The following is a 72,089-nucleotide window of genomic DNA, read 5'->3' on the forward strand; positions in this document are numbered from 1 at the left end:
GAACTCCAAATTAGGCCGCACCAACGTCTTATACAATCTCAACATCACCTCCCAACTCCTATATTCCATGCAATGATTGATAAAGGCCAGCATACTAAAAGCCTTCTTCACCACCCTATTCACGTGAGTTTCTACCTTCAGGGAACGATGTACTGTCACTCCTAAATCTTTCTGCTCATTCTGTATTCCTCAATGCTCTCCCATTTACCATGTATGTCCTATTCTGATTCTTCTTACCAAAATGAAGCACCTCACACTTATCAGCATTAAATTCCATCTGCCATTTTTCAGCCCACTTTTCTAAGCAGCCCAAATCCCTCTGCAATCCTTGAAAACCTTCTTCATTATCCACTATTCCACCTATCTTAGTATCGTCTGCATATTTACTAATCCAATTCACCACCCCATCATCTAGATCATTAATGTATATACCGAACAACAATGGGCCCAATACAGATCCTTGAGGCACACCACTGGTCACCGGCCTCCAACCTGACAGACAATTATCCACTACCACTCTCTGGCCTCTCCCTTTCAGCCAATGTTCAATCCATTTGACTATCTCAAAATTTATACCTAAAGACTGCACCTTCCTAACTAACCTTCCATGTGGTACCTTATCGAAGGCCTTACTGAAGTCCATATAGACAACATCCACTGTGCTACCCTCATCCACATTCCTAGTCACCTCTTCAAAAAATTCAGATTGGTCAAACATGACCTTCCTCCCACAAATCCATGTTGAGTGCTCCTGATCAGACCCTGTCTATCCAGATGTTTATAAGTACTATCTCTAAGAATTTTCTCCATTAATTTACCTACCACAGACGTCAAACTTACAGGCCGATAGTTGCCAGGCTTCCTCCTTGAACCCCTTTTAAATAACGGAACCACATGCGCAATGCGCCAATCCTCCAGCACTATCCCCATATCTAATGACATTTGGAAAATTACCGCCAAAGCCTCTGCTATTTCCTCCTTCACTTCTCTCAATGTCCTGGGGAAGATCCCGTCTGGTCCCGGAGACCAATTTTCTACCACTATCTCTGACACCTCCCATCCAACCATTGCTGAATCCATTTCACTACCTCCTTATTTATACCTAATGTCTCCACCTTTTTCCTAATCTCCTATGGGGAACTTTGTCAAAAGCTTTACTGAAATGATCAATCCATCCATGCTGCCTTAAGCCATAAGGCATATGACCCTATTCATAACTATAAAGTTCTTCTCAGGCTGAAATTCATAAAGGTACCCCATTTCTGCACTCAGACCTAAATCCCAACCCTTTCAGTAATAGCTCATTAAGAATCACATACCACTGGCTTCTGCAAAATAGGATCCAAGCAACTTTGAAGAAGGTCTCAGCCCTTGAACGTTGGTTATACGTCTTTACCTCTTGTAGATGCATCAGGACCTGCTGAATTCCTCCAACAACGTCACCCAGTGCCCTATTCCCAGAACAAGGCTGCCCTCTATAGGCTGACAGAGTAATGACTCTTCAGAATGTTATTGAGAGTGCAGAGAGCTGCTCAGCTCAACAGCGTGGCAGATTTTCCGAAAGCTCAGGAGGCAAATTGCAGCATCCATCTTGTTCACTAGTTTTGAATTTATTTATTAAATGGATTCTGCACACTGAATGTTCAGTCTGTAAACAATATCAATGGATTAAGCCCACGGATGCCAGATTTTGCAATATCTTTTCCCAATTCCCAGCTCATTTATTAGCTGTCCAGAGAGATTATTGATGATGAGATCCACTGCTTGTTCCCACTACTCAGGTCTCCTCTTTGATTGTTCAAGGCCTGATCATCAGTATAACAAGGTGCCATCATGTACCAGTAGTCCAATTTGAGATGGCTCGCATTCTTTGATAGATTATGGAAAGAAATTGTTTGGAACAACTCCCAGTGTGACTGAACACTGACCGACTCCCCCCCACCACCCCCCATAATAACTTTTCAATTAAAATATATTGAATATGGATTCTCTGAAGCAGGAAGCTGGACACAAAGCTTCAAGGATGTCAAGACCAGGGAGATCTTGACTGGACAAATCCATTATTCTGATACACAAGGTTGGTAGTAAGACATTTTCAACCGATGTCCCTACATCGGAGAGACTGGGCACAGACTGGGAGATCGCTTTGTTGAGCACCTTGGCTTTGTTCACCACAATAGCGTTGATCTTCCAGAGTCCACCCATTTCAATTCCCCATCCCATTCCCTTGCTGACATGTCTGCCATGGTCTCATGCACTGTCAGACTGAGACTACACACAAATTGGATGAACAATACCTCATATTCCGTATGGGCACTCTTCAACCCGATGGCATTAACAGTGACTTCTCCAGCTTCCATTAAACTCCCCCCCCTTCTTCCCCCAACACTTTTCCCCCAGCTCTGACTCTCTCAATCTTCACTTTTCCTTTTGTCTCCTTTCACAGACACAAAATCTATTCTCACCTCTCATCATATACAATTAAGACCATTTGTTGGCATGGCCTCCTCCCCTAGCCAGCCTTGTCTCTATTTTGATGCCTTCCTAGTCTCTGCTTATACCTTGAAGAAGGGCTCGGGCCTGAAGGTTTGGTAATATATCTATCCCTCCTGCAAGACCACTGAGTTCCTGCAGCATTTCTATGTGTTTTTACTATGACCACAGCATCTGCTTACTTTTGTTTCTCACCCCATTTTCATGAGAACGCAGAAGGATGCAAGTGACAAACCTAGCCAAGACCATTATGGCACCAAGCTCCCAACCATTAAATAGATCTGTATGAGACACTGCCTCAAGAAGGCAGGCAACATCATAAAGAGCCCCCATTGCCCTGGTCATAACCTCTTCTCACTGTTCCTCTCAGACAGAAGGAACAGAACCTCGAGGTCCAGCATCTCTAGGTTCAAGAACAGTCTTTATCTAACAGCTAACAGTCTCTCGAATTTCCCTGCACTCCCCTAGTTCTAATCATAAGCTAGTCCAGGACCACCAAAAGATCTTAATTTTTTTTAAATTTAGACATACAGCACGGTAACAGGCCATTTTGGCCTACGAGTCCGTGCCACCAAATTTGCATCCAGCCATTCTACACCCCCCGGTATATTTAGAATGGTGGGAAAAAAATTGGAGCCCCTGGGGAAAACCCACACAGAAATAGGAAGCCCGTACAAACCCCTAACAGACAGCGCAGGATTCGAACCCCACTCCTGATTGCTGGCGCTGTACACTAACCACTAAGCCAACCGTGCTGCCCATAAATCTGCCTGCACTATTGAAACATCCCTTTTTTTCTTCCACTAACTGCAACTGTGACTCTTTATTGATCTTTCCTTTTATATTTTTCCTTGGATATTGTGGAAATTTAATATATCCCAAAGTAGTTGATGTATCTTACTCTGTGGCTGGAGTAAGAAAGGATTTGACGCATCAGTATGTTCTACTTACACATATGACTATAAACTTGACATGGTATTCCCAACATCTTCCCAGCCACCATGGGTGTTCCAGTCCCTTTGTCTTCAAACATCTGCCTTTGCTGCTTGCAAGCCAATCCAACAACTTCACCTCTAAGTAAACCTCAGGGAACTGGGTGAGCTAATTAATTGCATGCAATTGAAGTCCAATAGGAAAGTAATGTCCTTTGGTTTCATAATGAAATGAACTTGAATCTAATTGACCAAGGTTTAAAGATAGGGTAAGAGAACTGATTAAATAAATCAAGAGATCCAAATGTAAGCCAGCATAAGTTTTACAATTAACTTGTGCAAAATTAACCAGTGCAGAGGTTCTGGGAAACAGTGAATCAACAGTTCCCACCACAAGGGAGAGGAAGATAACATTAATTAGCCTTTTATTTTGTTTTGTTAACTTGACATCTAATGACTAACATGACCTCAGCTGAAGTGCATACTTGTTCTTGGCCATGTTGTTGACTGTGCATCTTCTCTTGGCTTACGTGATGGCCACGCACTCAGACCAGAAGTGCTACAGACCACCCAATCTGCCGTGGTTTTGCTCCCAAATCCTCCTACGACTTGTGGTCCAGAGCATTGGCTGACCCTGCCTGTAATTGCCACATTTTGTTTCACTTTGCCTGCTGAAAACCAGGCGCAATTAAAAAGAGATGGTGAAGGAAAATCTCAGCAAGCCAGGCTGTATCTGCGGAAATCGAAACGGTTTATGTTTCAGGTTAAAGACTGTTCATCAGGTCTTCTGATAAAGGGTCAGATTTCAGATTTATTCTCAGAGTATATACATGACATCACATACAACCCTGAGATTCTTTTTCCTGTGGACAAGGTAGAATCACTTCTTATTGATAGTGCAAAAAAAACTGTACTCAATGGTCACATGTAAATGAATAAAAAAATATAAACAAACTGACTGTGCAATGCAGAGAAAAGAAAAACTAAAGTGCAGAAGTAAGAGTCCTTAAATGAGTCCTTGATTGTTTGTTGTGTTTGATGGTGGAGGGGGAGCAGCTGTTCTTAAACCTGGTGGTGCATTTCTTGTGGCCCCTATATCTCGTTCCTGATGCCAGCAGTGAGAACTTGAGCATGTGGTGGGTGGTGTGGATTCTTGATGACTACTGCTGCTCTCTGACGACAGTGTTCCCCATAGATGTTCTCAATGGTGGGAATGGTTTTGTTCTGGGATATGTCCATTACCTTTTTCAGGGTTTTACACTCAGGGGTATTGATGGCCCAATACCAGACTGTGATGCAGCCGGTCGAAATTTTCCAGGGTTTTCAATGTCATACCAAACCTCCACAAACTCCCAAAGAAGTAGAGGCACCGACCTGCTTTCCACAATGCCATTAGTGTGTTTGGTCCAGGAAAGATCCTCCAAGATAGTGACTCCCAAGAACTTAAATTTGCTCCACCACTGATTCCCCCAATGGTCACCTGAAATGTTAACTGTTTCTCTTTCCTTAAGTGCTGGTGAGTGTTACCAGCATTTTCTGGTTTTGCTTCAGATTTTCAGCAGCTGCAGGTCATTTTGATCTTCAAGACTTTTGCTTTGTCATGCATTCTGCATGACTGCTACGCTGTCTTAAACCTCCACTTCAAAAAGTTCTTAATTTCACGCATTCAGCCCAATGTCTGCCATTCCTTCTGTGTGGCAAGGATCAATAAATAAAAGATGGTGTGACGAGCATTAAGAATGAAGGGCTGGAGATAATTATATATTCAAGGTATTTAACATCAGCGTTCTGTGAAGCACAGATGTAGAAAATGTACATAAATGGATTTCAAAGGATAAATGATTTCCTGGCGATTGGGCATACCTTTTTTTTCAAATGCACAGTCGCATGAAATTTAGGTACAGGCTTGAACTCTAGGTCAGAGGACAAATACCATGTCTCTTTAACATTTTCTTTATCTTCAATCCCTATGATGCTACAAAATTAGATTTTTTGATTAAAATTAATTTGCTGAAATTGTGTGACTATTAATTAGAATTACTGAAGTGGAAAGCAGAGGCTTTATGTGGCCTTGTAGACAATGAGCGCACTTAATGAGAATATTAATGGCACTGCACCTACAGTATAAAGGTGTTACACAAAGCAAAAGCTGTTTTTCCCCCTTGGTGGGAAAACAATTAATTTCTCTCAAGATTATTCTTGACAAAAGTAGACTTAAAGTTAATGTTGAAATTTGAAATGCCTGCAATAGTTGGTGTGTGGATCCCAAGAAAAAACTTCCTGTTCCCATCAGTCCAGTCACTACAACAGGTCTGTTGTACACATGAGAGTTGATGATGCACCATCACACAAACCGGTGTGAAAATCGGATTAAAACACGATAGCCTGCAGACACTGTGATTGAAGTAAAAACACAATGCTATAGAGAAACTAAGCAGGTCAAACAATGTACTTTATATAGCAAAGATAAAGATAGAGGCTTGAGCCCTTCATCAAGGTATGAGCAAAGTTTTGGTGCCAAACCAAATGGTGGAGAGGGAGGTGCACAATCCCACAGACAGGAGGTAATAGGTAGATTAGAGAGAGAGGGCACAACGGCAGCATGGTTGGCACAGCGGTTAGTGCAACGCCTTTCTAGCACTGACGATCGGGACAGGGTTCGAATCCCACACAGTCTGTAAGGAGTTCATATGTTCTTGCGTGTCTGCATGGGTTTTCCCCAGGGGCTCCAGTTTCCTCTCACAGTTTGAAATGTGCCAGGGGTGTAGGTTAATTGGGTGTAAATTGGGTTGCATGGGCAAAAAATTGCAAAATTTAAAAACAGCAAAAGAGGAAGGGGGGATGGCTCTGTGAATAGAGAGGGAAATGGGTGGAAAGCTCGATGAAAGAAGACAGAGAGATAGGAAAGAGAGGGAGAATGGGGTGGAGGCTCATAGAAACTGGAGAAGTCAATGTAAATGCCCATATGGAAAATAAGGTGTTGCTCCTCCAATTTACAGGTAGTCTTGATTGGACAGTACACGAGGCCATAAGCAAACATGTCATTGAAGCTCTGATTCATTCCTTGTACGATCTCAGCCAAGGTGGAGCACTAGAGTTCCTGCTGATATGTGATCATCGTCAAGCAGTCTCTACTGGAGAATGCTCAGGTGCAGAATAGGGCATCCCCTCATGACCTGGGTGATCAAAGCCTGAGGAAGGGCTCAGCCCCAAAGCATTGGTGGCCTATTTTTTTCAGTGGATGCTGCGTGACCTGCTGGGTTTCCCAGCACATTTGTGTATTCCCTCCATAACCTGCTGAAACCTGGGATCCCAGATGGGAAGTCATGTTTGAAGTATTCCAGAAGTCAGCCACAATACATCTGATCTCCAAGTTACTTGCAACACTTCCAGGAGAGATTCTTAGAGGAAGCTGGAATGAAAGATAGGGTGGGGAAGTTTTATCATTGCTTTCCAAACATCTGTTGGGTGATTTATGTATCGTTCAATTTCAAAGTAGCATTTTCCTTGAGAGCTGATCATTACATTCTCCTACATTCCTTATGACATCATCTCCCAACAGCTGTATTCACCTGTTCAGCTTATTTTTGAGATAAGTCATCTTATGCTGGAACATTTTATGATCTTTCTCATTTTTATTGCAATCTGTGGAGTTGCAAACTCAAATGTGTAACGGTGTCCATGATTATTACCTGACTAGATATCCAGGGACCTATTCTAATGGTCCAGAGTTATGAGTTCATAAAATATTTTGGAATTTAAAATGAACTTGGGCACAGAAATGAAAACCACAAAACAAGCAAGTTATTAAAACAGAAACTCTTATGCCCCAGTGCCCTTTGGGAGGTGGGGTGGAATTCTACCATTCTTACAAGCTCTGGATATGTGTATCTAAAGAAACATTGAGTCGGAATGCACATTGATACCTATTCTACTGTGCTGTGAGATCGGCTGACTTCCTCCAGCATTTCTGTGAATTTTTACCTTTTCTACTGACTCCTGGGTGAACCCTGGTGATCACTCAACATCCAAGAAAAGAGGAAAGATGCAATTATCCTGCTTACTTGAGTTGTGTGACTTCCAGGAGACATACTTTCTGATTTGATCATTTTCCAAGACCAGGAAAGGGAAACTCTCCATTTTTAAGTGTCCGGCCTGTAAGATTCTCGGAAACTGCATTTCCTTAAGGAAAGTGAGACTCACAAGGGGACATGTAGTTTATGCAATTCACATTAGAGTTAAATTGGTTTCTTGCCATGTGAAAGATACATTGGGTCACTGGGACCACTTGGGTTGTTTGGGTGTGTGAATACTTGCCAATGCCCATTTAAATGTCCATGTAAACAATGGAATAGGTGCTTGTAAATTGTTACGAGCTAAGTACATGCAGTTGTATGAGATAGTTTGAGTTTAAAGCAAAGAAATATGTTTGTGATTCGAGTTCCATTATGTTCGAGTACTATGCCATACTTATAAAATATTTTATCTGAAATATTGTTTTTATTTTCAACAAGCATTGTTTTAAATTGCCTGGTGCAATGAGGATATTTAAAAGACTCTTAGACAGGCACATGGTTGAAAGAAAAATGAAGGGTTATAAGGTAGGGAAGGCTTTGTTTTTTGAGTAGGTTTATATAGGGCAGCTCACCATTATGGGCCAATACCCCTGCACTGTGCTGTAATGTTCTATCTTCTAAAGCCATATGCCTGAATCCTGAAAACAATCAGAAAGTTTGTACCCAAATCCATGCATCTTATGTAATGTAATAGATTGCTGACTGGCCTCTGAGATAGCATAACAAGCCTCAAGTTGTACTGTGCAAAACACAAATGTGCTGGAGAAAATGAGGTCACACAGCATCCAAGGGAAGCAAATGATAACCAATGTCTCAGACCATCCTGAAACGTTGGTTGCCCTTTACTTCCTTGGGATCCTGTGTGACCTGCTGAGTTTCTCCAGCATGTTTGGCTATTGCACCCATCCCCAGCATTTGTAGATTTTTTTGCTTAACTCAAGTTACTGGTGCCTAAAAACATCCTGTGTAAAATACAGGTGTTCATTTACCAGCCATTGTCCAAATTCCTTCAAGCTGCCAGCACACAGTGGTGCACAGTGGTGCACCAGCCAACCGTAATTCATGGAGAAGCAGTCAAGCAGAATGCCTGAAAGATCCCAATCACTCAGTTTCCAACAGCTGATTATTTGGAAGAACAGAAGGTTCTAACCTGATGCCTGAATCTCCCTGAGATGTCAGTACCTTAATGAAAAAAAATCTCAAAGTTATCCTGCTCCTGTAACTGTTACTTGGAGCCTGTTAGTGCGTCCATGTTACCGATTCATTGTTACTGCTCAAACAGTCCCACCTGCACTTGAATGTCCTGTCCAATTATAAAGTTCATATGTTGTTTCTTTTTACTGTTCTCTTCATAATTACCAATCACCCTTGCTGTCGTTTTCTCAGATTTCCAATTTATTGTCAGAGTACATACCTGACGTTCCATACAACCCTGAGATTCTTGTTCCGGTGGGTGAAGTAGAATTACCACTGATTGGTAGTACCAAAAAAAAACAAATAAATCACCACTTATGTTACAGTACATTCTTATAGATATGATGGCATTTTATGGGCACAGGAGAAATAACTCTAAGCTATTTTAACCTACTTGGAGAAACATGACAATGCTCTTTGTTTACTTTTCCCTATATTACAATGCTATCACACTTGGAATCAGCATGTCGGAATCACAAAACCCTTGTCTCACAAGCAGAGAAACTGTCCATGCCATGTGATTTTAGAGACTTTAGAAACTGTCAGTGCCATGTAATTTTAGAGACTTTAGAAAGTGTCTGTGCCATGTGATTTTAGAGACTTTGCATATTGCAAAATCCACTTAATTCAAAGTTCCTTGCATTTTGCTTTGATGATATATTTATACTTAGTCAAAGGAAAGGATAAACACTCTTGGAGTGAGATTGAACAGTGGTCCCAGATCAATGTGACACATTAAAATGCAGAATGAAATTCCCTCTACTGGGTCCTGACAACATGTTGACTCCCTATGCTTCCCACGCTGCATCTGCCTCTTAAGGATGCAATCTCATGCTATTTAAGGCTATTTTTCCTGTAAGATGAATTGGGTAAAGGCAATCCAAATCATTTCACATTGATTCTTTAAGTATAATAGACATAGGAGGTTTATTTTCATTATTCTGGAGTAGATTGAAATACATTTCAAAAGTGAAACCTCATCGTTTGCATAGTAGAAGTGATGAATTTAAAACCTGGTTCAGTAAATCCTGCTGTGTGTGTTCATTCAAATTTATTGTCACCATGTTGTGGTGTTTGAGTTTATTTTGCTATAAGTTCAGCGCCATATATCATTTAAAATGAAAGGAAGTTTATCTAATACTCTCATGGTGGGACAATGATGTCCTGGGACCTGTAAAATATTCTTCCAAAACCCTATCAACTTTCTGTTGTGTAGGTAACTAATCACGGGGGAAGTCACGTGATGGAGTAGTGACCGGTAAGAAAATACCAGCCCTCTCCAGAAAAGTTTTTAAAAAAGTAAAGAAAAAGCAAAGCCACAAACACAGAAATCATAACAAATTAAAAATAAAAGTGTGGAGAAAATGGCAGCAAAGAAAGAAAAACCAAAAACAACGGGAAGAAAAGAAGGAAAGACGTCGAAAGAGAAAGGTGATGGCCTTACCTGTATGAGGAGGCCCGCCGTGGAGAGAGAAGCCCGCTCCCTGAGGTCAGTGGAAACCCCGAACGCAGGACTACAAAGATGGTTCACGGAGCCAAACAAAAGTGCGCAACCGCGCATGCGTGAATCCTTGTGCATGCGCGATGCACAAGACAATAACAACACCGACGGGAAGGGGACCAGCTGATGAGTAAATCTCCACAGCTGAAACAGACAAGTATAACACGACAGCAAGAGGAAAACATAGAAAATAATGATAACAAGAAGGAAGAGAATAAAAATAAGAAATCAAAGAAACAACAGATGACCAACCCAGAGGAAGAAGACCAACATCAAGACACTTCTAATAAAAATAAGAAGACCAAAAATACCCAACAAAATAAAACAAACAAACCAACAAGAAAACCAGAAGAGACAGAGGTAAAGGACACAGATCCTGGAGTGGACTCAGAAGAAACATAACATAACATAACATAACATAACAATTACAGCATGGAAACAGGCCATTAGGCCCTTCTAGTCCGCACCGAACCAAACACCCCTTTCTAATCCCACCTCCCTGCACAATGCCCATAACCCTCCATCTTCTTCTCATCCATATACCTGTCCAACCTTTTCTTAAATAATACAATTGACTCCGCCGCCACTATTTCTCCCGGAAGATCATTCCACACAGCTACCACTCTCTGAGTAAAGAAGTTCCCCCTCATGTTACCTCTAAACCTCTGCCCCTTAATTCTTAACTCATGTCCTCTTGTTTTAAACTTTCCTCCTCTTAACGGAAATAGTCTATCCACATCCATTCTGTCTATCCCTTTCATAATCTTAAATACTTCTATCAAATCCCCTCTCAACCTTCTACGCTCCAAAGAATAAAGACCCAATCTGTCCAATCTCTCCCCATACTCCAGATGCTTAAACCCAGGCAACATTCTGGTAAACCTTCTCTGCACTCTCTCCACTCTGTTTATATCCTTCCTATAATTAGGCGACCAGAACTGCACACAGAACTCCAAATTAGGCCGCACCAACGTCTTATACAATCTCAACATCACCTCCCAACTCCTATATTCCATGCAATGATTGATAAAGGCCAGCATACTAAAAGCCTTCTTCACCACCCTATTCACGTGAGTTTCTACCTTCAGGGAACGATGTACTGTCACTCCTAAATCTTTCTGCTCTTCTGTATTCCTCAATGCTCTCCCATTTACCACATATGTCCTATTCTGATTCTTCTTACCAAAATGAAGCACCTCACACTTATCAGCATTAAATTCCATCTGCCATTTTTCAGCCCACTTTTCTAAGCAGCCCAAATCCCTCTGCAATCCTTGAAAACCTTCTTCATTATCCACTATTCCACCTATCTTAGTATCGTCTGCATATTTACTAATCCAATTCACCACCCCATCATCTAGATCATTAATGTATATAACGAACAACAATGGGCCCAATACAGATCCTTGAGGCACACCACTGGTCACCGGCCTCCAACCTGACAGACAATTATCCACTACCACTCTCTGGCCTCTCCCTTTCAGCCAATGTTCAATCCATTTGACTATCTCAAAATTTATACCTAAAGACTGCACCTTCCTAACTAACCTTCCATGTGGTACCTTATCGAAGGCCTTACTGAAGTCCATATAGACAACATCCACTGCGCTACCCTCATCCACATTCCTAGTCACCTCTTCAAAAAATTCAATCAGAAGAGGAGGGAGAACATCAAACTCTACACTGAGAAATGGAAGATGAAGGGAAGGGACAGTACATGGATAAAAAATTTTTAAAGAATATATGGAAACAGTAAAAAATGGCTGACACAAGAATTCAGTGAAATAAAAAGAATAATAAAAAGTACAGAAGAAAAAGTGAATAGATTAGAGATGGTCATGACAGAAATATGAAAAAGAGTAGACAAGGTGGAAGAACGAGAAAGAACCATAGAAATGGAGGTAGATGACTTAAAAAAGAAATTGGAAGAATCTGATAAAAAAGTTAAAGAAACACAGGAGCTGTTAGCTCAGAAGATAGATATAATGGAAAACTATAACAGGAGAAACAATATAAAGGAAGCTGAAGAAGGCAAAAATATGAAAGAATGTATAAAAGAATGGATCCCAAGGGTCCTAGGAATGCCAGAATTACAGGAAGGAATGGAAATAGAAAGGGCATACAGAACATTGGCCCCTAAACCACAGCCACAACAAAAACCAAGATCCATTCTAGTAAAATTCCTAAGACATACGACAAGAGAAAATATATTGGAGAAGGCAATGAAAAAAATAAGAGAAGACAAAAAATCACTGGAATACAAAGGTCAAAAATTTTTTTTCTACCCAGACATAAGTTTTGAACTCCTGAAGAAGAGGAAGCAGTTTAACGCAGCAAAAACAACCCTATGGAAAAAAGGTTATAAATTTATGTTAAAATATCCAGCGGTGCTTAAAATAGTTATCCCAGGGCAGCAAAGCAAACTGTTCTCAGATTTGGAAAAAGCACAAAAATTTGCAGAACAACTACAAAACAGACAGAGAGATGAAGAGATGTAACAAGAACAAAAATGACAACAAACTATATATATGAAGAAGAATAAAGTATAAGTAAGAACTAAGAAGGGAAAGAAAGGAAGTAAGGAGGGAATTAAGAGAGTGAGCTTTGTTATATGTGAAGATTAAAATCTTTTCTGGGGGGGCTGGGTGGTGAAAAATAACAGTCCACTGCGAAATCAGTTGACACTTGCGAGCAGGTTCGCAATCCAAATGGAGAGGGGAGATGTGGTTGCCCGACAAGGGACAAAGGGCAACTCAGAGAGGGGAGGGATTATTGGGGTTAAAGGAATTTTAGATATGGGAATAGTGGAAATATTTTATGTTTTAGAAGTGTTGTCTTACAATGTGTTCAAAAAAAGAAAGCACAAATGGATAAGAAGGGAAGATGGTGATGAGGAAACGGAAAGGGAAGGTAAACAAAGTATGAAATGGCCATGTTGAACTATATGACTTTAAATATTAATGGAATACATAACCAAATCAAAAGGAAGAAGCTGTTAAATTTACAGAAGAAAGAAAAAATTGATATAGCATTCGTGTAAGAAACACATCTAACTGAAGTGGAACACAAGAAATTAAAGAGAGATTGGATGGGACATGTAACAGCAGCATCATATAATTCAAAAGCCAGAGGAGTAGCTATATTAATCAATAAAAATGTACCAATCAAAATAGAAGAGGAAATATTAGATCCAGCAGAGAGGTATTTAATGATAAACTGTCAGATATATTCAGAATTTTGGAATTTGCTCAATGTATATTCACCTAATGAAGAAGATCAAAAATTTATGCAAGATATCTTTTTGAAGATTGCAGATACGCAAGGGAATATACTAATAGGAGGGGATTTTAACCTTAATTTGGATTCAAACATGGATAAAACTGGAAAAAAGACTAACAGAAAGAACAAAGTAACCAAGTTTATAATTAAATCAATGCAGGAAATGCAACTTTTGGATATATGGAGGAAACAACACCCAAAGGAAAAAGAATATTCATATTATTCGGGTAGACATAAAACATACTCAAGGATAGACCTATTCCTGTTATCACCCCACATTCAAGGAAGAATTAAGAAAATTGAATATAAAGCTAGATTGTTATCGGATCACTCATCCCTGTTATTAGCAATAGAGCTGGAGGACATCCCACCGAGAACATATGGATGGAGATTAAACTCCATGCTACTTAAAAGACAGGATTTTAGAGAATTCATTGAGTGAAAAATTAAAATATACTTTAAAATAAATACAGAATCAGTGAAAGATAAGTTTATACTATGGGATGCAATGAAAGTATTCATCAGAGGACAGATAATAAGTTATGTAACTAAGATGAAGAAAGACTAAAATCGAGAAATAGAACAGTTGGAAAGGGAAATAACAAATACAGAAAAAGAATTAGCAATAAAGGAAGATACAACTAAAAGAAAAGAATTGACAGACAAAAAAATAAAATATGAAACACTACAAACATATAAGGTGGAGAAGAACACAATGAAGACAAAACAGAAGTATTATGAGCTAGGAGAAAAAACGCACAAAATACTAGTGTGGCACCTAAGACAGAACAAACTAAAAGAACGGTATTGGCATCAAGGAAAAAGGACAAACAAATTACATATAACCCAACGGAGATCAACGAAAACTTCAGGGAATTCTACGAACAATTATATCAAACTGAAAACGAAGGGAAAGAAGACAAAATAGATGACTTTCTAACTAAAATTGAACTACAGAAATTGCAAACAGAGGAGCAAAATAAATCAATAAAACCATTTGAAATAGAAGAAATACAGGAGATATTAAAAAAACTACCGAACAATAAAACACCGGGAGAGGATGGACTCCCAATAGAATTCTATAAAACATTTAAAGACTTATTAATTCCTCCTTTCCTGGAAGTAATGAACCAGATTGAAAAAACACAAAAGATTCCAGATTCATGCAAAACAGCAATAATTACAGTAATACCAAAAACGGGGAAAGATCCACTAACACCAGCATTGTATAGACCAATATCTCTACTTAACACAGATTATAAGATAATAGCTAAACTATTAGCAAACAGATTGGCCGACTGTGTACCAAAAATAGTAAAACTAGATCAAACTGGATTTATTAAAAAAAGACGAACAACAGACAATATCTGTAAATTCATTAACTTAATCCATGCAGTACATGGAAACAAAACTCCAACAGTACTGGTTGCTTTAGACACAGAGAAAGCCTTTAACAGAGTAAAATGGAATTATTTATTCAAAGTACTACAAAATTTCAACCTACTAGAGAAATATATTAATTGGAGTAAAGCATTATATAAGGGACCATTGGTGAAAGTAACAGTAAATGGATATATATCAAACCAATTTAAATTAAGCAGATCAACAAGGCAGGGATGTCCACTATCTCCCTCACTGTTCGCGTTAGCTATAGAACCACTAGCAGAACTGATAAGAACAGAAAATAAAATAAGAGGGATAAAAATAAAAGAGAAGGAATATAAAATCAGTCTATTTGCAGATGACATTATAATATACTTAACAGAACCAGAAATATCAATAAAAGAATTACATAAGAAATTGAAGGAATATGGAGAAGTATCGTGGTACAAGAGCAACACAAATAAAAGTGAAGCAATGCCAATGAATAATGCAGATTTCACAACAAAGTTTAAGAAAGAATCACCATTTAGATGGCAAACACAAGCAATTTGATACCTAGGTATACAACTAAATAATAATCTCGGCCATCTATATAAACTAAATTATCAGCCATTAATGAAAAAAATTACAAGACGACTTAGAGCACTGGAAAGACTTACTGGAAGGATAAACTGTATTAAAATGAACATCTTCCCAAGGATACAATACCTATTTCAATCATTACCAATTCACCTAACAGAGAAATTCTTCAAGGAGCTGAAGAAAATAATAAGGAAATTCTTATGGAAAGTGCAGAAACCGAGGATAGCACTAGATAAATTAACAGAATGATACAAACAAGGAGGCTTACAATTACCAAACTTCAAGAATTATTACAGAGCAGCACAATTAAGATACCTATCAGATTTTTATCAAACAAGGGAAAAACCAGATTGGACCAGATTAGAGCTAGATAAAATAGGGGAGAAGATACCTAAACATATACTATATAAGTGGGATGAAAAATTGGTGCCACATAGGAATTCACCAGTATAGCACCATCTGCTCAACATTTGGAAGAAGATTCACGTAGAAAGAAATAAAATAAATTATTAACTACCAAAATTAATATTGACACAAAATCACAATAGATAACCTTTCCTTCAGAGAATGGGAGAGAAAAGGGATCAAAAGAATAGAAAATTGATTTTCGGGAAATAAATTATTATCTTTTGAACAAATGAAGGACAAATATAATATAACTCATGATACAATGTTTGCATACCACCAACTGAAAACCAACTTGAAGGACAAATTGGAAAACAGTCTGAGGTTACCAGAAGGAAGAAATTTTGAATATATGGTTACAGACACAATGATAATTAAAAGATTTATAACAAACATGTACATCAAACTGCAAGAAAAGGAGAACGAGGAAACAAACTTTAAACCTAAACAAAAATGGGAACAAGATCTAAACATAAAGATAAAGAATGAAACATGGGAGAAGCTATGCTCCGGAAGTATGAGAAATACAATAAACATGAAGTTACGCATGATACAATATAATTCGTTACACAGGCTATACATTCACACGCCAAAAGTTAAATAAATGGGACCCAACAGTATCAGACAGATGTTTTCGCTGTAAAAAAGGAAACTGGAACAACAATACATGCAATTTGGACATGTGAAAAAGTGAAAAAATTTTGGGAAAATCTAAACCAGATATTAAATAAAATCACAAAAAGCAATATACCAAAAAACCCAGAAATCTTCCTTCTAAGTAATATAAGAAATAAAGAATTTGGACTCGATTTGGATGGAGCACAAAAAAGATTTATTATGATAGCCCTAGCTGTAGCAAAAAAATGTATTATGTCAACCTGGAAATCAGTAGACAACTTGAGAATGCAACAATGGTACATAGAAATGAATAAATGTATTCCATTAGAAAAAATAACATATAATTTAAGAAATAACATTACAATATTCGAACAAATATGGGAGCCATACATGAAACACAATAGGGAAATCCTACCGTGGACTTCCACCACCTAAAATGACAGAAGGAGAAGATAACGAAAAGAACTGACTCAGTAAAATTTCTTGTTTATTTTTATTAAGTGACGACATTGTTTAACAGGTTTAATAGAGATTGAACTTTGAATAAATGGGAAGGGGGGTGAGGGAGGGAGGGAAGGGAGAGGGAATAAAGGGGAGAAAATGACTATATTTAAGAGAAAAATGTATGTATGTATCTTGGTCAATATGGTTCATAGTGTGAAAAATTTTTTAAAATTTAAAAAAAATGATGCTTACCATCACTGTGATCTGGTAATGAGGTAATTTGCTAAATTTAATTGGTGAACAACTTAGGCAATTTATTGGAAATGTATCGGAATATCTTGCCTAGATATGCACGTAGATGTGAAATGTGCCTTTTGAGTGTTAGCTGAGTTATCGTGCCCACTGGTCCTTTACTGCATCCCGTGTCTAACTTGAGATCTAGTGGAGCCAATCAAACTGGTCAAAATTGACTTTTGACTCAGGAGGATTCCAGTGCCTATCCCTCCGAGCTGCAGTCCAAATCTGACCTCCTTGTGTGACCTCCTTCCATGACCAAGGAAGTCTAGGACTATGGGTGAGAGGTACGATATTATGTGTAAAATCACCCCAGATAATCCGTAGAACTGCTTTCTCTCTCTCTGGAATGTTCATATGAAGAACTTACTAAAGTCAACTGAACTGGAAATAAATTTGCTATTCTTGAATCCAATGCCTAGATTAATAGTAGGAGGTGCATGTCATGTTATTCATATTAATTCCACAGAATAGCTCATTAAGTCATTTTGGAGGGCAGTTTCATGTCAACAACGCTGCTGAAAAAACTTCAGCCAAGTCATCGAAACTTTTAAATAGAGCATGGTATTTCACAGCACACTGAAGAAAGAATTCAACAAGGAACTTGCTTGTACCTCATGACCCCATGAAGTAACACTTTACTGGGGTTCATTCACATTATTTGACATTGTGTTCAATTGTACATCATTTGCTGGAGCTACAAAATGATGGCTGTGGCTTCTAATCGGTATAACAGATTTCTTTATGTCATGCTTTGTCTTCTCCACTCTATGTGTGGACTCACAGTATTGTCCATGTGCAATAGAAAATTAAGGAACTTACTTTGGACACCACTTTGAAACTGAAATTGCTCCACTCACCGCTAACAGCTGGACACCAGGCTGCCCAATTTAAACATAGACAAGTAAAATACCTTCAAGTCCTCATGGTATTGAATTGGCACTGATTTACCACAGCTTACAAACAAATAAAGAATAGACACGCACAATTCTTCCAGCACACCATGAAGTCAGCTTTCTTATTTTATTATTCACTAGACACAATATTGCATTCTCCCCAAAGTTTGCAACTCCCCAAACCCCACCCAGCCAAACTCCTCTGACCTCATTGACTCACTGCCACATGGGTGATCCTGACCCTCTCACTCTCCTCCTCCTGCATCCGAGATTTATCACCCGTATACTGACGCTTAACACCACCACTATTAACCTCCCCATGTCGCATCGCTGACATCGTCAGCGGCGGCCGCATTGCTCCCAACAAAGGGAAGTACGCAACCGTGATGGTATAAAAGAAGATCAGCTCCTGAAAGTTCCAATAATTTTGGTTATTTTCTGCTCCTATTTAATCTGCAGAATTTTCCAATACATTTTAACAGAAAAAATAATTTAGGCACAGCGAAATCTTCAGAAGTTTAAAAAAAAGACATTAGTTTTATTAATCTGTGAACACAGTGGGAATTTAATGAGGAGTCAAGGCCAGAACTAACCAATGGGTCAGTCGAATTCCAGTCATTGTGAAAGATTTTGAACTGCAGGCACTGATTTTGGTTCAGAATTAAGGGATAAACCCTTTATCTTTGTTCTTTCTGTCAGTCTGAAGCTGATATATTTCAGCTTACAGAAGCTGAGCGCATCCCTTCCTTCACCACTAGCACACCCAACGCCTCCGCCTCCCTCCTCTCCCTCAACACATTATTCCTGAGAGCAAAATGCTGCATCAATAATTAGATATCGTCATTGCAACTTTAACCTCAGAAGTGCATCTGAATTCCCTGTTTAGGGAAATGACTGCATAAACTTGCATTTTTATGAGATACTGGGGAGGCAAAGGGTATGGGTAATGAGAGAATTATAGCCTGTCTGTCCAACATCATATGAAGATGTACAAATCTAATCTGAATGGAAAGATTTTTAAGATGCCAGAATACTTGGAAACAAAAGCAAGATGCAGTAAAATGCCCAGTATCTGGCAACTATGGGGATTGCGGATGCAAATTTTCCTGTGACTTACTCTGACAATACCTAACTAATACACTTGCATCAAGAATAAATAATTGAAAAGAAAAAAGACAGTGCAAAATGTGAAGTAATTTGAAAAATAAACAATCAGTATTGTAGATCTTAATTCTAAAAATAATTTATTTTAATCAGGTAATTCCTGTAACTTACAAAATGTAATTTATATGCAAACCCCGGTCACTGGCGCTGTAACAATTGCTACACTAACCATGCCATCATCATAATTAACCCCCTCCCACCTGCCCCCCCACCCGCATTTACAGATAAAACCTGACTAATATACTTAATACTAATAAAGATAAACGATCTGCTAACACAATAAGATCATGGGAACTCGACTTGTGAAGTTGCCTTTCTGAGATTTCATTTGCACCTCAGGAAAGCCATCAATAAGAGCAAGGTTAGGTTCCAATACCATCAGAAACCTCAAGGTTTTCTTGAATTAACAAACACTGTTCACCCCCCAAACTTTTCTTCCAAGATTTCTAAATAAAATTGTATACATATTTCTGCTTATCACTGGAGAAATCCTAGGAGTGATCGCCAGTTGTGATATATGGGCAACTCTTTTGAACATATGAAGCCCTGTTTATTTTTCAACTGATGAAACAAATCCTTTAAAGTAAACCTCACTTTTGTAACTAAAATCTTCTCTTGAACATGAAACGATCAGGGTATTTTTAAAGCTATGAAATGGTCCAGAAAGCCAATAATAAATGCCACCCTTTCCCCCAGATTCTGAGAGCTGAATTGAAGCAGTGGTCTCTCCTCAGGTTTTTGGAGCGGTTTCTTCTGTCTGCAACAGACAGTTGGTCACTCAGCTTGGTCTGAAACAGGAAGGGTGTTCATGGCAATAGCACTGACTTATTCCCATGCAAGCCCCATTGGTAGTTAGGGGCAGGAATCTGATGAGTTTTATTTTATTCTTAACCCATGCACGAGAGACAAAAAAAAATTAGTTTTCACAATCCCCGTGACTCTGAAATCTAATTTAGTTCAGATCTGAGAAGAAACCTCAGGCTCCCTGTTCATATTTGATTTTTAACATCAGACAATACATTCTAAATTACAACAATGACTCCCCTATTATATGTAAAACTCGTCTATAACAGATACACATCCTTGTTTAGCAGGGTGTGTCATCGCATTGAGGTTACAGTATTCATGGGGATTGGTTGATAAGTGAATTTTCCAATTGCTTGAGATTGCACATTGTGTGATTGGCGAGACACGCCAATTTTACACTTCCGTATTTTTTACCTATATATTTTCCTCAATTGTTTTGCCATTTGCTTGAATTCCAGATAACAGGAGTTTTACTGTATTAAATGTAATTTTTTAAGTTAAATTTCAAATTTAGACAATTTACACCCAATTAACACACACCCCCAGTATGTTTTGAATGGTGGGAGGAATCCGGAGCCCCTGGGGAAAGCCCACGCAGACAGGGGGTGAATGAACAAACTCCTTACAGACAGCGCAGGATTCGAACCCCAGTCCCGATTACTGGCGCTGTATAGGTGTTGTGCTAACCACTATGCCAACCATGCCACCATTTATGTTTAATAAATCTGTATGGTAGGTAGTGACCACAATCAAATAGTAAAGTCTTCGTTCAAATCCATCTATCAACATTTTTTTTCCATTTACATGTGGCATGTGCCAAAACAATTGCATAAGATCTCTGATGTGTGAAAAGTATCAAGATATGGTCTGCTCTGGTCATACACATCATAATAAAAACTAGATATTACTAAACATGGTTGGCGTAGCAGTTAGCACGACACCTTTACAGCGCCGGCGATCGGTTCCGGATTGGGGTTCGAGTCCTGCATTGTCTGTAAGGAGTTTGAGTCTGCGTGGGTTTTCTCCGGGGCTCTGATTTCGTCCCACCATTCAAAACTTATTGGGGGTGTAGATTGATGGGGTGTAAATTGGGTGGCACAGGCTCGTGGCCTGTTACTGTGCTGCATGTCTACATTTAAAATTTAAAGTTCAAAATGCATGTTTGAGAATGCTGAACACAGGAGCAGCTAACAACCAGAAATGGACCAGCCTTGTAAACTGTGTCCAGTACCAATGAAGCGTAACTACATTTTTAATCGTCACTGACCTGGCACCTTTTCTGTCTACATTCATTCATCTGCACCACAACTGGAGAATTAAATCTATTTGGTCTTCTGGCCTCAGAAAATTCACTGTGTAATGCTTGTAGTGCAATCGTAAATGTGTACCTTGGGAGCATATTTACATTTTTTGCTACAAGTACTTAAGTGAGCAGACAAAAAGGCCACCATACTAGGCTGGTCTCTACTAGGAAGTTTGCATTCCTCCTCAGATGATCTGGGCATAGCCTGTTAATGAGGTTGTTGAACTATGGTTGTTAGTATAGATCAGATAACCCAAATCTCCTCCTTGCTATGGACCTCTAGAGACAAAGCAAGCTAATGTAATCCATGACCAGCGCATCAAAGAGGCAGCGAGGTCCATTCTGATCCCAATTTGGCTATGTAAACCATTCCTAACGTTACTTGGTGAAAGCAACCATATTATTAAATTTGACACCTTTGCCCATGATTCAGCACTGCTGACAACCTATACAACATTACTAAAAGGTTAACTCAGATCAGATACTACTTATTGTCATGTAATAAAATAGAAATGCAATATTACATGAATTGCTTTGGCCTGCTATAAGGCATTGCCCAACACCCCTTCTTTCTTTGGCTTGGCTTCGCGGACGAAGATTTATGGAGGGGGTAAAAAGTCCACGTCAGCTGCAGGCTCGTTTGTGGCTGACAAGTCCGATGCAGGACAGGCAGACACGATTGCAGCGGTTGCAAGGGAAAATTGGTTGGTTGGGGTTGGGTGTTGGGTTTTTCCTCCTTTGCCTTTTGTCAGTGAGGTGGGCTCTGCGGTCTTCTTCAAAGGAGGTTGCTGCCCGCCAAACTGTGAGGCGCCAAGATGCACGGTTTGAGGCGTTATCAGCCCACTGGCGGTGGTCAATGTGGCAGGCACCAAGAGATTTCTTTAGGCAGTCCTTGTACCTTTTCTTTGGTGCACCTCTGTCACGGTGGCCAGTGGAGAGCTCGCCATATAACACGATCTTGGGATGCAAGGATCGACAATGAGATAGACAACAGACTCGCCAAGGCAAATAGCGCCTTTGGAAGACTACACAAAAGAGTCTGGAAAAACAACCAACTGAAAAACCTCACAAAGATAAGCGTATACAGAGCCGTTGTCATACCCACACTCCTGTTCGGCTCCGAATCATGGGTCCTCTACCGGCACCACCTACGGCTCCTAGAACGCTTCCACCAGCGTTGTCTCCGCTCCATCCTCAACATCCATTGGAGCGCTTTCATCCCTAACGTCGAAGTACTCGAGATGGCAGAGGTCGACAGCATCGAGTCCACGCTGCTGAAGATCCAGCTGCGCTGGGTGGGTCACGTCTCCAGAATGGAGGACCATCGCCAAGAGATTTCTTTAGGCAGTCCTTGTACCTTTTCTTTGGTGCACCTCTGTCACGGTGGCCAGTGGAGAGCTCGCCATATAACACGATCTTGGGAAGGCGATGGTCCTCCATTCTGGAGACGTGACCCATCCAGCGCAGCTGGATCTTCAGCAGCGTTGTCTCGATGCTGTCGACCTCTGCCATCTCGAGTACTTCGACGTTAGGGGTGTAAGCGCTCCAATGGATGTTGAGGATGGAGCGGAGACAATGCTGGTGGAAGCGTTCTAGGAGCCGTAGGTGGTGCCGGTAGAGGACCCATGATTCGGAGCCGAACAGGAGTGTGGGTATGACAACACCCCTTACAGTCAGGGAAAGAGATGCCCTTAGTGTCACTGAGTGTTCATGGATTTGCCTGCAAGTTGAGGAAAAGAGATGAAGCAGAGTGACGACAAAATTATTATATTACTGCCTTTTCAGAGGAAAGAATAGAATCCAGTAAAATATTAACCAAAAGGAACAAATACATCAGCTAGTCTTTTTTTAAAACCAAAAAACAAAAACAAGTTTCATTAAACCTAGAGTGAAAAAAGTTCAGAAGCCTATTGGGAAGACAGCAGAATATTTTAGAAGCTCATTGAAAAGGTAAGTCAAGGTTCAAAGGGGTTTGAATATTAGCATCAATGTGAAGATTAGACACATAGGAAAAATTGATGGCCATCAGGAAAGGATAAAAATCTTAAGGAAATTTAATTGAAAAATGAATAAAGATTAGTTGCAAAACTCGAGGATTATTTCTTCAGAATATTGACTAGAAAAGACTTCAGCACTAACTGAAACAATCAGTAGAGATTTATATGGTTTGACAAGACAGAGGCTCTGCATAGGGTTAGAATGGTTCAGAACAGACAAATCCTTGGGGTGGATTATACGTATCCCAGAGTATAAAATGAGGTGAGAAGGAATCTGCAAAGTACAAGCAATCATTGGGGTGAAATTGATAAATGATGGGGTGATCCCACTGCTTTGAAAGCAAAACCACAACTGCCCAAATATGACAGAAGCAGAAATAATGATGAGTTTTGTTAAGGGAGAACTACTTCACTGGTTGGTAACTGGGCCACATGGTTGCCATAATGGTTAGTGCAACGCCTTTACAGCGCCAGCGATCGGGATCGGGGTTCGAATCCCACACTGTAAGGAGTTTGTACATTCTCCCCGTGTCTGCTCAGGTTTTCCCAGGGGGCTCTGGTTGCAAAACAAACTGGAGGTGTAGGTTAATTGGGTGTAAATTGGGCAGTATGGACTTATGGGCCAAAATGGCCCATTACTGTGCTATATGTCTAAATTTAATTTTAAAATTTAAACAATTTAAAAGCATCACCTGGAAGTAGTGAGCAGGTAATTTGCAACATTGATCAACATTGATTGGTTGCCTCACATTTGGTTTGAGGACCTGAATTATGATTTTGAGTGGCAACAGGCCCAGGGTGCTGTGCTCAACTAATCACCACTGCCATTGAGAAGCCAATTCAGACTAGAAACAACAGGCCCAGGGTGCTGTGCTCAACTAATCACCACTGCCATTGAGAAGCCAATTCAGACTAGAAACAACAGGCCCAGGGTGCTGTGCTCAACTAATCACCACTGCCATTGAGAAGCCAATTCAGACTAGAAACAACAGGCCCAGGGTGCTGTGCTCAACTAATCGCCACTGCCATTGAGAAGTCAATTCAGACTAGAAACAATGAAGAACCTCCAAGTTGCTCTAAAGGCCTCCTGCTGAATGAGTGGCCCTCAAAGGGAATGAGCCACTCTGACCTCCGTGCAGAAAATGAAATAATAGCCAGATGTTACAGGCCTTCCCTCTTGGGGTTAGTCATCGGACACATGGAGCACCTGAACAGAAAGTTAAAATCGCAATAAGTACTCAATTTTCAATTCCATTTTTTTTAAGGATCATGGAGCATAGAAATAGGCACTTCATCTCAATACACACATGCCAATCTTTTTCATAGAAATTTATTTGGAAACTGAAACACCCAAATTCTGGGTGCATTGCATCTTCTCAGATTCTCTGCGAGGGTGCTCCTTTCTTTCCATCATAAGTCACAATCCCACAAAAATGTCCCAACATTGTGTCTTTCTGTCTCAATTCACTGAGAATTATCAATTCACTGAGAATTCCCAACTCTAAGTGGTGATAATTTGACACTACAGATGTACTTAGAGATGGGAAGCACCTCCTGCAAATATTTGAAGTAGGAAAAGTATTGAGCTATGGAATGTGAATCATGCCATGATATTGGTGTTGGATCAGTGCTTTTTTTCCCACTCACATACAACCTTATGCCATAGCTGCTCTGTGATTAGTCGTGGCTATCCTTCGAGGTCAAGGATGATGACCTTTGCTCCTATGGGCTCTCAAGTGGCTTCTGAATCCAGTCTTGGAAAGTGGCCCACTGAGCGAAGATGTCTGTGCATGTATTTGTTTAACATGTACTTAATGATGGACTCCACACAATACTTCACAAATCAACCAACTAGTTCCAATGGCATGAAAACCATGACGATAGGAGCTGATGGATTTGTTGCAGCCATTGAGTTTGAAGTGAATTTGTCTGCCTGTTCCACCGTTACAGTCTTGGTTGGATTGTTCTTTGTCAGGGACCTCACCCTCGACCTTATCGCCATGGGTCACCCTACCAGGAGTATAGCTCCAAACGGCATTGCTCTCTGGATCTCAGGACCACACAAGCTTCTTCACCATAACAAGGTGACAATCCATGGCGAAGGTGATTAATAAGGGATTACTTAAGGTAGAATGTGTGAGTGGGAAGGGAAGGTTGAGATTGTTACTGAAACTGTGTACGTAATGAGTCAAACAGTGGTTTTCAAACTTTTTCTTTCCACTCACATTCACAGAGCACCTATGACATAGGGATTACTTAAGATGGTATGTGTGTGGAAAGAAAGAATTTGAAAACCACTGTGATTTTTCTTGTGAGAAAATTATGCAAGGCCTCAATAGATCTCAATGGAACAAAATGTTGGGGATAAGTACAAACCATGGATAATGTTCAACACGAGCAGTCCAAGTTGAATTTCTCCCACATGATCTCAATTTGACTGGAATTACTTAGAGGAACCTGCTGGTTTATGAGGATGAGAGTTTGCAGGTACAGCAGATAATCAAGGAGGCCAACGGATCTTGGCCTACATTGCTCCAGGGCACTGAGGGCAATTTACAGGGCCAGATTAAGGTCATCTGATACCCTAAACACAATGATTCCCCCTCGACCCTTCTATTGTCTAACTTGCAAGACATTAAGACTCAATAAATGGTGTATGTGAAAGAGTAGATTAAAAATTCAGTTTTCTTCCAGGCTGGACCCAACAACTATATCAAATATAACCTGTGTGTGTGTGCGTGTGTGTGTGTGTGTGTGTGTGTGTGTGTGTGTGTGTGTGTGTGTGTGTGTGTGTGTGTGTGTGTGTGTGTGTGTGTGTGTATATACGTGTGTGAGTGTGTCTGTGTGTGTGTGTGTGTGTGTTTGTGTGTATATACATGTGTGAGTGTGTCTGTGTGTGTGTGTGTGTTTGTGTGTATATACGTGTGTGAGTGTGTCTGTGTGTGTGTGTGTGTTTGTGTGTATATACATGTGTGAGTGTGTCTGTGTGTGTGCGTGTGTGTGTGTTTGTGTGTATATACGTGTGTGTCTGTGTGTGTGTGTGTGTTTGTGTGTATATACGTGTGTGAGTGTGTCTGTGTTGTGTGTGTGTGTGTGTGTATATATGTGTGTGAGTGTGTGTGTGTGTGTGTGTGTGTGTTTGTGTGTATATACATGTGTGAGTGTGTCTGTGTGTGTGTGTGTGTGTGTGTGTATATACGTGTGTGAGTGTGTCTGTGTGTGTGTGTGTGTGTTTGTGTGTATATACGTGTGTGAGTGTGTCTGTGTGTGTGTGTGTGTGTGTGTGTGTGCGCAATGTGCAATGTTTATATATTAAAAATGTTAACATTATGGGAAGGGTGGGTCTTTTTGTGGGGCCCTAGTTCAGCTGCAACTTGGTGCCCTAAGCACGTGCTTATTTTTCTTAATGGTTAATCCAGGCCTGGCAACTTAAGAGCAGTGGGGTGCAGCATCTACTGCACATATTATCCGCACCTGGAGTATTGAGTGCGGTTTGGGTCTCCTTACTTGAGAAAACATAGACTAGGATTGGAGGTTAATGCAGAGCAGGTTCACCAGGTTAATTCCAGAAATCAGAGGTTAGCTTATGAAGGGAAAGGGGATATCATGGAAATGTAAAATTATGAAAAGAAGAGGTTGCTTTCACTGGCAGGTGAGACCAGAATGAGGGGACATAGCCTCAAGATACAAGGGAGTAGATTTAAGAAGGAGTTGAGGAGGAACTGCTTCTCCCAAAGAGTGGTAAGTCCATGGAATTTTCTGCCCAATAAAGCAGTAGAGGCTGCCTCATTAAATGCATTTAAGACACAGATTAGTAGAATTTTGCACTGGGGAATTAATGGTTATGGGGAATAGGATGGCAAGTGGAGCTGAGTCCACAGCAGGTAGGCCACGAATGGCAGAGCAGACTCAATGAGCCAAATGTCCGACCCCTGCCCCTATCTCTGACGTGCTTAAGAAGATCATGCATGCTTTCCCCGTCTATCCCCAAAGACCCCAGTGAAGGAGTTCGAGAAAAGGCTCTGAGACACTGGTGTTTCCTCACTTTGCCTCGGTCCCCCTCACTATATTCCCCTCCTTTTTTCATTCCCCCCACCTCTCTTCATTCCCCACCTCTCCTCATTCTCTCACCTCTGCTCATTTTCCCCACCTCATTCTCCCACCTCTCATTCTCCATCTCCCCCTCTCCCCATATTCCCCACCTCTCCTCATCCCTCCACCTCTCCATATCCTTCCACCTTATTCCCCCACCTCACCTCCTTCTGTCACTTCAATTCCCATCTCTCCTCAATCCCCACCTCTCCTCATTCCTCCACCTATCCCCATTCCCCATATAGAGAAGGGAGAATGAGGTGGGGGAATGAAGAGAGCTAGGGGGATGAGGAGAGGAGGTGGAATGAGAAGATATGGGGATGAGGCGAGGTAGGGTGATGGGGAGAGGTGGTGGGAATGAAGAATCACCCTACCTCTCCTCATCCCCATCTCTCTTTGTGCCCAATCTCTCCTCATTCCACCTCCTCTCCTCATCCCCCTCGCTCTCCTCATTCCCCCACCTCTCCCCATTCCCCCACCTCATTCTCCCTTCTCTATACTCATCCGTGGCCTTGGGAAAACAGTTTACTTCTCCTCCTGATGTCTTATCATTCCACCAAATAATCGTTTTTAGGTGAAATGCTCAAAATATTGAATAAATGAACCCCTGTACAATGCTGAAATAAGATATCTATGGAATTGTGATGTGTTTCCAATGTTGAAATGGAGAGCATCCTTTTGATGGTTGAGTCTCCCTTTGAGAAGTGACCATTCCTTTTCGAAGCATTCAAAGCTAACATCAAATCTATGATAGCTCTCAAATTGTTGGTTGCTGAACAAAAGAGAAATGGTTGTAGATTTGGACAACAGAATGCCATGCAGGTTCTTCTTGATATGGGCTGACAGGTGTTTTTAGTGGAAAATCGCTGTTCATCACTAACCAGGTAGCTTTTAGAAATAGAAAGTAAAGCTTTTGAATACCATGTGCTTTAATTTATTGATGACTTGATACTTGGGAGTGTTATGGAAACATTTCCACTTAGTTGGATAATGCAGCTCCAATATCATTCAAAAAACCCAATATCATCCAGGGCAAGCCAAAAGAAACTGGATTATTATTTATCTATTTCATCATATTCCTCAGACATTCACTAGCCTAAATAGTATCCCCTCCTCCAATGGCACACAACAAGTCTACCTTATAGAGCAACTTACCAAGAATTCTTTGAATATACATCTGACTTCTACCATCTCCAAAAGTGCAAAGGTATGGTCGTGCCTTCCAGACTTGGAAATATATCACCATTCCTTCATCATCACTGTTCAATATCCGAGAAATTGTAATATTCATACCACATCGGCTACACATGCTCCCCAACATATTTTCTAACCACTGAGAAAAGGGCATTAAATGTTGCCTTTCCAACAATGAACCCATCCCATGAAAAGCCTCGGAAAGATGGTCCCTCTATTACAACAGCAATTGAGGGGAGGTAACTGGTGACAATTGAGAATCATATTTCCTGATTTGTGGGGACACATTTGCAAAAAAATTTTAATTATGTGATTGAATTGAGACATTTTTAGTCTTTGTTACTGTGAGCTGGAATCCCAACCTAGAAGGAGAGTGGGAGAAGGTTTCAAATGTTACTGGCTTTCTTCCTAAAGTATTATTTTTGGTGGTGCATAGACAGAGACAGGGTTCTGGTAGGAAGCTTTATCAGAGACTTTGCCATAAGATTTGATATGAATTATGAATATGAACTCAAAATGTTGCAGAATTTGTGAAATAGAAGAAATCCAGCACTTGAGCAAAAACTCCCACTTTTAAAGTTTGCCTGATTGTGAAAATTGAAATAATGGATCAATTCTAACCAAGAAGCTGACTTCAGACGTCAGTCATTTGCGGTAGACGTGATCTCAAGCAGTCTACAGCTACAGAAAGATAGGAATGTTATGCATCCTTAGTCACCTCAACCGTGCCGTCGTTCAGATTGAGTGAAACATGCTAAGGAAATACTGTATTCCAAACTCTGATGGCTAGATGTCTGAGAGGTTAGGAACAGGTCATTACAGAATAGCTTTCTTTCAGGTTCGAATCGACAATCAGCAGACAGATTGCAGCCATTCTGAGGAATATATTTTTCCCTTATGTTTCTGCAAAGACTTATTTGCATATTGCTGAATTTCAGAATTTCCGCAAACAGACACAATCAGGCAACACTTTTTTTTTAAAGTCTAATTCTTTAAAGTAGAAAATTGCTTCAAAATTATCGTTGATTTAATCAATTAAGTAATTAAGTAAATTGACCAATCAGAAAAAAGCAAACTGTCAATTAGTGCCAATTTCAACATTTTAACAAAAAATACATTTTCTGTTTGGATTGGGGCAGAGTAGTCCATTTACTCTTAAAATCAAACCAAAAAAAACCTGCAAATAATTTTAAAACTTGCTTCTTAGAGCATAATCTACAAAGAATTAAGTGTAGCGCTGTGATAGTACAGACCTATTTCATGCACTGTTTGAAATTAGAATATCTATTGTGTTGGTGACAGCAATGTGGGACAAATTGAACAGAACAAGCTGGCATAATGAGACAGAATCTTCTGCTCACTGCTTCTGTTAACAAAGTTCCTAGTACTGTTGTAATACCTCTGTTTCCATTCATCTTTCTTTGCCTTTTGTCGGTTGACCTTTTATTATATACTTCAAATGTATTCCATGTGGTATTAAGAAATGTAAACCATTAAGGCTGGAGAACTGGCCATCTGATTGCATTTTTTAAAGGGATGGTAACTATTGATACCAAATTAATGCTATTTAATAATGAAAATCATATTGAAATATTAGTGTAACTTCATAGCAATTTTTGATGCATAGGGAACACTGTTATTATCCAATAGACTATGGTTATTGTAGAGCTCGTCGAAAGAATCAAAGATTTGTTGATCCAAACCAAGGCTTTTATTAGCAAAAGACAGGAGCTCTTCACAGGTGGCCGACCAGTCCGGAATGATCCGACCTGGCTAGGGACACAACCCTTTAAGGCCCAGACAGTAGGCGTGGCTTAGCTCTCAGCCAATCGCTGTAAGCACAGTCTAGATACTGTAACTATATACACTATATACATTGGTGATAGATCTGTTCTATCACAGTTATATAATTGGAAGTAGCCATAATATAAGCATAAAAGCAGAGCCTAAGTCAATGACTCCTGAGGTGTTTGTGGGAGAGAGGTCGCAGTCCCAACAAACTGAATGGCATTTAAAACACTTTTGTGTAAGATGCTAAGGAGAAATATGATCAATTGAAACTGGAGGTTGATAGATTCTTGATTAGTAAGGCACTCAAAAGTTATGAGGAAACGGCAGGAGAATGGGGTTGAAAGAAAAAGTACATCGCCGTGATTTGAATGGTGGAGCTGACTCGATGGGCCAAATGGCCTAATTCCCTCAAATCCAATGGTCTCATGGTCTAATTTAAAATTTGTCAGTCTACTGGAATGGCTGTGAGTTTGTAACAATATACAGGTTGAGTACACCTTATCCTGAATACTTGAAATCTGAAATGATCTATAATCTGAAACTTTTTTGTCCATGGTCCCATAAGGTAATATGTAATAGAGTTCCAAAATCCCTATCAGAGAACAGGAAGTAGCGGACTTAAGCAGTGTAGTATATTTTAGACTGTAGATAAATATGTAAATATTTGTTTTGTAATGGGAATGCTTGTATCTTTAAGTCTGAGTGAATGAGTGTATTTTTTAAATGGTGCTCCAAAATCCGAAAAAATCCAATATCCGAAACACTTCTGGTCCCAGGCATTTTGGATAAGGAATATTAGACCTGTCGAATAAAAAAACAGAAAATGCCACCGGTGCTCAGCAAATGCGGTTCCCTTTTGTGAGAAGAGAAAATCCCAACATTTCAAGCCAAAGAATAATTAGCTCTGTTGCTCTTCCCAGAGATGCGCTCAGACTTGCTGAGTATTTAGAGAATTTTCTGTGTTTAATTTGGATTTGTAACATCCACTATTATTTTCTTTCTCTTAACTAATGTATGACCACTTCTTCATGATCGACAACATCTCTGTGCTGCCCGACTTTCAGGTTTGATGAATATCTGAAACTATTTAACATTGACTTGAATGATAATTATAACTGGCCTGTTATTCATGGACACAGGAAAGGATTAGTAGGGTCCAAAGTTAATTTGGTATATAATGGGTTGGAAACAAGTTGTATAACTATCTTCTTTCCACAGTCCCTTGGGTGATCCTTTCATTAAATCCATGGTTTATTTTCCCCCCTTCATTAATAGGCCCAATAGGTTCTTTTTTTCCTTTTTGTATTCAATTATTTCATTCAACATGTGTAATTTTTAAAAAATGCCCTCACATGTCCAAGGTTTTGCAGTTTATTAACATTTCTTCCCATTCATTTTCAGCAGTAGTATGATTTATTGCTCCCGACTGGTGTGACCACGTCCCCCAGCTGTTCTCTGAAGGACACTGAGACAAGATGGATTTTAGAAGCATGTAAAGCCCTCCTAAGCCAGCTAATTAAAAGAACAAATTAATGACTCAATTTTGTCTCAATGGCAATCAAAAATAAGCAGCAGGGCCACTCACTTTGAAAGAGAGCAAAACCAATGATTTTTTTTTCAGGTTGTTTCGGCTTTTAATTATGCCAAATTATGTCATAAATGTCATTGATAACTCTTTGAGAATATTACAGCCTATACAAAAATGTCAAAAACTTATTGAGGAGACCGACCCATGTGAAAATACCTGTCCAGTGGTCTCAAAACAATTGCAAGGGTGAATATTAATCTGGATATGGTATGAAGCATTGATGTAGGTGCGAAATACACATACACACGTGAGAGAGAAAAGGCTTCTCATACCGAAACTGGATTAAAATTCAAACTGCTTGAATGAATATTATAAAACAAAAACAGGAACAATTGCTATATTGAGTTCATTGCTTAAAGAGATTCTTGGTCCTGTGTACTGAGTTACTTGGTTGGGAAAGGTTTCTTATCGTTCCATTCATAATCATTATCTGGTGAACACTGATCCATTGATCTTTTTCATTGAGGAAAATTATTATAGATTTTAGAAGCAAAACAAATAGATAAGCTACATGGACAAGCTGTGGCCCATATGAATAGTGTCCTAGAGTCCAAAGCATGGAAACTGGCCCACAGGCCCAGTTTGTCTGTGCTCTCCTCCTTTCGTCCCACTTGGCAGCATTAAGCCCAAATCCCTCCAATCCCCTCCCATCCATGTAGTTATCCAAGTGTTTCTGAAAGGAAGCCAAAGTGCCTGCTTTGACCTATCCATGTAACCTGCTCCTGTTAATCAAATCTAGTAAATACATTAGCAGTGGTTTTGAGCAGAATTGTGGTTGATGGTAATGCCTTTTTGGGCCCAAATTTGAAATGTGCCTGATTGTATTAAGATACCTCAGAATGTCTGGTTCCTGTAGAACATTTTCAAAATACAATTTAGTAACATGAGGATGTCTGAGAAGGAACAGGAAGCTTAAATCTTATCATATCATCGAATTAACCGATGATTTGATCCAATGTATCTTCACTGAAGGCTCTATCTTTAAATAATATATTCAGAAGCCAAAATTTACGATCGATGCATCATGGCTTAACCTGAAATATAATATTTCCATAAGACCATCAGACAGAAGACCACAATTAGGCTATTTGACCCATCAGCTCTCCTCCACCATTCAAATAGTGGCTGAGGTATTTTTTTCTCTTGACTCCATTCTCCTGCCTTCTCCCCATAGCCTTTGACACCTTTACTACTCAAGAACCTATCAACCACTGCTTTACATATACCCAATGACTTCACCTCCACAGCTATCTGTGGCAACAAATTCTATAGATTCACTACCTTCCTCATCTCCTCATCTTATACTGAGGTTGTGCCCTCCAGTCCCAGACACTCCCATTACTGTAAACATTTTCTCCACATCTACTCTCGCCATCTCTTTCATTTCCTCTTGTTCGTCCAGACCACACATTAATATTAAAATAACAAGGTAAATATTCATACATTTATATTCATTTCTTTCGTTGTCACAGCCATTAGTGAACAATGAAGTGCTCAGAAATGGCAATCACTCCGTTTATGAAACCAGAGAGGACATTCATCCGTGGGCACCAACCGACCAATGCAAATGAAGTGATTTGTAGGCACATTATGTGGAATGGGGCATTGTCCTGTTGTGGAACCTCATTGTTATGAAGATGTTGGACTTTGGTTCGTCTTGCTGACAGTCAACTGTTAAAGGGTCTGTGCCTGTTGGGGTCAAATTGACATTGAAAATAATAAGCATAATTAAAGGGACTAGTGTAATAAGAGGGCTAAGTATGAAACTGCTTCAAAACTCTCAGAACATAGTGGTCTAAGATTCATTAATGCAGCTCCATAAAGATTAGAACCATGGAACATTACAGCACAGAAACAGGCCACTTTAGCCCTTGTAGTCTGTGCCAAACCAGTTTTTTTTTGCATAGTCCCAGTGACCTGCACCCGGTCCATAGCCTTACATACCTCTCTCATTCATGTGCCTGACCAAGTTCTTATTAAATGTTAAAATTGAACCCACATTCACCACTTCACCTGGCAACTCATTCCAAACCCCCTCCACCCTCTGTTTGAAGAAGTTTCCTCCTAAGTTCCTGCTAAACTTTTCCCCTTTCACCTTTAACCCATGTCCACTAGTTTGTATCTCACCTACCATCAGTGAAAAAGAGCCTATCTACTCTGTCTATCCCATCATAATTTTAAATACCTCTATCAAATCTCACATCATTCCTCTATGCTCCAGGGAATAAAGTCTTAACCTGTTTAATCTTTCCTTGTAATTCAGTTCCTGAACTCCAGGCAAAATCCTAATAAATCTTCTCTGAACTCTTTCTTATCTAATTGATATATTTCCTAAACTGTACACAGTACTCCAACTTTGGCCTCACCCCACTAATATCTTATTCAACTTTACCATAACATCCCAAATTCTATATTCAATACTTAGATATGTGAAGGCCAAAAAGCTCTCTTTACAACCTATCCACCTTTTAGGGAATTATTGTATGTATCTATAATTCCCAGATCCCTCTGTTCTACTACACTCCTCAGTGCCCTTCTATTTACCATGTATGTACTTTCTTGGTTTGTCCTTCCAAAATTCAACACCTCACACTCGCCTGCATTAAATTCTATCTGCCATTTTTCATCCCATTTTTCCAGCTGGTCCAGATCCCTCTGCAAGCTTTGAAAACTTTCCTTGCTGTCCACAAAACCTCCAATCTTAGTGTCATCTGCAAACTTTCTGATCCAAATTACCACATTATCATCCAGATCTAACTTCTCTCGCCGGCTTCTAAATGACACCAAAAGTTGTGTTCCAGGGCTCTGAGGCTCTGATAGTTTAAGTTTATTTGTCACATTTGTTACAAGATCAAACCAGCAACCACAAAGAAGGCATATCACACAGGGGTAAAGATGAACAATTGCTTTATTAACAAAAATTCACCTTCAAACTTCAATTCAAAATCCCCCCCTTTTGCAAATTTCTATAACAGTGTAAAACTAATAAATTCCCCAGCCTAAATATAACATATGTAATTAAAGTTTAAGTTATATGTCCAACCAGCCCACAGAAAAACTTAGAGACAAAACAAACACAAAACACGCAAGACTCACAAAACTTCGATCTCAACCGAAGCAAAGATCATAAAAAAAATTCAATTTGTTTGGTAAACTGAAGCCAAAAGATCTTTGAGAGAGAGAGAGAGAAAGAGAGAGATAGAGATAGAGAGAGAGAGACAGACATACGGAGACAGAGAGAGAGAGAGAGAGAGAGAGAGAGAGAGAAAGAGAGAGAGAGAGAGAGAGAGAGAGAGAGCACAAAATTCGAAGTTGTCTTCTTGTGTTGCTTTCAGAGAGAGAGGAACAATGGCTTGATCCAGATCTTTCTGGCTGCCTTTGGAATGTTCATCCCTTTTAAAATGCCCAACATTCTAAACTGCCTCCCAGACAATGACTCATGCTCTGGGCCTCTTTCCACTTCACAGCACCACCCAGTGGTGGTTTGTCTTCCAAATCCAGAAATTTCTAGATCATCTGCACATGCCCAGTCCATCTCCCACTCTCTGCAGTCCACCTTCACCTTGGCTCTCAAAGGCAAACTGTCACTCTTTAACATAAAACTACACAACACATAGGACAAAACACAACACAGAACTCTGTAGCACATTGTACATAGTAGAGTGAGATGGGTTCTAAATGTTAAATTAAAATTTTAAATAAAATTTTAAATTTAGGCATACAGCATGGTACAGGCCATTTCAACCCATGAGTCCATGCCACCCAACTTACACCCAATTGACTTACATTCCCGGTACGTATCAAATGGTGGAAGGAAACTAGAGCCACTGTGGAAAACCTGTATGGATACGGGGAGAACGAACAAACTCCTTACAGACAACGTGGGATTTGAACCCTGGTCCCAATCATGCCACCCCATACAGCTATAGAAGATCACAATTTACAAAAAAATAGAGTTACAATGAGAAAAATACCATTGTATGAACATGAAAGTTGCTAAGCCCCTGTTAATTTTACTATATGGACATGCATCTACTTTCATCAAAAATCTCTTCCATGTACTCACACAGTTACAGTGAATACACATTATGAGGACATGCACTTCCTGTGGACCTCTAAAGCACTCAGTAACCAATGTGATCACACTATCAATGCAACTGACAAATTTAGCTTTCTACCTAAGATGTGTAAGGTACTTATGCATTTATATCCATGAATATAGCTTAAGTTGCAAAAAGGAATTAAACAGGAAAGTCTGGAGAGGCTGGGGTCGAATGCAGTGCACAAATGTGCTAGACAAACTCAGCAGGTCATGCAGCGACCTTAGGAAGTCAAAGGTAAGTAGCGTTTTGGGCCTGGACCCTTCTTCGGGTATGTTTGTGTAGTGAGCTGAAGAAAGATGATTGGCCAAATGCCATTTTCTGAGTTCAAGTATTTTTATCTTCTCTGTGCCCATGGTTGAAACTGAAATAATTGTAGTTTAAATCTGAGGGGATGTATAAAGTCCTAATAATTATCTTACATCTCTCCCGATGTCAGTAAGACAAAAGAGCTGATCATGGACTTAAGGAGAGGGGTGAGAGGCCACACCCTTGTCCACACCAATGACTCTGAAATGGACATAGCAGATAGCTTTGAGTTCCTGGGTGTAAACATTTCCAATGACTTGACTTGGACAAACCACATTGCCATAACAGCCAAGAAAGTGCTGCAATGCCTTTATTATTTAAAATTTGAGACATACAGCAAAATAACAGGCCCTTACGGCCTTCAAGCCCATGCCGCCCAATACACTAATTAATGTAGAGACCCCATAGTTTTGGATGGGAGGATACTGACGCACCTGAAGGAAACCCATGCAGACATAGACTGAAAGTACAAACTCCATACGGTCGATGCCAGATTTGAACCTGGGTTACTGCTACTGTAGTAGCATTGTGCTAACTTCCACACTAACTATGCTACCCAATCTTCTTTCAAGAGAAAACAAAGTATGTCACTCAACATAATCTACAGGTGCACCATCGAATACATTTGCAGCGTGGCTGTTTTACTCAAGACGAAAGAAACCGCAGAAGGTGATGCATGCAGCCCAGAGCATGACATGTACCTCCCTCCTCTCCTTGACTCCATCCTCACCTCCCGCTGCCTAAGTAAGGCAGTCAATGTGGACCCACTGCTCCCAAGATTATACCCTCTTCTCCTATCAGGGAAAGGTTTAAGAGTCTGAAATTGTGCATCAACAGGTTTAAAGACAGTTTTAGCATACTTGTTATGTACTAATTTAAGGTTTTCACCGTAACTGTGTGATCTGCAACTTTGCTCTTGCCCTGCTACTTTAAAGGCTGTATAGAGTTGACTTGCTGGACCATTCCCAGATCCTTTCTCGCTGTACCAGGTACAATGTGACAATGAACTTGAATTTAATTGAATAGGATTCATAATTATAAAAGTCATTTCATCGCTTTCACATTTTTGTTTCTGCTTGGGATCCATAGGGGGATTCAGCCAGAACTGGGATTGCTCTAAGCTTTGACTCTTGCTTCAGAGCCCCTCAGAATGCATCAGGTTTAGATTTTCTGGATCATTGGGCCAATCCATTCTACAAGTGCTCAAAGCTTTCTCCAGAGTGTTCACACATTAAAAGACAAAAGAGTGAGTGAGGATTGAAATGGCAATTTTTTGGAGCAAGGCATGCGATTTTACTTCAATGGAAGGATGCTACCCCACCTACTCATGATCAGAGGTTGCGTGGCATCATGTCTCATTTGAATATGGAAAAGATTCATTATTCAGTTAATAATTCAGATATACGATCTCAGATGCCGAGGGGGTCATTTATGACTGACTTTCTTATTTTAATTGTAATTGAATTGTCTGACTAGTGTCTTTTACATGTTCTTTTTCACATTTTGTTCTCTCCCTTTGATTTTTTTTCCTTTAACGTTAATCATATGTACCTTCTGGCAACACTGTTAGGAAGGGCTATTGAGTTTTTTTTTCTTTTTGTTTTGTCTCTCATTTTTTGTTATTTTCATTTTTTTCTTTTTGTTCTCTTTTATCTTTTTTTATTTCCTATTTCCTATTATTAGTATTCTTTTTTTTATATTTTTGGACTATGAATTATGGATATGTTTTACAATTATGGATATGTTTTGCTTTTGTTATAAGGATGCTTTTATTAATTACATGGAACTATCAATATCATTTTATTGAACTGTATTAGTATTATAAACTCTTTATTGAAATTAATAAAAATATTTTAAAAAGAAAAGAAATTACAATTTGAAACTGGCTTGTAACTTCAATAATAAAATTGAGCAACAGTGGAAGCTTCAAAGCTCTTTTTTAAAAAAGCAATTGCAAGTTTCAAGGGTGCGAATGAAATATAGCAGGATCACAGATCAGACATTTAAGACAGAAGTCCTGCGTCTAAACTCATCTCCAGAGCATAAATCATTTTGATCACATTCCTTTTGTCATACCAGGGACAAGATTAAAACTTTGCAGTTTCATTTAGTTGGCAGAGCCATTAACCCATTCCAGGAGTTCAGAAGAATATTTTATTATTGATTGGCACCGATGTTTCTGAGCTCTGGAAATTGCCATGTATGTTTCATTAAGTTGACCAGGTCACACTTTTTAAATGATCCCATGCTCTGAGGAATTTGAGTAAAAGGTCAAGGCATCATCAGGATTGATAGATAAAGGAAAGAGTGATGCAAAAGATTACAGATGCTGGAATCCAGAAGAAAAAGAACCAACTATAGTAAAACACGAAAGTCTGCAGCCACCGTGATTGAAGTAAAAACACAATGCTGGAGAAACTCAGCTGATCAAACAGCAACGATAAAGATGTAGGTGGGCTTTTTCCCTAAGGCTAGGTGCGAAACAAACCAGAAGACATGGGTTAAGGGTGAAAGGGGAAAAGTTTTGGGGGAACATGAGGGGGAACTGCTTCACACAGTGAATGGTGGGAATGTGGAATGAGCTTACAGCTAAAGTGGTGAAGGTGGGCTCAATTTAACATTTAATATGAATTTGGACAGGTACATGGATGGGAGAGTTATGGAGGGCTATGGACTGGGTGCAGATCAGTGGGACTAGGCAAAATGTGGTTTGACACAGACTAGAAGGTCTGTGCTGTGGTGTTCTACGGTTCAAAAATCCATTGTGTTTTGCTTCTGTTCTTCATTGGAAAATAAGAAATGGAAGCCACATGTTCAGGCCTGAGCCCTTCATCAAGGTATGAGCAAAATGTAGGCAGGCGCCTGAAAAATATGGTGGGGCTGAGGGGCAGGGGGAGGAGCACAGGCCCACAGACAAGAAGTAATAAGGAGGGAAGGCACAACAGCAAATAGGCAGAGGGAAGATGGCTTTGTGAATGGAGAGGGAAGGGATGCAGAGCTGAAGAAAGTAGACACAGAGGGATGGGGAAGAGAGGGAGAAAGGGGAGTGTGCTAGCAGAAACTGGAGAAGTTAATGCCATCTGGTTGGAGAATTCCCAGATAGAATATGAGATGATGCTCCTCCAATTTATGGTGGCCTCACAGGGCGAGTATCTGAGGTCAAAATTGAGCCTGGTCTTCAACACAATGAGGCACCATCCCTAACAATTCAAGGCCAGAAGTAAGGCACAGCTTATTTTTGGATTGCATGTCACAAAATGAAGCAGAGTGCAGCTAGTTAAAAGGATTGGCATTCTTATCACTTTGCGAGGTATGAATCTTTCAACAGCATACAGGGTTGGTAGGATCAATACTCTCGATACAGTGCTGCAGCTGACTGCATCTCTCTGTACACCTGAATGCGGAGCTCAGAGTGGCACAGTTTTCTATTCACTAGATTTGCTCACTTCTATGAAACCTGTGTGCTGTCGGAATGCTTCAACAGAGCAACCTGAGATTTAATGGTGTCCAGGAACAATCTGAATGTTCAATATGTTGTGCTTTTCATAAAGGATGCAATTGAGTGGCAAACTGGCACCCAAGAATCTCTAATTGCAAGCGCTTGGCAAATTTCAGCACCCACAAAGTTGCCTTTTGACTGATTGATGAAGGCGTCAGCCTCTCTTTTAGAAAAAAACACCAAGAAAAATGTATGCAAAACCAGCATCAACTGAAGCAACAGAGGCCCACAGAGACCAGCAGATCCTGCAATACCCCTCTCAATAATGTCTGAGCATCTAAATCAAGTTTGTGGGAATCAATCCACGCACCAAAACACAGCCTGATGCATTGAATTAAACTGTTTATTGTCTCTTGAGGTACTTATTGTCTCTTTTTATTTTGATTAAGTGTACTATTGTAGATTTTGAAATTACAAAGACCCTATTCATCTCAAGCTATTAAGAAATTCAATGCATATGTGCATTGTGCAATGAATATGGTAATCGGCTCATTATCATTACTGTGGAAAAACTTTGTTTTGTTTTCAGGCATCTCAAAAGTCCAGCAGGTTGAAAAAGAATAAAATCTCAGTATAACAATTAAACAAAAGTATAATGGTACATAAGACAAAAGTGTGTAGTGTTAAAGAGAAAAGTCAGTACAAAAGTCAGTATAATGAGAGGGTCATTCAAGAATCTGATAACCGAATCTGATAGCAACAGTCCTTGAATTTGGACTCTCAGGATCCCAGATCCCATAATTCTCAATGGCTTTCTCTGTCATTCTCCTTCGGCAGTCTCTTGGGATTGAGGATAGTTTTATCCATCCCACTAGCAAGGGCAGATTGACTGAAAGTTAGCAACATTGTCTGCAACCACTTTGCAGAACTGAGTAGTGGTTAAAGGAGGTAAGGTAGCTTCTGGACAGGAGTTAAGGAGATTCATTCAGTCTGTGGGAACCAAATTGGCTAAAGCCTCTGTGCAGCTCCTGGCTAAAGGGATGTGGAAGAAGCCATGGTCAGAGGTCATAGAGGTCATCAGGATCAAAGAACTTAGCGGTAAGGAGGAGAGATTTTGAATATGGGCCGAGAAAGTAACTTGGAAACACTGGTGATAGAGAACAACAGTGAGGGATATCAAGATTCCTTTATTACAGGGGTGGCTAAACCAGCCTCATGGGGCTCTTTAACATATAATGTGCGGCTCGCGGAAATATGTTGGCTGAGACAGGAATCATACGAGCCAGTGCCCACAATAGTAGTTTTAGTGGCCATGGCTTCTGATGGGTGGAGGATGGTCCTCGTTCAGGTACCTCCTGGTGTCCAGCAAGGAGTTGTACAAATCTTGGCTGGTTGGTGTCCGCGGGATGAAGGTTCAGTGTGCTCAGGCCACTGAGGCAGTCTGGAGCCGGGTGGCCCTGTCCGCAGCCAGCTGCCCAGAGAGGAGTGGTGGAGAGCCGGTGACCTGTGTGCAGAGGGTGGAGGAGATACCAGTGTTCCCAAAGCTGCCCCGGAGCACTCTGATTCCCTGCAGCCAGACCTGGCGAGGGGGGTAGGGGTGTCCCAGTGCAATCACAGCCCAGGCTGTGTGACAAGGAGAGAGAAGAGAGAAAATGGGCACTGGAGGAACAGCCCCTGCAGAGGAGTGGAGCAAGCAGCGCGTGCCGGAGTTGGGTTTTCCTCGCTCGGGCTGGGCCACACGTCAGGAGAATGCACCAATGTGAGGTGTGCAGTAGGAAGGTCGGGCAAAGTTGAGGGTCCTCTGCAGGGAGTGACCGCTGAGGTCGGGAAGCTGGTGCTGAGCCAGGAGGGCTCTGATGATGCATGTCCTGCTCCAGAAGCAGAGTGCCCTTCCAGGCGCTCTGGCATGTGTGGAAGGGGATGCAAGATGATGGAGACGGGGAGGATAGGCTGGAGGGGGTCCCCAATGAGGACCTCATCCAGGCACCAAACCAGGATGGAGCTGGATCTGACAGCAGCAGTGAAGTTGCTGTCAGTGGCCATAGGCAAGCTCTGGCCCCAGCACCAAGCAGTGCAGAGGTTAGGCCATTTCATACCCAAGCCACCGCTCCCAACAGCCACTCCCCCCCTCCCACTGGTGATAGGGAAGAGGAGAGTGGAGGGTGGGATGGGGAGGAGCAGAACTGTGAGGCCCCTGCCACAGGAGGCAGCTTTGGATCGGGTTGCTTCCCGCATCGTGAGCTCGGCTGCGGACACTGCAATGGTGCAGGTATGTGCAGAAACCAGTGGCGACAGCGTTCCAGAAGAGAACATATCAGAAACAAGAGAAGGAATCATCCATCCGGCCTGTCAAGCCTGCTCCCACATTCAGCTGATCTAGCGTCGCCTTTCCCCTATAACCGTTAATTCCCCTATCTTACTATCTTAAATATATTTAAATATATTTAATGAGGCAGTCTCTAGTGCTTCCTTAGGCAGAGATTTCCATAGAAAATTAGCCAGGATTTTGAAAATATTTGTTATGTATGTATTCTTTTTGACTATTAAAATGAATACAAATTTAGCATACATGAATAAATATTATTGTGTACACATATTTCTTAATATTTATGTAAAATGGTTCTAACAAAATGTGCATTTAAGGGTAAAAACATGTATGGAATATTTTTTCATGTCTTGTGGCTCTTAAACATCTGAAGTTTATCGTCTGTTATTTTAACATTAACCAAGTTTGGCCACCCCTGCTTTATTGTCATTTGTCTTTGGCTTGGCTTCGCGGACGAAGATTTATGGAGGGGGTAAAAGTCCACGTCAGCTGCAGGCTCGTTTGTGGCTGAAAAGTCCGATGCGGGACAGGCAGACACGGTTGCAGCGGCTGCAGGGGAAAATTGGTTGGTTGGGGTTGGGTGTTGGGTTTTTCCTCCTTTGCCTTTTGTCAGTGAGGTGGGCTCTGCGGTCTTCTTCAAAGGAGGTTGCTGCCCGCCAAACTGTGAGGCGCCAAGATGCACGGTTTGAGGCGATATCAGCCCACTGGCGGTGGTCAATGTGGCAGGCACCAAGAGATTTCTTTAGGCAGTACTTGTACCTTTTCTTTGGTGCACCTCTGTCACGGTGGCCAGTGGAGAGCTCGCCATATAACACGATCTTGGGAAGGCGATGGTCCTCCATTCTGGAGATGTGACCCATCCAGCTCAGCTGGATCTTCAGCAGCGTGGACTTGATGCTGTCGACCTCTGCCATCTCGAGTACTTCGACGTTAGGGATGAAAGCGCTCCAATGGATGTTGAGGATGGAGCGGAGACAATGCTGGTGGAAGCGTTCTAGGAGCCGTAGGTGATGCCGGTAGAGGACCCATGATTCGGAGCCGAACAGGAGTGTGGGTATGACAACGGCTCTGTATACGCTTATCTTTGTGAGGTTTTTCAGTTGGTTGTTTTTCCAGACTCTTTTGTGTAGTCTTCCAAAGGCGCTATTTGCCTTGGCGAGTCTGTTGTCTATCTCATTGTCGATCCTTGCATCTGATGAAATGGTGCAGCCGAGATAGGTAAACTGGTTGACCGATTTGAGTTTTGTGTGCCCGATGGAGATGTGGTGGGGCTGGTAGTCATGGTGGGGAGCTGGCTGATGGAGGACCTCAGTTTTCTTCAGGCTGACTTCCAGGCCAAACATTTTGGCAGTTTCCGCAAAGCAGGACGTCAAGCGCTGAAGAGCTGGCTCTGAATGGGCAACTAAAGCGGCATCCTCTGCAAAGAGTAGTTCACGGACAAGTTTCTCTTGTGTCTTGGTGTGAGCTTGCAGGCGCCTCAGATTGAAGAGACTGCCATCCGTGCGGTACCGGATGTAAACAGCGTCTTCATTGTTGGGGTCTTTCATGGCTTGGTTCAGCATCATGCTGAAGAAGATTGAAAAGAGGGTTGGTGCGAGAACACAGCCTTGCTTCATGCCATTGTTAATGGAGAAGGGTTCAGAGAGCTCATTTCTGTATCTGACCCGACCTTGTTGGTTTTCGTGCAGTTGGATAATCATGTTGAGGAACTTTGGGGGACATCCGATGCGCTCTTGTATTTGCCATTTACTAATACAAAAAATGCACTAATGCACAAATTCACTTGTTGGAAAGACACACAAAGAGGCACCATTATCATCGCTCAACAACAAGAAAAGAAGAAGCAAAAGGAAGTCCCTGAGAGACACCAAGTGTCTGTGGATTTGCCTCCTGTGCTCCTGCAGTCTCTGTAAGCCCACAGCTTCTGATGGTCCAATCCATTGCAGAACCTGTGCTCAGATCCAAACCTCCGAAACAATCATAACTTTTAGCACCTTGTCTTGGGTAAACTTGTACCTCTCATTTTGTTCGTTTTAGATTGGTCACAGTGTTTGAGCTACCGAAAGAAAATAGACACACACACCGAGAGCAGTTCAGTTTATACAAATGTTTATTACAAATTCAAAAGCTGATTTCAAACTACAATATGCAAGCCCTTCCCAACTATACTTATCAATGCCTGGACTGGTCCCAACTGCCAAAGCGAGGCAACGACCACACACTTGTAGTAGATTGTCAGGGTGCCAGTAGCAGCTTCTCCACCTCCCCCGACCGGGACATCGGCTGGACTCTAGAAGTTCTTCTTCTTGCTGAGCGATGTTGCCACCTCTTGGAGAGTCTCAAACTTCAGCAGCAGGACCATGGCTTATATTACCCAAAATCTGCTGACCCAAGCACCTATTCCCATGCACAGCAAGAAAGATAAGCGAGCAAGCTAGCATGCTAGGCTTCTATCGAATAACATAATTTTCAGCTTATCACTTTGAATACAATGGTTTATTTTGCATCAAGGCTAGGCCTCTGACAGTCTGTGACCAAAACAAGCAGGAAGATTAAATGTTCTTGGTACACAGATGTCCTTTCGTCAGGTAACAGCATCTCTGGCCCCTCGGTGGAATTTAGCTCATGTCTGCTGATTCTAAAAAACAAGCAGGTTCTCAGCCCTGCAGAAGCAATGGCTGCAAAAGTAAAAAAAACACGGTTTAAATCTTCCATTACACACCTGAGTCCTCTTCAAAGTCCTTCTTGCTCTCAGCACCTTCTCGAATCCCGGTCCTGATACCTGATACCCACCAGCCAGTCTCCAGCAGTCCACAGCCTGGTGTCAATCATTCATTCGCCAATCTCCAGTCTCCAGCCACCCGTGTGGGTCCTTTAGTGGCTGAGTCCCTCGATGGTCCGCTGACGTGGTCGCCTTACCTGTCCGATCCTCTGCCAGGCTTCTCCTTCAGAGTTTGCAGACGTGTGCTGGTCAGGCATGCCAGAGTCCAGAGCTCAAGAATTTATTGTAGCAAATCAGAAAAGCATGTCAATTATTGGTGAAAATTGCCAGGTATAAACTGCCCCTAGTATAAGTGACTAGTGGGAGAATCAAGGAGAATTTAATGTGTGAGAGGCTGGAGTGCAGTAAATTAATAGGGCAACAGGATTAAAGAGATTGATTCAAGATTTGGCATTCACTTGCTGGACCAAATGGCCTCCTTTTATGTTATAAGGAAATATGACAAACTGTGGCAGTGATTGCACTTTTAAAAGTACCTCAGAAAATGCTTTGGATGGACTGAAAGGTACAATACAAGAGCAAATTCTTCTCCTTTATTATAGCCAAAGTTTTCATTTGGTTTAAATTATTATTCTTCCATTTTTTCAATTACCTTTTATATTTTGTTCTGATTTGTAATCATTTTGAAAGGTTACTGAACTCTAAGTTGGAGCTTCCACTATACATCATTCCTGCCTCAGGGTAATTGGAATTAATAGTCTTAATTTTGCATTAGGAAACACAGTTCTTGCATATGCAAATAAATCTTCCAAGTTTCGGTAAAGAATTTCCCCACCCCCCAAAAAAAAAGTAGGATTATTTCTTCAGAAAAATACACTAGGGGCAATAATGGAAGTGCTAGTTTTCATCTACTTTGCTTCATGGAAACTAAATCTACTTTATTTCGTATTATTATCAAGGAAAAAATAGGGGAAAATGTTGCATTTTTGTAATTGACCTAATCTAACCATCGGCACTAAGCCTGAGTTGGAATTTCCCTGTTGATACACTCTTAACAAATTCTTTTATTCCATCCTTAGTTTTTCAAACAATTGCTTTAGGCATAGAAACAAGTTGGTATTTTCAGGGTGACTAATAGGATCTGATTATTTGAAGAGAGGTAAACACAGCATCTAATACCCTGAATATGCCTGAGATTGTTTGATCTCGGAAGCTAAGCAGGCTCGGGACTGGTCAGTACTTGGAGGGGAGACCACCTAGGTGTGTGAGGGGCACTGTACAAAGTGGAAACTCTCTGTCTGTCTGATGGTAGACAGAAGTTTCATGTATGTTATATTCTAAATATAGTACCCGTGTTACATAACAATAATGGAACTTTTACCTTTATATTTAAATGTTTGGGTGATATCGAACTCTGACGCTTTCAGTTATAGATATTGCCATATTCAAAAGCTCCTTCAATGTCAATAGACTGAGTGACTGTACACAGCAAGGTATGAGATGAATATTTGGACACCAGTCCTTGTCTTTATCCATTAGATATTAGAACCTCATGCACCTCTATCCCCCACATTAATTATTGAGGAAGGAGAACAAATTAGAGCACTTTTGACCTGATGATAATCTCTGGGAAAATCTATATTAGATTTTTCATGTTAACTTCAGAACACCATTATCATTCATAGATATTCTTATGCAAATTCCCTAACCGAACCATCTCCTTCCCCTTAACCCCTGACTCCCACATGTAACTTATCCCCAGTTTCCTTAAGAACATTTGCCTGCAATGACCCAGTTTTTTCAATGGATGATCACAAGATATCTTAGCCCTCTTCATCCTGGATCTATGTTAAGTGATAAGTGATTAGTAGGGCCGAACTGGCCTGTTCTGTGCTGTAAGTGATGTACAAAGTAGTATGTCAGGCAGCCTCTAAATGAACCAGCTGGTGTGAAAAAGGAAGCCTACCAAACAGGAAGAGTCGAATTCCATTCAAAGATGTGGACTATTCACAAGTTTTAACAGGAGAGGATAATAAAATTCTCCTGGTGGTGTTATTACACTTTAAGAAGAATTAGGGTTGGCAATGAGAACCTTGAATCGATGTATTCGGAATGCAGAAGTCTGGGTTAAATTACAGAAGGAGAGCCTACCCGTCCCTGCATCTCCTCATCACACACATCACAGAACTCCAGCCATCCTCCACCCTAAGGGAATGCCTAACAAGGGAAGGAGTCAATACCTCCCAACTCCAGAGACCCACTATCAATCCTTACCTCGCTTACAGTCTGTGTGGAGTTTGCGTATTCTTCTGTCACCATGTGGTGCTCTGGAATCCACTCACACCCCAAAGACAGATGGGTTGGTGTGTTAGTTGGCCACTGAAAATTGCCCTGAGTATATTGTTATAATCTAGGGGAGTTGATGAGAATGTGGGGAGAATAATAAATGGAATTTAAGAACAATTAGTGGAAGTGGATTTGTTGATGGTCAGCTGATGGACTCGGTGGGGGTGGTGGGGGGGGGGGGGGGGGGGGGAAGAACCTATTACCAATATGACTGTAAGATTCTAAAGAAAGAATGTGTGCCTGAATCGAGATGGAACAAAGCATTCACAAAGAAAATTTAAAATTTTTAATTTAGACATGCAGTACGGTAAATGGGCTCTTTCAGCCCAAGAGCCCATGGTGCCCAGTTACACCCAATTAACCTACAACCCCTGCTACATTTTGAAGGCTGGAACGAATTGTGAGATACATGAATGGGAGGGGTCTGAAGGGTTATGGAATGGGTGCAGGAATGATGTTTCAGCACAGGCTAGAAGAGCCGAATAGCCTGATTTCTGTGCTGTGCTGTAGTGTAGTGTTCTATTGAAACTGGAGACCCCAGGAAAACCCACACAGACATGGGGAGAATGTAGAAACTCCTTACCAACCCTGGCCGCTGGCACTAGAACAGCATTGAGCTAATCGCTATGAAAATAGCCAATAGTTCTCACTCTTGCTTTGAAAGCTCCTAATCCTACTCCTTCATCAACTGTTAACATTCCTAGCCCCTTACCCCTTTTGATTGCATGTGTAGCTGTCACATTTCCATTACTAGAGCTGCCTTCAGGAATCTGAGTTTCCTTTAACATGTTACATTTTTCTGTTCTACATCTAACTCTTAGTAAAATCCAACAGCGGGAAATCTGCAGAGGTCACAACTACAAAGACAAAACTGGATTCTGCTGAGATGAAGTCAATGGGCCAGGAGCATCTCCGAGTGCTTTTCTGTTGCCTTTGACTCCCGCCCCTGTGGAAACTCATAAAGTCCATCACTGATTCTCAGATGAAATGCAATATCCCACTTTATATTCTCTCTATCATCCCTAAGTAAAAGATTTTATTTCACGACATTCTCAACTTTTGCCAGTGACAAAATGGCCAAAACCTTTCCTCTCTTCTTCTTTCAAGGCTCAGACTATTTTGTGCAAAATATGATTCTTTTTGTCTCTTTTCCCATTTGTGAATCACTACACTATTTCATTCCTTGAGATATTCATTCTCAAGAAATATCAAATTATGGAATGCCTCTTCATTCTACGGACAACAAAATCTTAATACATCTGGATTTACTTGACCCCTTCTTCTGTGATTTATTTTAGAACAGTTTATGGTGACCTCCCCTCGGGTCATCAATAAAATTATAATTGGAGGCCAGCATACCTCAAAGAAAATTAACATGTAAACAAAGTCTTAATTAACCGTTAGCTATTCTCAGCCACAGATGCAGGCTGCTGAGGATATGGTAATGAAAATGATTGCACAGGAGGTCTCAGTGCCAGAAATCTGCTGGCAGATCACTTAAAAAGCATCTGAAGCTAATTAGTTGATGAACCCATTACGAAACTAGTCTTCCCTTTTCAACATGCGCCACTCATTCCTGCCTGGTGTCAATTCCCAATGTTTCATCCAGATGCATTGCGCTTCTCTTGTTTCTCAGTACAAAGTTTGCTTGTCTTCTTCGCCTACTCACCTCTCACCTTTAATGGTTACATGACCTACAATGGGAACTGCTCCGAGACAGAGCACTAAATCTCCACTGAGTACGTCATGATGTGCAATTCCATTGTATTTCTGGCAAAACAAAAGTTGGTGTGCATTTTCAGTGTGAATGTTTTGCTTTCCCTGGAGAGTTGAACAAGCTGGACTAGAGATTCCAATGCAAGAGGCTGCCACTAACAGGCAGCAATGAGGGAAGCCAGATCTGTGGCCAGGCTAAGGTTATATGTAAGCTCAAGGAGCACATCATATTGCTCCTGGACAGCTTTAAACATAACAGCATAAACATTTATTTTACCATATTAGGTAACACCCATCTTTCTCTTTGGTTCCACCATTTCCATCTCTATTTTAACTACTCCTATTATCTTTCCCCTCCCTCCCCATGCCTGTGGACTCTCCATTGACTTGCCTCTCTGTCTCCTTCTGCCCAATATTGCATTATCTTTTAGCCCCTTCCTAGCTTCTTCCCCACTTTTATCCCCATCTTGATAGACTTGGTATCTCCCATTTATGCCCAGCCCTAAATGTGTCTGACCATTTCTCTCCAGGGATGTTGTCTGACCATTTCTCTCCAGGGATGCTGTCTGACCATTTCTCTCCAGATATGCTGTCTGACCATTTCTCTCCAGGGATGCTGTCTGACCATTTCTCTCCAGGGATGCTGTCTGACCATTTCTCTCCAGGGATGCTGTCTGACCATTTCTCTCCAGGGATGCTGTCTGACCATTTCTCTCCAGGGATGCTGTCTAACCATTTCTCTCCAGGGATGTTGTCTGACCATTTCTCTCCAGGGATGTTGTCTGACCATTTCTCTCCAGGGATGTACAAAGTTCAGATTTATTGTCAGTGTATATACATAACATCACATACAACCCTGAGATCCCTAATCCTGTGGGCCAGGCTGAATTTCTACTGGTAGCACTAAAAAAGTTGTACTCAAGAAAAAAGAGAGAAATGTAAGCAAATAACGAAATGCAAACAAACTGACAGTGCTACACAGAAAAGATAAATTTTCAGTAATAAATAATGTGTCAAGTAAGAGACCTTAAATGAGTCTCTAATCAAGTTTGTCCTGAACCTGGTGGTGTGAGTCTTGTGGCACCTATGCTTCTTTTCTGATGGTAGCAGCAAGAACAGAGCTTGTTCTGGATGGTGTGTACCCTTGATGATTGCAATTGCTTTCCAAAGGCAGCGATCCATGTAGATTTTCTCAGTAGTGGGGAGAGGTTTGCCTGTGATGTTCTGGGCTGTGTCCACTAACTTTTGCAGGACTTTCTGTTCAGAGGCATTGGTGTCCCTGACCAGGCCATGATGCAGTCAGAAAGTAGAGGTGCTGCCATACTTTCTCCATGATGGTATTGACTTCCATCTCTGATCTCCCAATGATCACTAGATCGTACACCTCTGGTTTTCCCTTCTTAAAGTCTGCAATCTGCTCCTTGGTTTGGTGACATTGAGTGCAAGGTTATTGTTAATACACCATTCAATCAAATTTCCAATTTCCATCCTGTCTGTTGAATCATTGGGCCCTTTTATGCAACCCTCTGCCATGGTTCTGACAGTAAATTTGTAAATGGTGTTATTGTAGTACCAAGCCATATAGTCATAGGTGTAAAGCGAGTAGAGCAGGGGGCCAAAAAGACCCCCCGTGGTACACCAGTGCTAATGGAAATTGTGGAGGTGTTCTTACCAGTCCTCACCAATTGTTGTCTGGAGGAGAGGAAATCTAGGATCCAATTACACATTGGGGTATCAAGGTCAAGGTATTGGAGTTTGCTGATCAGTTCTGAGGGAATGATGGTGTTGAATGCTGAACTGTAGTTGATAAGAAGCATGCTGATGTGTGTGTCTTTGATGTCCAGGGCTTGGTGTAGAGCCAATGAGATGGCATTTTCTGCAGTAGGCAAATTGGACCGGATCCATGTTTACTCATGGTTCGAGCATCTCCAGTTTTGTGTTTCTCAATCATGTGTGTCAGTTCCAGAGTCCCATATAATAATATTCTGCTGCCTTAGAAGGACCAGATGGGATGGCACCTTTACAGTTAGTGCTGCTTCATAGATCCAAGGACCTCGGGGTGTCTGTGTAGAGTTTACACATTGTACCAGTGACTCCAACCAGATGGCATTAACCTCGACTTCTCCGATTCATGCTAGCCTACTTTTTTTTAAATCAATCTTTTTATTAATCATATTATAGGGAAAATACATGAGGAGAATAGGAGTACGGAATGAAAAAGAGGAAAATGTCACTATATGATATAACATATTGCATTACACCGCAATTAGCTTACTCACCATTCTCCCTCCCTCCCCGTTCCCTTTGATTTATTTCCTCCAGCTCTCTCCACCCCTTCCCTCTTCATTCACAGAGCCATCCCTCCACCCCCTGCTTGCCCTCACTCCCTTATCTACCTATTAGCCTCCTGCCTTTGAGACTGTGCTTCTTCCACCTCCCTCCCTCCCCCCCCCTCCACCATTTTGTTCGGGCCCCTACCCACATTTCTTCATACTTCAATGAAGGGCTCAAGCCCTAAACGTTGGTTTTTTTGCATTAGAGTAAGGGACTTTACTATTCATGAGCAACTCCTGATTCAAAAGGAGAATGTCACTGGGGTCAATCACTACCTAAAACTTGAGGACGTTTGGACTGATTTCTCATCTGTGCGCTCATTCAGCAGGACGGCTGGTGCTTGAGGGAAAGGGAAATTTTCTTTATGGTGCTAAAGTTTTGTAGAGTGACCAGCAAACATGAATGTGTTTCATTCAATGAGCTGATCATTCATCAGCTCCCGGGATCAGAAGTTTATAGGAAGCGACGGTGACCCGGACTTCTCTGCCGATGAGTCTGCCTGACACTGTTGACACATTTCACCAGTAGCCTTGGGAAGCCTTGCTCCCCTCAGGGTGCTGCAGAAGAGTGTGGCTGCCCGTTGATTCCTGGGGAATCTTCCCTCTGAACCCTGATTTCGTCCTCATGCTCACATGTTCGCAATGAAGCTATGCCAAATTGTGGGGAGAATTCAAATTAACTTCATGGCTCAATATTCCTTTTTTTTGGCATTAGATGAGCTAATTATTCATATCCTGTCTTAACAAGGTCAATCTTTACTTAGGTTGAATAAAACTCGAGACTCTCTTAAACAACAGATGTAGGAAGCCTGGGTCGTTAGAGAGCTGGAAGAGGCAATTAGACACAGTTAGAAATAGATCTCCTGGCACAGAGCAAAGTGTCTCAAAGTGTTATAAATGGCTAAGTCCATATCTTATTTTTCACCCAGAAATGGCTTTCAAGTTAGGCTTTGCAATGAGATCAGTGCTCTTAAAATACACTAGATAACGTTTCTTTAAAGGTTTGCTTCCTGAAAAGAAAATTGGGGATTATGATAGACAACTTTAAGATGAACACAAAGATCATTTCAGATTTGCTGTATCACGTAGGAAGTTGGAATATATTGAATGATCCTGACACGTTGCGTTAGTTCAAATGATCTAAAAATGTTTCGCTGCTGATTTTCGTTTACACTCAGCATCTGATGCCTCTTGTGTCAGTGCCCAACAATAGGCAGCCAGTGTGAAAAACCACTGTACATATGTTTGGATGTGATGTATATATGTCTGGATGTGCTAGAACACGCCCCATGCTGTCTGTTCCTGAGGCTCCTCCCACTGACCCCTGAATAAAGGCGACTGCGCCGCAGCGCCCTCCTCAGTCCAGGATATCTGACCAGCATGGACAGGCTTCCATTCCGTTGTGAATAAAAGCCTATCAGTTTCTCTACCACTTCCAGTCTTTGAAGTTATTGATGGTGCATCAGCTTTATTCACAACAGTTTTTTTGATAATAGAGCAGATCCTGAAGCCAGAAAAGCTGGACCTCAACTGACAATCACCTCATGCATCCAACAGTTTTGAACTCTGGCTGTGTTGCTTCCACTGCTATCATCTGATCAGAGGACGATAGGCTGCAAGTACTCTATTCCCAGGCCGGGGCCCTGGTACACTCGATGATCAGGGACATCCAGTCAGACCCAGCAGCTAGGGACATACTGAAAAGCCAGTACTGGAGGAAGGTAACTGAGGTCTACGCTCAGCACCTCCTGGCTACCCGTAAGCAGCAACCCGTGGAGTTCAGTGCCGAGTACCTTCGGGACCTGCGAGCTCTCCGTCGGACCTGTGACTGCAAGGCAGTGACAGCCGCGGTGAACACGGAGGAGCTGTTTTTGTCATGGGCATAGTTTCTCTACAACTTCTAGTCTTTGAAGTTATTGATGGTGGATCAGCCAGCATGGATGGATTCTAATTGCTCTGATATCACTTTTCAATGATTGCATGTCCTGGTGACACCTTTCATCGTGTTCATTACTGACTGCACCAAGATCAGCAGGGAAGATGTCCAATGCAGGAAATGAATTTTCAATGATGTTGCATTTCATGGATTTGTAAGTTTGATGTAGACTTAAAATATGGCAGGAAATCACAAAAATGGGTCATACCCCAAAAAATGGTACATGTTAGGAAAATTTGGTTTTCATGATCAGCAGCCCAAAATCCATAAAATACACCCAGAAGTGTTCAGGAAGCAAAATTGTCATTGTCCAGTGATATTGATTCCAATCTGCATCGGGAATATTTTGGGTGTTTTACAGCATACACAGCAGGCACATTCTCAACTCAAAGATTAACATGTTTACCTCACAAAAATGCTCTTATATCACTTCTTCTTCTTTGGCTTGGCTTCGTGGACGAAGATTTATGGAGGGGGTAAAAGTCCACGTCAGCTGCAGGCTCGTTTGTGGCTGACAAGTCCGATGCGGGACAGGCAGACACGGTTGCAGCGGCTGCAGGGGAAAATTGGTTGGTTGGGGTTGGGTGTTGGGATTTTCCTCCTTTGCCTTTTGTCAGTGAGGTGGGCTCTGCGGTCTTCTTCAAAGGAGGTTGCTGCCCGCCAAACTGTGAGGCGCCAAGATGCACGGTTTGAGGCGATATCAGCCCACTGGCGGTGGTCAATGTGGCAGGCACCAAGAGATTTCTTTAGGCAGTCCTTGTACCTTTTCTTTGGTGCACCTCTGTCACGGTGGCCAGTGGAGAGCTCGCCATATAACACGATCTTGGGAAGGCGATGGTCCTCCATTCTGGAGACGTGACCCATCACTATATTATATATATTATATAATATTATAATCACTATATTATATTTTGGCACTTAATCACAAACAATTGGTCTCACATTTTAAACCATATTACTGAAATAATGCTTCTCAATAGAAAAATTAAATTTCAAAAAGTATGTACAATTCTGCATACTTTCCATGGAATGATAGCAAAAACTGTCTTTTTACCCCTCAAATATTTTCAAAGTGATTCCTCATATTGGCTGCATGTGGGAGTACAGCTGATCTCATTCCCCAGGAGTTACATGAACAGAAGCCAATGGGCAAAACTACAGAAGTGTTGGGGAACTCAACAGGTCTCACAGCGCTCATAGGAGGTAAAGATATGCAGTACTATTGACATTTTGGGCCTAAGGTATGAGAAAAAGCCAGAATTCCCTGAATGGAAGTCTTGGCAGGTGGGGGAAGTACAGACCAACAGACAAAGGTGATAATTGGATTTGGAGAAGAGGCCAGGAGAAAGGGATTGTGAGAATTGATCGGAGGAGGGCTTGATTTGGCTGTGAATGCAGAGCTGGGGTAAAAGAGACGGGGAGAAAGGGAGAAAGAGCTAAGGAAAGGAGACAGATGGGGAGGGGGTTATGCAACTTTCACACTGCCACCTGGCTCTTCCAAACAGAGCCAATGGCTTACCCTGGAACGTGTGCATCAAACATGGCTGTGGTCAGGGTTGGCATCAGAACAAGTAAAATCGGAGGGCATTAGGGTAGCCACAGGGGGCACAGTCTGACATTTGAAAATTCACTCAGTCGGGGGGGGGGGTTACTACGTACCATGAACCTCCTCCGTGCGCTTCTGCCGTCACACTTCCCCCTCCCTCCAACGTAACAGACAAATGCTTGGAGACTAGTGACGCTATGACGCTAGAGCTGCGGGTGGGGGTCACAATATTTCATTGGGGGACAATGGCCACGAGTGGGTGGGTGGGGCAATACCTGCAAAAGCCCCCCCACAATGGTGCAGGCCCTGCGTTTGGTGATGGTCAGCCTTAATTGTGACTCATCCTGCTGCCCAGTTTTGAGTGGTAGGAATGAATGAAGTATGCTTCCTGCAGTACTTCAAGGGAAGCAGGTATTAAAACAACAAAAGCTCATGCTAAATTATGCATGCAGTAGAGAGAAAAAAAATATGCCTCTGCATCAGATGGGTCCAGAGTGAGTCTTTAGTGCCCCGCTGTTACTGTACCAGCAATTGGGGTTCTAATCCGGCTCTGTCTGTGAGCCGTTTGTACATTCTCCCCAAGACTGTGTGGGTTTTCCCCAGATACTTGCTTTCCTCACACATTCCAAAGACGTACGGGGTTATTATGTTAACAGGGTGAATTTGGGCAGATGAGCCAGAAGGAACTGTTACTTATTTATATGTCTATATCTGCTGTACTGGTTGCTTCTTCAAAACAAGAGCTGTTTCCCTTTTACAAGATGTTTGCATTTGAATGGAAGAATTAATATTTAAGATGCATTCCACCACCTGCCTTAGATTGTGCAGCAACTTCCAATCTCCTTTAGGTTGCAGGTTTCAGGTTTATTGTCAGAGTACATCCATGACATCACATACAATCTGGAGATTCTTTTTTTTCTGCGGGTGAGGCAAAATTACCACTTATTAAAAAATACGCAGCCCAGGCGAAAACAAATATAGAACTGTAAACCAATAACGAATGTAAGCAAACTGATTGTGCAATACAGAAAGAATTAAAAAATGAACAAAGTGCACAAGTAAGAGTTCTTAAATGAGTCCCTGATTGAGTTTGTTGTTGAGGAGTCTGACAGTGGAGAGGTAGCAGCTGTTCCTGAACCTGGTGCTGCAAGTCTTGTGGCACCTCTACCTCTTTCCTGATGGCAGCTGAGAGGACAGAGCGTGTGCTGAGTGGTGTGGATCCTCGATGTTTGCTGCTGCTCTCTGATGGCAGTGTTCCCTGTAGATGTTCTCCATGGTGGGGAGGGTTTTGCCTGTGATGCCCTGGGCTGCGTCCACTACCTCTTGGGGGCCTTTGCTCTCAGGGGTATGGGTGATGCAGCCAGTCGGCACACTTTCCCCCATACATCTGAAGAAATTTTCCAGGGCTTCTGGTGTCATACCAAACCTCCGCAATCTCCCGAGGAAGTAGAGGCGCTGACGAGCTTTCTTCACGATGCCATTAGTATACTGGGTCCAGGAAAGATCCTCTAAGATCATTAATTTTCTTACTTAAATTTGCTCACCCTCTCCATCCCTGATTCTCCCCCACCAATGATCACTGGATCGTACATCTCTGGTTTTCCCATGCTGAAGTCAACAATCAGCTCCTTAATTCTGGTGAATGGAAAATGAGTGGGTTTGCTTGGAATCTGGAGCATTGCCCGACCAGCATCAATGTGTAATTGTGTGGTTGTTGCAGCGCGATGCCCGCTGCTCTCACCTGCTAACCAGATTCTGTTGAAAAATGTGAAGGAAACCCCCGTATGGTTCATCAGGCCAGCAATTAGAAAGAGCTGAGGGATAGGCAGTGGCAGGGGCTGGTGGGGTGTTTCCACTCTTGTTTCCCCTGCTAACTGACCCTTTGACATAATTCAAGATTCAATTTATTGTTGTGTAATGAACACAGTGCAATATTACATGAAAGTTGTTTTTGTCTGCCATAAGGTAGGCAGATTCACCGTTGGCAAAAATTACCTGAAGCGCCACTTACGGTCAGAGAAAGAGAAGCCTTCAGGGTCCCCGAGTGTCCGTGGATTTGCCTCCAACCTCCACAGCTGCACAGAGTCCCATCCAAACCATCAGCCATCTGAGCTCCAGATCAAAGCTCTGATCCGATCAGGAAATCTTCAGCGCCCTTGGTACCCTGGTTCTGATACCTGATGCCCTTACTGACCTCCAGCCAGTCTCCACCAGTCCACACCCCTGTGTGAACCCCTTGGCCGCAGTCGCCAGCAGCCCACAAGTTCCTGCCTCGAGTCGCTAACAGCCTGCTGCCTGTGTTTTCTTCAGCTTCAGAGCCATTCATTGGACACCGTCCCATGGGTCAAATCCTCTGCTTCTCCTTCTCAAACAGGAGTGGTCTGCCCACTTTCTGGTGCCCTGCACCCAGGCTCTACTTCCCTGGAGTCTGCAACCCCTCGTGGCCACTGACGATCATAAGTGCAGAACCCATAGTTGCATGATTCTAAATAAAATTGGCTCCATTTACAAGCTGTTTAAAGCCTGTACGAAGCTGATGGCAGTCTGACTGGGCTGTTGGAGCCTGCGGGAGCTCCGGTCCCTGCTCTCCGCGGGTCTGCAACAACAGCAATGCTGCCATTTTCTTAATGGTCTCTATGACCAAACAGGAGTCAGAAATGATCTTGCCTGGGGCATTTTTATTCCATACTTTGTACAACAAGACTTCAGATCTGTAAATCCCATCCGCACTTCCTTATGAAGAATGTATGTGAAATGTCAGAATCGGAATCAGAATTTATTATCATGAACGTGTCATGAAATTTGTTGTTTTGCAGGTGCAAGAGCTCAATAAATTACATTTTAAAAATAAATAAATTAGTGCAAAAGAAGACAAAGTTAGATAGTGTCTGTGATTCATTGTCCATTCAGAAATCTGATGGCATAGGGGATAAGCTGTTTTTGTAACGCTGACTCCTGCATCTCCTTCCTGATGGTAGCAGTGAGAAGAAGGCATGGCCTGTGTTGACGATCCCTGAGGATAGAGGCTGCCTTCTTTTGTCGATGTCCTCGATGGAGTGAAGACTGATGCCCGTGATGGCACTGGTCAAGTTAACAAATTCTCTGTCATCTTGTCCTGTCCTGTGCATTGTCACAATGGCTATAAAAGTTGTCATAGCCGAAGGGTGGTAGTGGGGACGAGTTCCCACTGCTACACAAATGCTCTACATGGCGGGCATCTCAAACAGCCTCTGACAACCAAGTCCAGCTCCTGACCCTCATGTGTGGCCTAGTTCTTATACCCGGTGGAGCTGTTCTCACTAACAGGAGAAGGGGCAAAGGCGGGCCACTGGCACCTTGATACCATTTGCTCCAGGCAGATGGAGCTCGTTAACCATGGATCCTAACTCATCTAGGAGAGGGAAAACTCCGATATCAAACCTCTGGTGCCGTGTGGCTTATATCCGCTCACGGGACAGGCTTTGGGAATAAACCCCAAGGAAAAATCTAGAGTCAGAGTCCCGAAGGCAGCTGCCTGCTGTACCCATCACCAGCTCAGCAACTCCTGCAACACTGCTGGCACCAAACTACATCAACTTTCATTGTTGCTTTGGACCTATCATTAACATGGAAGGGGAGGGGGTGCTGTCCCACTGCATGGGCAACAGACAAATCTCCATATCAACTCTGCCCTGGTTTGCCGCCTGGAGAGGCCACTCCAGCTTACCAAAGGCATCGTACCCATGATCAACCACGACCGACGGAGACCACACACCAGACAGTGATGCCACCAGTCAGAGTGGTCTCCACGGAATACCTGTAGATATTAGCAAGAGTCTTTGATGACCTACTAAATCAAGTTCAAGTTAATTTATTGTTATCATACAATTGTATAAGTAGAGCTAGATAAAACAGTGTTCTTCAGTCCTCGGTGTAAAAGGATGCAAACACATATATAGATATAGTACCCGTATTTACAAGCGATTTACATGCAGTACATATATAAACATAAATAAATATTGTTCAATAAAGCATAGAATCTCCTCAAATAAATAAATCTCCTCAAATTCCTCATGAAGTATAGCCACTGGTGAGCCTTCTTTGTGGTTACATCGACATGGAGGCCCCAGGTCAGATTTTCAGATATGTTGACACCCAGGAATTTGAAGTTCGTAACCCTTTCCATTGCTGTTCCCTTGATGAGGACTGGTTCACATTCTCCTGATTTCCCCTGCCTGAAGTCCACAATAAGTTCCTGAGTTTGGCTAACGTTGTGTGCAATGTGTTATTGTGGCAACATTCAACTTGCTGACCTACCTCACCCCCTTTACTCTTCCTCATGTGTAATCCAAAATGTATTCCCTATGTCTAATCGTGATCAGCGAGGCTTGTCTTCACTATTAGTGCCAGAAATTAAGCAAAATAATGAGTGGATTCTATCAATATCATGTGGTGGACAAGCAGATCAGGGAATATCTTGGTGAGAAAAAAAAAATCCTTTTTACAGGCCAGCTGTGCCACAGGATCATAATTGTACTGGAAAACTCTCAAGTACATGGGTCTGTCTATTTTCCATTTTTCTTCTCTGCCTTCCCAATAGATTCCACTTTAACAAAACCATCTGATGGAAATGGAATGGTAACCAAATTAAAAGTCTTCCATACCCCTCCTGTCATGATTTAGTCCCAGCAACTGGTAGATAGTAGGTGGTAGGAGGTGAATGAGTTGGATTCAAGAGCCTATTTACATGATGTTTATCTCCATGAATCCAACGATGAATTATGGTATTCAGCTCTCTGCCTAAATAAGGAAGTACTATCTACATAACTGAAGCTCGCTCCAGCTGGATGGCATTGACATCATCCGCCAGTCTGTCAGACCACTTTCTCCCCTCCATCATCTATCCCTATTTCTCCTCTAGCTCTGTCTCCTTCTACCCTCTTCCCCTCTGTCTCCTTTCCTCCTGATCTGCATTCACAGAGCCACAACCTCCCTTATTGCTTCCTACCTTTCCTCTCCTGTCATAACCATGCCAGTTGGACTTTGCTTCTCCCCCTGCCCTTTCTTTCCTTCTCCCCAGCCTTTTAATTCATCTGCCTGTCTGCTTTTCGCTCATACCTTGAAGAAGCGCTCAGACTCAAACTTCAGTTATATATTTTTACCTCTTATGGTCACCGCAAGACCTGCTGAGTTCTTCCTGCATTTCTGTATTTTCACTTACTATTTTCTCAACAACAATGCATTTTTGAGGGTTGTTCAGAAGGGAGCTCCTTTATCGAGGTTTCCACTGTCTAAATAAACTTAAATTTAAAATATTTTCCTCTACGTGTTTTCTTCTTTAAGGGCAAGTGGGTAATTAAGAGAAATCATTCTTCTATAGGATTCTAAGTGATGTGCCCAACTCAGACAGTGAACTGAATGTATTTGATAGGCTGCAGTTCACTTCACTGGCTTTTATTTGAACTATTGCATTTAAAATAAACCAGTGGTTCTCAACCTTTTACTTTCCGCTAACATACCACTTTAAATATTCCCTATGTCATCAGTGCTCTGTGATTAGTAGGGATTCCTTAAGGTGGGATGTGAGTGGAAAGAAAACGTTTTGAGAACCACTGAAATAAACTTTCCCATATTCTTTTTTGAATGATACTGATTTCTTGGGAAATTTGAGCAAAAACAAAATTCCTTTCACATTTCCGATCCATGATTTCACCTACGGTCTGCTCTCCCAACACAAAGTCGTTGTGAATGCAGTTATTCCTGTGCCTTTGAGTTGCTCGACAGCAGGATGTTTGTATATTTCACAAGCTTTTTCTCACATCAGCTTAACCATGCTTGATGAAGTCTGTGACCCAACATTGCAGTTATTAATCTTGCCAAGTGCATGCTTGATTTGAGCTTCCATACAATTAAATCCAAGCAATTCCCCAGTTTTTAACACAGAAAGCAAACAAAATCAGTGATCTGAAGCCAGTAAAAACTCTCAGATCTTATCTTCCTCATTTGTCATTCTTGACATAGAGGTAAACGTTCAGATTTTAATTTTTTTTATTTTAATTTAAAAGTACAACACGGTAACAGGCCTTTTAGGCTCATGAGCCCACAGCACCCAAATGCACCCATGTGACCAATTATCTTATTAAGTCCGTAAAACACCTCACGCTGGAGAAGCCCGTATATCTTCGGCACATGGGAGGAAACCGGAGCATCCAAAGGAAACCTATACCATCACGGGGAGAATGTATAAATGCCTTAGAGACAGTGCTGCATTTGAACCAGGATCGCTGGCACCGTAATAGTGTTGTGCTAGCCATGCCACATATTCTACGATATTATTGAAATCAGTTTTGGTGACAAATTTAAAATTGAGCTATACTCCTGATAGTTGATTCATTTTTGAAATTAGAGACTCTTGCTACTGTTTCCAATGGGATAGCAATTTCAGCAAGAGGTACAGAATAGCAACTGTACAGCAAATGTAAATTATTAAGAATGAGAGAATGATAATCTGTGGCAATTTAATGGTTGCAGAAGTGATATCAAATAGAATAATGATGCATAGAGAATGCAGGTAGTGCTGATGTGTCAGTCAAGAGTGAATCTGAAGCAACATTTCAGATTTTTGATTTATTGTCGGAGTACATACATGACATCACTTACAACCCTGAGATTCTTTTTCCTACGGGCCAGGCAGAAATATCACTTAATGGTAATGCAAAACAAAAACCCTACTTAACATGTACATGTAAACAAATAAAGAAATGTAAACAATCTGATGGTGCAATACAGAGATTAATAAAATCAATAAAGTTCAGAAGTAAGAGTTGTTGAGGAGTCTAATGGTGGAGGGGGAGCAGCTGTTCCTGAACACGATGGGTCTTGTGGCACCTACCCCTCTTCCTTGATGGTAGCAGCGAGAACAGAGCGTGTGCTGGGTGGAGTGGATCCTTGATGATTGCTGCTGCCCTCCGATGGCAGTGTTCCCCCGCAGATGTCTTCAATGGTGGGGAGGGTTTTGTCTGTGTCCACTACCTTTTGCAGGGCTTTACGATCAGGGGCTATGGGTGTTCCCATTACTGTCAATACCCTTCATCAGAACATTGTAATGTCACCCTGGAGTATCAGCTCTCCTCACCACACTGATACTTTGTAACTTTCCCAGCATTTTGTTTTGCTTCAAATGCTCATTATCAGGCAGATAATCCTAGCTGGAAAATGGCAACTACAACTCCAACCCACTAAAATCCAAACTTTCTCTTTCCATTTGAAAATGATTTGTGGCAGAGAAAGCTTTATTTTCAATGCACAATCTCAAATTCAGAGGCTAAAACCCCCGTTTATTTCCTCACACAATGTGTAGATGTGCCCCTCACGACTGCAAGGCACATTTGCTCTATGAGTTCTGAACGTCAAACAGCGTCCATTGTGGAAAGAACAGGTTTCTACACAAGATAAGAGAAGCTCATTCAAACTGTGCTGTTTATTTGAGGGAGATTCACATATTGACTCTGGAACTTTCATAAACATTATTGCAGTTCAACACACAACTTAGTCCTTAAAGAATATCAGGCTTCAAGTGACAATATTTATTCACAACCGATATTACATGCAGCCGATTACCTTTTAATTGGTGTGGCAAATGCTAAATCTGTTCGTGGTGATATGTATATACTGTTCTGTGCTGTTCTGTGTATAAGTGGCTGGCACGCACACTGATGACTCGATCCCCTGTAACCCCTCCCCCTGTGACCTCGAGCATGTGCGGTTGGGCCAGCAGAAATCTAATGTGCATCAGAGCTTATCGTTCCTCACTCAGCCTTTGGAGTCATTGATAGTGTGTACCATGCCTCTTTCATAATGTGAACTTTCCATCTTGTAGCGCAAGAGCAAAATAATTGTCCCAAAGTATCCATTAAAGTGCCTATTGTACAAGGGTTCTGAATGGAGCTGGATAGGTAATAGTGATATTTCTGAAATGGCGCATCAGAAAGAAAGGATTGTGTTATGTGAATAACAGCTCCCTGGTTGCAATCTACGGCACAGAAATAGGCCCTTCGGCCCATCTAGTCAATGTCAAACTAATGATCATGAAATGTCTAGAGTGACTGATGTAAATGTTCATGCCTGCAAGAGAATTCCTTGATATTATTAATTTCTTGGTTAATTTAGTTTAAAGATACAGCATGGTAACCGACCCTTCCAGCCCATGAGCCCATGCTGCCCAAGTTCACCCATTTGGCCAATTAACCGACTAACCCCGTTCGTCTTTGGCAGGGATGTTGCTGATCAATCCCACCCTCTGTGTGGCTTTGCCGATTAGCTCAAATTCACTGACCCACATCCTTCAAACAAGAACAGAAAATGACAGAAAACCTCAGCAGCCGTCATAGATGGAAAGAAGAACAGAGTGAAGGTTTAACCCTTTGTCATATCTGATGAGTGTTTCTGATCGTTTTGGACCTCCGGTTATAAAAATAATATCCTGGCTTGGACCATCGTGGAGCTGAGCAGCGAGGCCCACGAATGATGTATCCGAGCAGAACCCATCACAAAGACTTTGGCCAATAGCAAAGCCCCTCTGTCAGGCTCTCTGCCAAAACCCTCGAGGATTTTTCTCCAAAGCCTCTGCAGGCCTGTGGCTTCTAGAAACGTTTAAGAGTGAATAGAAATCAAATATGAAGACAAATCAACTAAAATCACTTCAAATAAATAAAAGAAATTCAAGAGAAAATAATTTAAAATATGAAACCTTGCATTTATTCAGCCATTCATTTGCCCTGTCTCACTTGGAGCAGGTTCCGAAAGCTCAGGATGAATGTTGTGAGGTCTCAGGGGGCCTCTGTTCTTTTGTTTGACTCAGTGTGTAACTCCAACAAGAGTCAATCGACAAAGATGTTTAGCCAGCATGATCAGGATTTCTAATCAGATACTCCTACAAGTATCTGCCAAAACATGTGTGAAACCGCCAGTAAGATCTGGCCAAGAATTTGGACAGGTACATGAATGAGAGAGGTATAGATTGGATGCGGGTCAGCGGGACAAAGCAAAAAACAATGGTTTGGCATAGACTAGAAGGGCCAAGGGACCTGTTTCTGTGCTGTTATGTTCTATGGTTTTAAGAATCAGTCTTTCAAAGATCACAATCTGAAAGAACAGCTTGCTTGCATGTAAGCTCCAGGAGTGAAGCAGGACTCCATGTTACAGAGTGATATCTGCAAAGCAGCAACAACTTACTGTGATGTTACGTCTACCACCATCCACTCTGCCCTTATCCACATCTATTTCCTGTATATCTACCTGGCCCCCTCTGCCCCTAGACAAAGATTCCTCTTGACCTCACCAGCCTCCGCATCCAACATATTATTCTCCACAATTTCTGCCACCTACAATGTGATCTCCCCATCAGACACATCTTCCCCTCTCTGCCTTTTGCAAGATCTGCTCCTTCCATGACTCAGTCATCCACTCATGCCTTTTCTCCAATTGCCCCCTTAGTCCCTACCCCGTGACCGCAGGAAGTGCTCCACATGCGCCCATACCTCCTTCCTCACCACCAATCACAGCCCCAAACACTCCTTCCAAGTTAAGCACACTTGACTTGTGAATCTGCAGGGACAGCTTGGGCGCAGACTGGGAGATTGTTTCATAGAGCAACTTTCCTCTGTCCTTTGCAATAATGGGGAACTCCCAGTGACCACCCATTTCAATTCCTCACTCCACTCCCATGCCGACATATCTGTCCATGGCTTCATGCACCTCCAAATCGAGGACACCTGTAAATTGGAGGAATAACATCTCTTCAACCAGATGGCATTATCACCACCTTTTCCAGTTTCCCTTAGGCCCCTCCCCATCTCTCTCTCTCTCTCTCTCTCTCTCTCTCTCTCTCTCTCTCTCTCTCTCTCTTTCCCTATCCCTCTGACTCCTTTTCTCCAGCTCCCGCCCCCTTCCCTCTCCCTTCAGAGAGCTACCCCTCCTCCCATCACTTACCAGCTTTTTTCTCTTTTGCCCTCCCATCTATATCCACATATGACCTCTTGCCAGTGCTCCTCTCCCTGCTCATTCCCCAATCATTTTATTCAGGCCTATTTGATGAAGGGATCAGGCCTAACACCGTTATATATTTTTGCTACCTGTGGAATGTTGAGTGACCTGCTGGGATCCTTCAGCACTGTTGTGCATTGAACTACAATCACAGCATCTCCAGACTTCCTTGTTTAATTCTGCTTGCTGTTATGTTGTTTCTTTGATGTGGTAAATTGTTCTCAACCACCTATGGGAATGTGATGAGATGAAATTTGGACCACAGCCAAAGAAAAAAACCAAGCATTTGGTGTCCCGAGGCCTGAACTTTCCCAAATGTATATTGATGCAAATGTATATGATTATGCCTTCCAAACAGTTCTGATCATTTCTCAGCTCTGCCCATATCATATCCAATGAACATCTTTTGTTGGTCTGGATTCCTTCCCCAGCCACCGTTGTCTGAATTCTGAGATTTCCTGTTTTCTGCTCATTCCTTGAAGAAGGGATCAAGCCCGAGCCATCAGCAATATATCTTGTCTCCTATGGGATACTGAAAGACCGGCTGATATTTCGATGTGTTCTTACTACAATCGCAGCATATGCAGACTTTAGTGTTTCATTCTTCCCAAATGTATGGTTAGATCCCCACACCAGGGAAAAACCAAAAAAGATATCAGAGATTCTATATTTGTAACCATTTTGAAGAAAGGAAACTTCAGATTGCTTTCTGTCTAAAAAAGACATCACCATGACCATATTCATCCAGTAGCCAAAGAAAGGCTCTTTGAATCGCAGTCTGGATTCACCACCAGTCCTGGGGACATGATCTTCACTCTCCCACAACTCCAATGGCGATACAGGGAGCAGCCTTTTTAATTTTGTCAGTTGAGAAGTCCTTCTCAAACCATTTGTCCTGCAGAATAGCTCCACTCCTTTTATTGGCCTTCTTGGTCTCATCAGTACAGGAACCTTGATCTGTAGCTGGTCTATGCCGCTCGCCGTTGGGATGACTCTCTTTATCCATGCTTATTAAGAGTCTTTATCTTTATTATTATATTATTAAGTATATTAGTAGGGGTTTATCCATAAACTTGGGGGATGGGGATTAATTATGATGTTATTCAGCTTCGGGCAGCTCCATGGAAGGGGAGGAACCTACAGATGCAGCAATATTTAAATGTTTTCAAAGAATGTGACTGAAAATAAAGTAAAATGCTTTAAGGTTTATATGTTCATCCAAGTGAAGTTTGTTCAGTGTCTTTTGAACTATTTATTCTTAATGCAGGTGTACTATTTATGCATCGTAAGAGTGGATCTCAAGCAACCAGAAAACTCACTAATCCGGCATAGGTGCTGAATACCAAGGGTTTTACTGTAGCTTTAGTAAATCTTTGAGGCAGTCCATTCAATCCTAGAAATTCATACCAGAACAAAAATGTTCATTGGGTGTTGTGTGTGGAGGTGGTGTGGGCTCCCTGGTGGTCATGTGGCCTCCCCATCTGAAACTTATTCAGAAGTCACATCACCTGTCAGTACATGATGTACTTTTGGTTTTACTTAAGGTTACAAGTTATAGACCAAGTTACGGTTTGCTGGTTGAGTGTCAGTTAAGATTGGGCTCAGACCACTGGCCAGTGCACAGCTTGCCATTGGCTGGTTCAAATCACCCAGCCTCTTTATTAGCTGAAGCCCTGTATTAAGCACCAGCACAGAGGAAATTTGCTCTCTCTGCCTTGTGGTGATAGTCCCAGACATCGCTCCATGCCAGGTCACTACTGCAGATGTCACTTGGGAGGGTGGCGGGAGAGGTGCACACTGCCCTGCAGCTGAGCCGTGGGATTGCTATAGCTCAAATTGCTATAAATCAATACTGGCAGTAGAGCCGCCATTCACATCTGATCAGGGATCTGAGAGTGTGTGTATACCCTCCAGGTACAGTGGTACCAGATCCACCACTCAACTGATCAGGCGTCCGAGAGTGTGTGTATACCCCTCTGGGTACAGTGGTATCAGATCCACCTCTCAACTGATCAGGGGTCCAAGAGTGCGTGTATACCCCTCTGGATACAGTGGTACCAGATCCACCTCTCAATTGATCAGGGATCCGAGAGCGTGCATATACCCCTCTGGATACAGTGGTACCAGATCCACCACTCAACTGATCAGGGGACTGAGAGTGTCCGTATACCCTCTGGGTACAGTGGTACCAGATCCACCTCCTCTTATTCATGGGTCTGGGAGGGTATGTATAACCCCTGCTTATAGTGTGCTAATGTTTGCATTGCCCGTGTGAATTAATAACTGAGTACTGTTTAACGCTCCCCCCTGTTTATTTCCCATTACAATTTTTTCGCATGTTTCCTCATAAATTGTGCATGTGTATCCACGCTGTCTCTTATTAATTGTTGTGTTAATAAAGTTACATTTGATTGCAAACCCTTGTGTCCAGAATCATCTCTCTTTGAACCCACCACACTTTCTCAACAAAACGTGGGATAAGGAGGCATCAGGCAGAGTTAATGTTTCATTAAATCCTGCATAAGAACTGGATCAGAGAGAGGAAAAGTGGGGTTCCAAATTGTAGAGAGGGGCCACTTGGACAACAGGTAATGTTGGTTGTAGGGGCCAGAGCAAATTTACCAAAGTAACAATTACTTTTAAAACTAACATTGGAACCAAATGATATAGGAACCATTTGATACATTACAAACTAAAACACAAGCACATACCATAAAAGGTAGGAGCAATATTATATCTTGGGGACTGAGACATGAAAAGTTTAAAAATCTGTCCCAGAGTTTTGTTCTACTTGAACTGCCTATCGACGTCCACTTTTTTCATTCTCCAATGTACTGTACCTTATGAAGCAATACTCCATAAAGAGAATTTGAACAGATGCATGCTTGAGTTTTGGAGAGTGAGAGTGGACTTAATTACATCAGATATGAAAGATCTTGGCAAAATGGATAAGGAGAGAATGTTTTTATCATGCATTAGAATCTAGCACTAGGGGGCACTGTTTAAAAAAAATGAGGTGTCTCCCAACTAAAACAGAGATGGAGCACATTTCTTTGTGAGCCTTTGGAACTCTCTTGCTCATGTGGTCCTCAACCTTTTTTTCCACTCATAGGATGCGATAGGTGCTCTGTGGCTTGTAAGAGATTCCTTAAGGTGAAATGTGAGTGGAAAAGAAAAGGTTGAGAACCATTGCCTTAGGACAATATATAAGCAAAAGGTGAAAGGTCACCGTGCAGCGACAAGAATGCAAAGCTGAAGTTATAATCAGGCCGCCCATGATCTAATTTAAAGACAGAAGAATTCAGTGGCCTACTCCTTCTTCTAATTCGAAGATTTATATGCTCCTTTGCAATGAATACAGAGCACAACTTCCATAGCTGTTCATTTTAATTTAAATTTATACCTACAGCACAGTAACAGCCCATTTTGGCCCACGAGCCCATGCCACCCAAATTACACCCAATTATCCTGAATGGTGGGGAAAATCCAAGCAGACATGGGGAAAATGTACAAACTCCTCACAGACAACATGGGTTTCAAACCCTGGCAGTGTAAAGATGTTGCTCCAACCTCCACGCCAACCATGCCGCCCCAGGATAGGGGACTTTTTCAGTGAGTGTCTTATTCTATAGGAGGTCAGCAACTTGCAAGCCAGTGATCAGCTGATGCCTGGCCCCCTCACTGTTTTGGTATGTCAATGCTGGGCATGTATTATCACTGCCATTTCCCTTCATCTGATATCTCACTTTCAACAACACAAAGTAAAAGTTAATTACAGTATAGCATTTTTTAAATAATTGTCCACATTTGATTCATTTAGTCAACCTCTTCTCTCCATTAATTTGGATATGATTACTATAATAATGCTGTTGGATTGAAAAGAAACATCGGCAACTTTTAAGTCTTACAGCTACAAAATAATCTACCATGACAGTAGTAGTGTCTTTTGTGATGCAATCGAGCATATCAAAGTTTAACAAAGCAACTGTGTCAATAAATTGAACTAACACAGCATGGCTAATTTCCCATATGCTGAATAAAGGGAAATGGATTGTATTTGCTTTTGTGGAAGCTGTGTTCATATTTTCAATTGAAGATTAATTTATTCTGACTTTCTCAAGACAGTTTTGCTTTGCATTTTAAGTATGACCTCATACACAACTCTTTTGATCCAACAACTTTCAGTTATGAATAACGCAGACTGAAGGAAAATCTTACAAGCTCAGAGCTTTCCCATGATTTTTTGGCATTAAATTGCATCTTCATCAACTCCAGCCTTGCAGCCTTTAGGATACAAGAGGGCACGGGGAGTCCGTGACTGGAAAAAAATCATGGTTATTGCAGGAACAGCTGTTACCCTCCCACAATCAGACTCCTCAACAACAAACTCAATCAGGGATTCATTGAAGAAGTCTTACTTTTGCACTTTATTGACATTTTTTCTCTCTCTCTCTGTATTGCACAGGTTGTTTACATTTGTTTATATGTGTACGTTAAGTACAGATTTTTTTGCATTATTAATAAGTGGTAATTCTGCCTGGCCCACAGGGAACAAAAAAGTCTCAGGGTAGCATGTGATGTTATGTACTTAGTCTGACAATAAATCTGAACTTTGAATTTTGACTTTGGAATTTGAATCTGCCTTTACCTCACATGACTGAAGTAAAAACCATGCTGAAATGAGATCAGCTGACACAACATAGTGAATAGAGCTACAGGCTTTTAACAGGAGGATTTCAATGGATAGAAGAAAAAAGGTGGGTCTTTGGTTCAAAGCTTGTTCTTCTCAATCGAAGGTTTCTACCCTGAAGATTTTGCCTTGAGCGTTTTAATGAAATGGAAAGATGAACTCTCACTAACTCATGCACAATGACTAGGTGGCATATCTAAGTTTAGAGAAAATTAGGGATAATGTTAAAGATAAAAAGTTTCAGTTTAAAATGGTTTGTGGCCCATTTATAGAAACTATCATAACTGGCAGTTTTAGATGATTTGGGTGCTCTACTGCTTATCCGTCCGCCTTCTGGAGGTCGTGACTTGAACCATCTCCGAATTTTTCTTGTAACTTTGATGAGAGGGAGGGGTTAGATTAGTATTAGTTTTAGGGTTATTTTTGATAAACGGATTTCTGGGGTTTAATTATGATTATCCTGGATAATATCCCTTTTTGAGATACTAATTAAAGTATAATGATGTTTGTTATAATATTATTTAACTGATTTTTATGTATAATCATTTTAACAATTAGGATCACATTTAACAATTAGGGATGAAGTTTAAAATTTATCCTATTATGCATTTACTTTAACTAAAAGCTGTGTACGTGTTATCATTTTGCTTCACTATATTAATTACTTGTATATGGATTATTATGCTAATAAAAATATTTTAAAAAGATTTTGCCTCTTTCTTAATACTTCACCAGTCCCTTTTTATCCCCTCACCCTTTCTGGATAATCCTTCTTCTATTTGTGACATTCCTGTTCTCCTGAGGACTAAACTCTTTCCTTTTCACCTTTTCATCCCCAGTTGTCCGAAGTTGGGCCTATCCTTGGCCTGTTGTGAGCCAGCTGTGGTTCTTCAGCTCCTGACCTCTGCTCTGGTTCTTCATGTGGATTTGTTTCAACTACATGGTTGGTCCTTATTCTGACTTGTCCGCTGTATTGCTGGCAGTTTCCAACACCAGTAAAATGACTCGCTGAGGATACACAACTAGAAATGTGGTGCACCTCATTAAAAATCTGAAGACCCTCTGAAAGGCACATGTGCACGGATCCAACAGTTGTTCTTTGTTCGTCGAGGCCATCAGATCTTTTAGCTGTCCAACAATTTCATGTGGTGGCAACACAATAGTCCAGCGGTTAGTGCTACTACCTTAGAAGTCCAATGGCCCGGATTTCATCCTGACCTCAGGTTTTGTCTGTAATTTGCATAATCAGTGAAAATTGGTAAGAACTTCTCCTCCACAATCTCTATCAATACCGGAGCACCACAGGGCTGTGTTCTGAGCCCCCTGCTCTATTCACTTTACATCTATGACTATACCATGGTAGTGGGTTGTGTAAAAAGGAGTGATGAGTCAGGATACAGGAGGGAGATTGAGGAAAACTTCGCTGAATGGTGCACCACCAACAGCTTTGTACTCAATGTCATCAAAATCAAAGAGCTGATTGCTGACTTCAGAAGGGAAAACCAGAGGTGTACGATCCAATGATCGTTGGGGGATCAGAGGTGGAGAGAGTGAACAAGTTTAAGTTCTTGTGAGTCACCATTTTGGATGATATTTCCTGGACCCAACACATAATGGCATCATGAAGAAAGCACGTCAGCGCCTCAACTTCCTCAGGTGTTTGTGGAGGTTTGGCACAATATCGGAAACCCTGGCAAATTTCTGCAGATCTTTGGTGGAAAGTGTGCTGACCGGCTGCATCATGGTCTGGTATGAGGACACCAATGCCTCCAAGCAAAAAACCTTGTAAGACATAGTGGACACAGCCCAGGACATCACAGGTAAAATCGTCCCCACCATCAAGAATATCTATGGGGAGCGCTGCCATCGGAGAGCAGCAGCAATCATCAAGGATCCACACCACCCAGCACACGTTCTGTTCTCACGGCTACCATCAGGAAGGAGGTTTAGGTGCCACAAGACTCGCCATCAGGTTTAGGAACAGCTGCTACCCCTCCACCATCCGACTCCTCAACAACAAACAGAGACTTATTTAAGGACTCTTGTGCATTTTAATGATTTTTTTTTCTCTGTATTGCACAGACACTGTTTACATTTCTTTATTGGTTTATGTGTGTATGTTGAGTCAGCTTTCTTTGCATTGGCAGTAGCTGGTAATTCCTTACTCGAAGGAAAAAAGAATCTTAGGGTTATATGTGATGCTGTGTATGTACTCTGACAATAAATCTGAAATCTAAATCTAATCTATTCTCCCTATGACTGCGCAACTTTTACCCTGTATACTCCAGTTTCCATCCACCATTCATTTGCTTGCTGAAAGACTCCTATCAATCATCTGGTGGTGCAGCTTTGTGTCAAGAAAGTCAGGGGGATATTGATAGGCATTTGAGACCTAATGGGTGACAGGAAAGTAGTAGTAACAGGAATTATTTGGGGGCTGGTATAAACTTGATGGGCCTCCTATAATATTATTGAAAAACTGGTCTGTTGTCCATTCTCCATTTCTAGCAGAGCTTTGGATAGTTCTGTGCCTATCATTTCTGTCAACTAGATATGTGGCCGCTGCTCCA

This window comes from Narcine bancroftii, chromosome 3 (genome assembly GCF_036971445.1).
Source record: "Narcine bancroftii isolate sNarBan1 chromosome 3, sNarBan1.hap1, whole genome shotgun sequence".
Taxonomy (NCBI): domain Eukaryota; kingdom Metazoa; phylum Chordata; class Chondrichthyes; order Torpediniformes; family Narcinidae; genus Narcine; species Narcine bancroftii.